This window comes from Trachymyrmex cornetzi, unplaced genomic scaffold (genome assembly GCF_001594075.2).
Source record: "Trachymyrmex cornetzi isolate Tcor2-1 unplaced genomic scaffold, Tcor1.1 scaffold65, whole genome shotgun sequence".
Classification (NCBI taxonomy): Eukaryota; Metazoa; Arthropoda; class Insecta; order Hymenoptera; family Formicidae; genus Trachymyrmex; species Trachymyrmex cornetzi.
Genome location: NW_017299970.1, coordinates 464,977 through 536,956, shown reverse-complemented (window position 1 = coordinate 536,956; position 71,980 = coordinate 464,977). Strand labels below are relative to the sequence as shown.

The 71,980-nt window shown below is 33.3% G+C and overlaps 6 protein-coding genes across 8 annotated transcripts; 2 read left to right on the top strand and 4 right to left on the bottom strand.

Annotated features, from left to right (window-relative positions):
* Nucleotides 1–7,381: 7,381 nt before the first annotated feature.
* Nucleotides 7,382–9,405, bottom strand: Gint3 (GDI interacting protein 3). Its single transcript, XM_018516810.1, has 5 exons — nucleotides 9,315–9,405; nucleotides 8,807–8,956; nucleotides 8,275–8,677; nucleotides 7,895–8,190; nucleotides 7,382–7,808 (listed from the first exon to the last, which is right to left on the bottom strand). The coding sequence occupies exons 1-5, from the start codon at nucleotides 9,389–9,391 to the stop codon at nucleotides 7,421–7,423; spliced, it is 1,314 nt and encodes a 437-aa protein (XP_018372312.1). The 5' UTR covers nucleotides 9,392–9,405; the 3' UTR covers nucleotides 7,382–7,420.
* On the bottom strand, nucleotides 9,389–10,155 carry LOC108767110 (uncharacterized). Its single transcript, XM_018516811.1, has 2 exons — nucleotides 9,669–10,155; nucleotides 9,389–9,477 (listed from the first exon to the last, which is right to left on the bottom strand). Exons 1-2 carry the CDS (start codon nucleotides 9,967–9,969, stop codon nucleotides 9,443–9,445), a joined length of 336 nt encoding a protein of 111 aa, XP_018372313.1. The 5' UTR covers nucleotides 9,970–10,155; the 3' UTR covers nucleotides 9,389–9,442.
* Nucleotides 10,156–11,904: 1,749 nt separating this feature from the next.
* retm (real-time) lies at nucleotides 11,905–18,141 on the top strand. Its single transcript, XM_018516851.1, has 15 exons — nucleotides 11,905–12,147; nucleotides 12,484–12,633; nucleotides 12,851–12,982; nucleotides 13,159–13,287; nucleotides 13,410–13,513; nucleotides 13,823–13,902; nucleotides 13,993–14,295; nucleotides 14,430–14,518; nucleotides 14,593–14,730; nucleotides 14,879–14,999; nucleotides 15,073–15,197; nucleotides 16,419–16,665; nucleotides 16,773–16,888; nucleotides 17,645–17,787; nucleotides 17,868–18,141. Exons 1-15 carry the CDS (start codon nucleotides 12,085–12,087, stop codon nucleotides 17,935–17,937), a joined length of 2,010 nt encoding a protein of 669 aa, XP_018372353.1. The 5' UTR covers nucleotides 11,905–12,084; the 3' UTR covers nucleotides 17,938–18,141.
* Nucleotides 18,142–22,064: 3,923 nt separating this feature from the next.
* On the bottom strand, nucleotides 22,065–24,880 carry LOC108767128 (uncharacterized protein C45G9.7). Its single transcript, XM_018516852.1, has 3 exons — nucleotides 24,540–24,880; nucleotides 22,658–22,786; nucleotides 22,065–22,550 (listed from the first exon to the last, which is right to left on the bottom strand). Exons 1-3 carry the CDS (start codon nucleotides 24,594–24,596, stop codon nucleotides 22,362–22,364), a joined length of 375 nt encoding a protein of 124 aa, XP_018372354.1. The 5' UTR covers nucleotides 24,597–24,880; the 3' UTR covers nucleotides 22,065–22,361.
* A 238-nt stretch (nucleotides 24,881–25,118) lies between these two features.
* Nucleotides 25,119–29,526, top strand: mRRF2 (mitochondrial ribosome recycling factor 2). Its single transcript, XM_018516837.1, has 5 exons — nucleotides 25,119–25,145; nucleotides 25,629–25,833; nucleotides 25,950–27,721; nucleotides 27,956–28,102; nucleotides 28,171–29,526. Exons 2-5 carry the CDS (start codon nucleotides 25,683–25,685, stop codon nucleotides 28,330–28,332), a joined length of 2,232 nt encoding a protein of 743 aa, XP_018372339.1. The 5' UTR covers nucleotides 25,119–25,145; nucleotides 25,629–25,682; the 3' UTR covers nucleotides 28,333–29,526.
* A 146-nt stretch (nucleotides 29,527–29,672) lies between these two features.
* kay (transcription factor kayak) lies at nucleotides 29,673–65,406 on the bottom strand. 3 transcript variants are annotated; one of them, XM_018516838.1, is made up of 3 exons: nucleotides 65,011–65,406; nucleotides 30,572–31,003; nucleotides 29,673–30,284 (listed from the first exon to the last, which is right to left on the bottom strand). In XM_018516838.1, the coding sequence occupies exons 1-3, from the start codon at nucleotides 65,140–65,142 to the stop codon at nucleotides 29,706–29,708; spliced, it is 1,143 nt and encodes a 380-aa protein (XP_018372340.1). In that variant the 5' UTR covers nucleotides 65,143–65,406; the 3' UTR covers nucleotides 29,673–29,705. The 3 variants fall into 3 exon arrangements, with proteins under 3 accessions (XP_018372340.1, XP_018372341.1, XP_018372342.1); XM_018516839.1 differs by lacking the exon at nucleotides 65,011–65,406 and adding an exon at nucleotides 55,993–56,368; XM_018516840.1 differs by lacking the exon at nucleotides 65,011–65,406 and adding an exon at nucleotides 37,906–38,321.
* Between the last annotated feature and the right edge of the window lie 6,574 nt (nucleotides 65,407–71,980).

The following is a 71,980-nucleotide window of genomic DNA, read 5'->3' as shown; positions in this document are numbered from 1 at the left end:
TATGTTACATGCGATCAAATTCTTTGTTTTCTTCGAATCAACGAATTATTTTTGTATTAAAACATTGAGAATGACCCGATCGAGGTTGAAACGTATATCATATATATATTTTTACATTGCCTTTATTATTCTGTTTTTACTTGTTGCGACTAATTATATACTTAACTTTCGTTAATATATTTATATTTTTACCATTACCAACGTTATATTTTAATTTTTGGCTCGTAGCCCTCTAATGTGACAGTAATTTATAATTTATTGAGCCTTATCACTCTTATTATTAAATACATTGTATTTCAGTAAAGACTCACACTAAATTTGTATAATGTCAAATCCATTGATTTATTTTTAATTATTTCTATAGGTCTCGTTACTATTCAATATGTCATTAGCGTAATTAAAACAACGGAATTGTACGATTTAACTGAAGGAATGCATTAAATTTGATTTAAATTTAGAGTTTATTATTTATTAACGAGCATATATTAATATGGACATTAATTTTTAAATTAATCGGAAATTGATTGTTTATATTTTGACACGCACGCACGTACACGCACTCTGTCTCTCAAATCCATCGTCTCTTGTTAAAGATATGGTGACCTCTTCCATTCCGTATAATACCTATCCATTGATAAATGGAACCTACAATTTTTGAGCTGGTGCCAAACGGCCTATTAGAAGAGATTTTTTACACATAATGAAGATTAAAACTAACAAAATGTTATTCAACTCAAGAGATCGAATTATCATTACTTCTTCGACATCTAAGGCGGTGTCTACAATATGCGAAGTAAGCTTGGTTTAAAAAGTAAGAGTAAGAAATTGACCAATCACAGTCGATTGTTCTTTTCACAATCGACTGTGATTGGTCAATTTCTTACTCTTACTTTTTAAATCAAGCTTACTTCGCATATTGTAGACAACGCCTAATAGTGCGAAGAGAGACTCGATGTAGTCACTTTTGTTTCAATTCCGTAGAATTTAGTCGCCTCCCTAATAACACACTTTATCCGGAATACATCCTGAGGATGTCCTTAGGATGTTCAAAGGACATTTGGACATTCTCGGGACGTTCCCTGGAGGTCTGTGTTGTTAGGGCCGTGCCTTCATCGATAACTGCACACCGACGACACTTTCCGCCGCCGAAAATCTGTTTTTTCATCCGGCGGATGAAAATCATCCCCGCGACGAATGCAGAAATTGGAAATCCCGTTTCAGCCACGAGCAATTAACGATCTCCCGGTGGATCGGAGGGACGTCCCCCTGGGCGTTCGACCCTGCGAGGAATGCGAGGTAACTGCAAATTTCCGGTAGACTAGATTCTAAGCGGGAATGGGCGTATACTCATACTCTTCGTTCGAACTCATTCCGCCCGTCCTTCTCGCTCCAGCAATAACCTCGGGCGCCGTTCGCTTCCGATGCTCTCCGCGCGGCTCTTCCCCTTTTTACCTCATCACCCGATCGCAATTGCGTCGCCGCCCTTGCGCGGTCTCGTCTTCTTTCGTCGGGTTTCCTTTGCGTGCGTAAACCAGTTATCATCTCCCGGATCTTGTCATTCCGCACTTCTTAACGTCGACGCGTGTAAGAGCGACATCAAAATGATTCCGTTACACGAGAGAGATCTGGAGGATCTTGATTTCAATTAATTTTTAATTTGATATCAAGCCACAAATTAAATTCAGATTTCGATAAATTTGAACAGATCGATCCCTCGTCCTATTGTATCGTTCTTTTTCTCTGGCAAAGATAAATTCGGTTAGCTTTAAAAATGTAAATGAGTGTATAGCCATTTTACTTTATACATTTTAAACGAGAACTTTGTAAACAGAGTGAATTGAATAGTTCCATCGGCAGCTTAGAACGCTCAGAATCTTTCTGACAGATATTCCGATATCACTTCTCCCTCGTATGGAGAAAAAAAACTGGCTCGGCGCGATCATTGCTACCTGTTTCTGCAACAGGTGTGTCGGGATCGTTAAGCAGATTGCAAAAGAGCGACGATTCGCGGTATGCGAGAATTACGAAGCGCGCGCTTATGCACACGCGAGCATTTACGAATGCATCCTGCGGCCATGTATACATTCTAACATTAGGTATAGGCAGCTATTAGGTACGCGCGGTCGAACGGACGTTGAAAATCGCAAATATATCATGATTCTGTCATTATGTGCTGCGCTAAACCGCTGATTTACCGCAAATAACCTCATGGTATAATCAAATGCGTACTCTTGATACGCGCGAGAAGTTGCGTCATAATCCTATATTACCTTTAAACTAAAGGATACGCAATCATTGAAATGATACAATTATACTTCTGCAATCTTTACGATCCCAGTCATTTTCGTCAAATTGCTAAGAAAGACTGCAGACTGACGGAAAATTGATTTATATATGGATGAAAATAGAAATATATCTCCAATTTCAACAATTTCAATAATTCTAACTGAGGCGTGCCAAAACAGAACGTTGTAAGTGCCATTTTTCAGCAGAAAGAAGAAATTTTTTTTGTTAAATTATTACTTCAAACATTCTATCAAAAAATTACTGTAATAACTATAAAGATAGTTTCTATAAAATCTCTTGTTTAATTCTAATTTTTTTTTAAATCGCATTAAAGTTTTCAAAATTTCAAAACCTTGTAAGTTTAAATAAAAATAAAAGTTAAAACGTTATAAATAAAAATGCAAGTCAAAACAAGTCCAAGTAAAAATGTTGTACAATGGATTTACAACATTTTGAGTAGCACTACCCACTTTTCTTCACTTAATACTTTCTACGTCAAATATTAATATGTGACAGAACATAATGTATTTACAATTCATTTATAAAATAAAAAACATTTTTACAATTTTGGCATTTACAATATTTTGCACACTTTAATTAATATTCGAAAAATGAATATATACACATGTGTATATATGGTGTATATATGGTATATATATATATATTTGTATCCTTGCATCTTTAGTCTTTTTGGTTTTGTAGATTACATGAAATACTACGACTTCCAAACGTTGCTCCACAATAATTATTAAAAATATAAAAGAACGCATACAACATAAAAATATTGTTAAGAGGATTTAAACCATCAAAACGATTCGTCTTTTAAACCCGATTTGACAGGAGTAAATGTTATTGACGTTTGCACGTTGCAATAAATTCGTCACATTCGAAGCAAGAATTGATAGTCTATACCTTTGGAATAAGAAGAAAGCAGATCAGAGTACCATCGATGTATCTGACCACAAAATGCAATGCTGATCGGGATGAGAAACTAACCACGAGGCTGCGGTAAATCGAAGGACAATGCAAAGCGTCGACAAGAAAGTCCATTGTCGCAGGCAGAAAACTGCGAAGAAAATTATTCCATGTTCGAAAAATATTCCAATAAAAATTAGCCAATAATAATATCAGATTGTCGTACAATAAAACAATTTTTTAATTGATTTTTTTAGTGAACCATCAAACTGTAGTAACTTTGTTTAAAATAAATTTTTTCATTAATCGAGTCAGCACATAAAATACTTTTCTTCCAACGTGATACCATTTGTATCTACGCTATTTAGAAATTTGAGCTCTCAAAGTGATGAATTCCTCAAAGGCAGTTTTGACCGCCGCATCATTTTTTAATATATATTTTTTAATATATTTGTTAAAAGTTAATACATATTTAAAACACAACTTATATATTTTATTATTGACATTATATAATTTACTTATACAATATTTTATAACTATATAGTCACACAGTATTGATTTTTAATAATTTTTTATCGGTATTTAAAGCAATGTATATGGCGTAACAATTGAGTTCCCAGAGATTCCAGTTCCACTGATATTATAAAAAAAACAAACAAAAAAGGTTGAAAATATTTATCAATTATTATTATTTAATACAGTCCCCGCCCGCTTCCAAATAATATTTATCGCTCAAACAATAAATCGAATGAGAAAAAAGAAAACGAAAAAATGTTTTTTCCCGAATCGCCTTCAATTTTTGATCTTGTCACAATCTGTAGGATCGATAACATATCTCACTTTCCTTAAACTCAGATCTAATGCGATGAATCTCTTGATCACTCGAGTTCATCGCATTAGGCTTAAGTTTAAGAAAAGTGGGTCCTAGTTTCTTCTGCATGACAACGCACCAGTAAATTCTTCAATCGTTATGTGTCCGAATTTTTGAAACGAGAGATCTCCGTGTGAGCTCATCCTTTTTATTCGCCTGATTTAACGTTGACTTTTTTGTATCTTCTAAGTTAAAAATGAAGGGGATGAGATTTGAGAATGCGTCATCGACTTAACAACTTATAACGAAAGAACTAAAAGCGATTTAAGGAGCGCTTTTTCTCAAATATTCAATTTGTTATTAGCGATGTAAACGTTGTTTGGAAGCAGGTGGGGGATTGTATTAAATAATAGTATGAAATAATTTCTTTTTTTTTGTTTTTTCTCTGGCTCCAGTGCGAGAATTTAATTATTACACTATATATATTATATATTCATAAGCTCTTTGCTAATTATATTATATTTCATATTTTTTCAATTTTTGAAATTCTTATAATATTTCCATAATACAAAATTTCAAATTTTTACAATTGTAATTTTGAGAAATATGTAAAACATTTGAAACATTTTTGAAATTTTATAGACAATGCAGTCTCTTATTTTATTCTTCTAATCTCTTTGTCGATTTATAGGAATTTAAACAATTTTACGTTAAAATTTTCAACCTTATAAATCTAGGAATTTAAATTCTTAAATGTGTTTGTTAATTTAGTATATGGAAATAAATTGAATTGTTATACATTTATTTATACCAGACAAAAGTGTTTCGTATTATTAGATTTTATATTTGTAAAAGTTGCAAAATATAATATATTATTAATGATCATATATTAATACTAGCAACAGCAATAACTAACAATACATTTTACGGACAAAATGCAAAAAAAAAATTACAACATTAATCATGATAAAATTCAATTTGTTAATACCATAAAAATTTTTTTATTAAATATTGAGAAAGTATTTTGATATTCATGATATGTACAAATACACGAACATGAATAGAAATAAAATAAAATCGAGCGAGAAATCTCTAAAACTCAATGATATAGAATTATAGAAAAATGTGTCACCTAGATTCTAGAGAGAAATTCATTAACAGTACAATCTTATTTTTTCTGCAATTGTTTTACCTTTTTCCAAAATGTATCTTCACATGTTAAATACGTACATCAGTGAAAAATAAAAATTCCTCGTGCCGAGTTGCACGCGCCTAAATGCAGCGTTAAACCCTATTCTGGCACGCAACAGGAAACGCGAGCGATCCGGTTCGAACAATGCGGCTAAAAAAGCGTATGACATACAACAATACGGAACAGCCGCGACAGCCGGTGCGTATTGCGTTTTACACACGCATTTGGGAGTGTCGGTCGATATTGCACGCGACGTGCGAGCAACTTTCGTGAAATCGTGCGTGAATCGTCCAACTGGATCGAAAACCTGCTTACATCGTTATTAAGTGCAGCTAATTACACAAATTATTTTCGTAATTCAACTTAATAAATATTTTCTGAAGATTATTCACTGTAGGCTTATGGTATACATAAGAATACTATAAAGAGAGTAAGCTTTATTTCTGCGAGAATCGAAACGTACATACGCACATTACCGTTTGTACACTTTGTTATAATACCGTTATGAAAGGAATCTTCATTTCACGTATACGCATATGCCTATAAATACTATTGGGGGCGGTGTAAGTGATGCCCACAAACTGGTTTTAAGTAATTACTAAGAGACGCAAAATTATCTGCGGTTCATCACGAATAACCGGTTTCCCTGAGAACAGGCAACGCTTCGTACTTCGTGCTATGTTTGTACAAATCTGAAGGCGCAACATACTACAATGTGGATGAGATACGGATGTGATAGGAAATATCAAATAAACATAATAATTGCAAAATTTAAACATAAAATCCGAGTCTTGATATTATATACAATGGCTGCGTTCAACAGAGAAAACTAATCGCTTAGTGTGATTCTTTAATATGATTGGTTCTTGTCTTTAGTTCTTCGCTGGATCTAAGTGTAGGAATCAATTACTAAGCGCTAACTGATTAGTTTTCTTTGTTGAACGCAGCAATTGCTATTATGTATATAATTGCTATTATTATGTTATAATCAACTTTGTTCTCTCCATGCATGAATCAATACATATCCATATTATTTATACAATCATATATTCTCCAGTTAGATATGCAACATGATTATTTTAAATAAATATGATCGCAAAAAAATATATGTCGTAAGATATGTAAGATTAGATAAATATTATTAATGCTTATTTACATACATATATTATATCAATAAAATTGAAAAATATAGTAAAATTGCATATATTTTCTTTACATTTATTTATATTATAGATAATGGAATAGATAAATGTACATACTTCGATAATAATAAATTTATTCATATTAAAAACCTAATCAAAATATACTCTGATCACTTTTCTTACACAACTGGGGTTTTGATATAAATAATAATGTACACTGTTAAATTCATAATGTCAAATTGTACTCAATTTGAGTTATTTTTTTCTCAGTTATTTTCTGTAAGTAAAGTTGAGCATGTATTTGAAATACTTTTATTTGAAACACACTATTTGCATATTTTGTATTTTTTTTATTTTAGCGAATTGCATAAAAGTATTACGTATTTTGTATTTAAAATCGAAAGATTAAAAGCTTTTTGTATCTTGTATTCAAATAATAAGGTTGATTATCAGTATTTGAACAAAATACAAAATACTTTCATAATCTTTTGTTATTAATACTAAAATATAAAATACAAAATATTTTTATATGTTCCCATGAAATACAAAATACAAAATATTTTCATGTACTCTGAACAAACACAAAATACAAGATATAATTGTCTTATCAATACTGTTTTTCAAATAAAAGTATTTCATATACATGCCCATCTCTGTCTGTAAGTCATCATTGTTCCTTATTAATATGTCATTAATTTAATTAAATAGTTAATATACCGTTAACTAATTTATCTCAAGAAAATATATTAAACTTGATTCAAATTTATTATTTACTGAGTGTACACATTAATGTATGTAGTTCATATGAAAACCAAAAATATTCTACAAAAATGTATTACATTTGGACACACATGGAAGTTAAAAATAACAAAATGTAAAACTCAAGAGATTGGGTTACCATTGTTCTTTTGATATCTAACAGTGTACGAAGAATAGACGTAATGTATAAGAAAAAAATTCTCCAAAAACTGGAATGAGACCGGAAAATTGTGACAATGATGCTAAAAGTGTCAAGAAAATATTTTTAAAAAAAGCGTTTTGAATTATATCTGTGTATATCAGAATATATTATTTTCAAACTGTTTGTATATAAGAAAGCACATCTTCTTTCAAATATCTCTTAGGCATACTTTCTTTCTCGGTTACGTTCCAGGAGAACTCCACTATAGCTGTAGGAATTAATCGTAATTCTAGGAGTGTCTTTCCATGACATTCTTCTATTAGCTTAATTCCGTCTGGTGTTATCAGCAAAAAGGGCACTTTATCGTCAACTAAGTTTTCAGCAACAAACTCGGTTACATTCTGGAACTTTTCGTGTACCGAGAAAGTACCTTGCAATATTATTCCGTCTGGAAATTTAATCCGAAGTACAGCAAATTTGTATCTTCTAAGTACACGCTGCTCATCCTTCTCTCTCATAGCCTTTGTTCTTAGCATTTGGTTTCTTTCTACAGCTTCCGTCCTAATAATAATCAATGTTTTCATTTATTTATGCTATCTAGATATTCCGAAAGATTCCGCCATCTAATATATTGTACATAAACTTACCGCAGCTGTTGTTCTTTTTTTATTTCTTCTGGACTTATCGTAAAGAAACTGGGTGGCAATTCATTTCTCACACGAGCTTGACTAGGCATTAATACTTGTAAATTCCTGTCTAACTCGATAGGAATGGGTTCAGCAGATCTTAATGCTTCATTTAACATCATGAAATTTTCAATGTTACAATTACCAGGACTCCACACTAAAAAGTCTTCTTCGTTCTCATTATGCAATAACTTTTGCTGTTCAAAACCAGCTGCTTTTAAGAAATCTAATGCTCCTTCAATAGGCAAAACTTTTTCCTATAAAAATATAGGTCATTATATATAAGCTATTTTAAAAATTAAAATTATTTTAAATAAATTATTAAAAAGAGACAGTATTACTTGGAATATTTTGTTACACATCCTGATTTTCCAATATTTCTCAACGTTCGGATTGTTAATAATATTGTCCAAATATTTGCCAAGTGTTTCTACACAACCTTCGATCTTCTCTTTTCCGGAATTGCAACTTTGAATAATTAGACATGCTGTTAATCCTGCTTCTTCTCCCATTAACTGTTCATATAGAAATTCTCTTATTTTCTTTTTCCACTCATCCCGCGACAATATTTCATCAGATAAATATGGGCAACGGAAGAACACATCAGTAACTGCAAAAATAGAAGGATCTACAATTTTCTTCTCTTTTATTGCTGTATCTTCCGACTGTAGTAAACTCTGCTGTGCTGCTTTTCTTTCTAATTCCAATTCACGTTTAACACGAGCTTGAATGGCAGCATATGACCTATAAATAATTATAATATTAATCAGATTGACACAATAAAAATTCTAATAATCTTGCTAAAATTAAATAATAATATGTAAAAACATATGTGTATACTAATAATTAAAAATAATCCTAAATATTACACACGTATTAAATCTTGGTTTGTCATTTTTTTTTGCTTCTAATCTTGCTAAGGCAGCTTGACCTGCTATTTTAGCTTCCTCCGTAGGCTCCGCTCTCCTCGTTGGTTCTTTAGGCTCTGTTGAAGAACATATAGTACTGGTAGACTCCGTTAATCTATATAAATTGAAAACAATGCGATTAGATGTCATTAATTAATCTGTTATTGCTAAATTTATATCAACAATTGAAAGCTTGTTGCAACAGTAAGCTAATACACAATTTGTAAAAACAAAGTAATAAACTCTAAAATTAAAAATAAATTAAAAAATAAAGGCTATAAAATACCATAGGATTTATATTAATAGAAAATACGAACGTATTTCGACCCTTGGTTTTGACCTTTTGATCAAGTAATACAATATTTTTCACATTACTTTAATTTTAGAGTCCATTTACTCTGTTTTTACAAAATGTAGGTTAGCACACTGTTGTAGCAAGCCCTTTAATTTATATTATTATTATTTGCAATTACTTGTGTCCTTTTCCCGCTTTCATAAATTTTGCATTTGTTTTCTTTTTTTGAAAAAAAGACTTGATTTTATCAGCCATGTTCGTTATAAAGTCAGTAGACTTTCCAATAGTAATTAAATATCTAATATATTATTCAGTTGATGAATTACAATCTTCAGCAGTGCCTAAAAGATAAAATACTTAAAATTGTTAATTTGTGTAAAAATTATCGCCATTAAATTACAACATTTGTATTATTTATATATTTCTCAAATACAATATTAGGATGACGAAAAGATACAAACGTTGATATCCTTTACATAATAATGATTTTTATAATTACGCGCAAAAGGGAAAAGCGTTCACGCGATATTACCTGTTTTCATGAACTGCTCCGTAATTCTGGAGCCATAAATGTGCCAAGCAACGAAGATCAACGCCACGCTGCTTAGAAATGTCAACAGGAAGACTTTGAGCAGTTGTAGCTGAAAATCGTCAAATGACAGCAATGCTATCAATTCGTGGAGGAATTCGCGGAGCTTCGACGACGTCTCGTCGCCAAAATTAAAGGTTAGACCGAATGTCGACAGGAATGAAAACAGGTTGAGCACGTATTTATTGATCGCCTCCGACAAATAGTTCGTCCAAGGACACGAATCCTCACATGCGCTGCTCATCACATGAGGGAGAAATTCTTTCCCCTAGTATCGAAATTATCACTTGCACTCAAATCAATCTCGAACTTATCGAAATTCTATCGCAGCTGATCGCAGATTGCAGCAAAAGCAGTTGTAGCACGATTCACAAAATATTAAATGATATGGAAAGCCACGCAAGTTTTCAATCGTCACACCGATCATGACACCGATAGGCTACAATCCGAAGATTGCGATATGTCTTTCTTGATGAGTTTTGGAATGCGTGAAAATTGTGAGATCGATCGAAGAGAAAAGATTTCGAAGCCATGTTAGAAATGGCTTCGCGCGACTATTCCATATTTATTCTATACATTTTCAAATATTTAGGTCTAAAATAATATTCATATTTTTGTGTGCGTATAATGACAATTAAGTTAGCGATTTATAAAAAAATATTTTGATTTATAAATATTTCAATAAATATTTCAAAAATGTTACTATTATATTATTTTTATTGCAATGTACTGGATTGGAGCAAAAGTTATTCGTAGCGCTACGGGTCTGTAAACTTTATATATATATATATATATATATAGGCCTATGTAGGCCAATGCATTTTATCCTTATTTTATTGTCTTTTTCTAATAAATGATGTTTGTCAGCGTATGAACGCGCGCGCGCGCACACACTAATTTAAGAAAGGTAACATAAATTTTAAAACATAATATTCTTTTAATGTAAAACATTTATTACAATTGTATGAAGCATACAGTGCATACATCTCAATAATTGTATTTGTTTGATATTTTATTTTTTTTTTCTTATATTTTGTTGATAAATTTAGAGCTTGTTTTATATCATATAGGCACTATCAAAATTTTTAATAATTTTTCCGTATAAAATGTTATTTATGAATGTGCACCATGCTCTAATGAACTGTTCAGTAATTGTTGTTAACAATATTTCTTTTAAAGATGTACTTTTACAGATGTACAATGAAAAGTACATGTTGAAAAACATGTTGATCGTTTAATATTTTCATTAATTTTATGGAAAGTTCTCATTCATGGAAGATATTCTGAAAATTGATTTTTGCAATTTGTAAAGCGTGTTTAATATATTGTAACATATATATAAGAACTATGTAAATACTGACAACATATTTCACACTGTATTTTGTTACTTCTAATTTGACTAAAGAAATTCTCAGCAAGATCTTGATTGAGATATTTTAAATTTACAGATTCAAAGTCAGCATTTTTCAACTTAAACTATATTATAGATTTTGCAGCTTTAATAGTAGTCCACTTCGAATTAACGAGACATTTAGGATTTCTTTTTGGAACTTGAGTTTCATTAGCAATTCATACTTCATCTTTTTTAGTTTTTCACAAGTATTTTGCCAAAAATCTAAATGTCCACTGGACGAAGATCTTATGCTGCTTAGACCTTGATATTGTTTACCGTTAAAGGAATCGAATAAATTATTAAAGAATAATATCGTTCCAGATGTTGTTGTTGCACTTTTTGGCAACTGTATTATTTCGTTTTGTCGTTGGACAATTCCTGAAACAATAAATGACAAATATGGAAATATTTGTTACAGTAAATATATAAAATGAAAACATTAATGCAATACAATTTAAATCTAATAACGTTTTCGACCCGGCCGGATTTGCACCAACCTGGGAATTTATAATACGAGACCATATGAACAATGGAAAGAAAGAGATAAGTAGATTAAATTAAGTCTATAAGTTAAATTAACCTCTGATTAAATTAATCAATGTTTAGTTATAGTTTAAGATTGTCGGCATTCCAAAACTCATCGAAATGAGTAACATCTGCAAATGTTCTTTATAATAACTGATGACTGTATTACTTAAGTTACAGTATTGGATTCAAGATGGCACTGGAAATCACGACCACAAAGTGCAGCGGGTTCGCGAGCTTCTGTTCCATCTAGTCCTCGCTGAATAGTGACAGTGCTTTTGTGAGAGCGCTGTGGGTTCCGTCTGCTTCCGTCTGCCAATTGATTATCTGTAATGACTACACTGTGTATATCTATACTGTGATTGAATTATCATAGGTTGATAGGTCTCGTGTGTAATCAGAGTAGATTTGATACGTGAACACGTGCGGGGAACCACAATCATGGTTCAGCAATACCAATCGCCTGTGCGAGTTTACAAGCATCCTTTCGCTCTTGTCATGATGGTGTGTTTAATGCTATGCGGCCTTCAAACTTGACTGTCATAAAATATTTATTGCATTTCGTGCTCCTATGTCCTTCACAGAACATATGCCATATCCCAGAAAATCCAATAAACGATTTCTCATTGCGAATACCTATATTGAACTATATGGAAGTATCAACTATCTTTTAAATATCCCTTTCTCTTTTTTCTCAATTTTTTTTAAATTTCAACTGCATACAAATTTTTTGTCTTTGATCTTTTTGCTTATCAAGTATTCCATGAGTTATTTCAATTATAATATGATGCACTGAGCAAGCAAAAAGACATTTAAAAAATCTTATTCTCTCTTTTACAGGCATACGAGCGTAGGTTTCCAACATGTCCACAGATACCAGTTTTTATTGGATGTGAAATTATGTTAGATGAAGAGAGTGAGGATGGTGCTGTTAGAACTACAGAAAGGCGATGTAAATTAAATGTTGAAGCACCTTATATTTTAAAAAAGGTTTGTTTGTATATATGTGTATAAGAAAGTTAGATTGTCATGTATACTTATTCTGATACTTAGTTTGGTAGATCTAAAACGTCCTGTATTTCCAATATTAGATTTTGTTATTTTTTTTAGAAAATAATATAGTAGCTGTAAAAATATTTCTTAGAGAAACTATAATAATTTCTTATTGGTATAAATCCTATATTCATTAATTAGTAATTTATTTCAGATAATTGGTGTGGATTTTGTATACTTTATTCAAAGGAATGTTTTAAATAGGCGCAATAGTGTTTTAGAAATAGAAGCATACAATGAAAGCTTTGCCACTAGAGTAACTGTTATTGAAAAATGTAAATATTTTGTAAGTATTATGTATAATAAATATTTATTATAAAAAAATATGTAATAATCATAATAAATTTAATTTATGTATCCTTATAAATTTGTACTTTATATTAGGAATACTATATCTAGAATATTTTCTAATTACATATAATAATTGTACAGTCTAATACCATTGTTTGCACATATTTTTAGATTCACCCTGAAAATCCAGAATGGACTTGTTTCGAGCAAACTGCAAGTTTAGATATTAAAAACTTTTTTGGTTTTGAAAACTCAATGGAAAAGTTAGCGATGAAGCAATATGCCCAAAATATTGCAAAGGTAATATATATAATAATTACTATATCATATCTATTTTTAAAATAACAGATATGATTAATTATAATAAAATAGAAATTACAATTTTTTTATTTCATAAAATGTAATTACATATTTAATTACAGGGTAAAGAAATTATCGAATATTTCATAAATCAATTGAAAGAAGAAGGTATTACCTATGTTGCTCCTTGGGACGATCCACAGAAAAGATCTTCTGAAGAAGAAAAGTAAGTATAGTGCATTAAATTAAATGTAATGCATTAGAGTCTCTTTGTACATTTTAATTGCATAAATTTCACGTTGCTTGTAAGGGAACATCATGATGGACGAGCACTTCAGACATCAAGAGCACATATACACACTCACACGTATACAAGTGATTGTTTCTGTAAAATAATATTTAAAACCTTACAATTTGTAACGTCTTACAATTTTAATTTCCAGCCTTAAACATTTAACACATTTTACCTAAATTCATACTAACAATTTATATTGAACAATATTTTCGGTCTGCAATGGTTACTTTTTTTATATAGGAAAAATGTGGACGAAAATAGTGAGTTATATAGCGAAAAAGAATTATGTAATACCGACAGCAAACTGCCCAGAAACAGAGGTATATTACCTTTTTGATACATGTTATTTTGCTATAATAGCGTTACATGTAACGAGTAGTTCATTTTATGTTTGTTTTCTTTAATTATAGAAATGCAACTGTCGTCGGATTATATAGAGAGATACTTAGGAAAACTAGATATGCTTCAGGAAAGCAAATTAGTGCAGCTTAGACATAGCATTGAAGAACTAAGGGGTAGTTCCGTACCAGGTTATGCAACGCTTCTACGGTTCTTAAGGGCCACGGAATTCTCTGTTGAAAAGGCTAGAGAAATGTTAACACAATCCTTACATTGGAGAAAGAAGCATCAGATCGATAAACTTCTAGACGAATATGAAATGCCACAAGTGATTAAAGATTACTTTCCTGGTGGCTGGCATCACTTTGATAAAGGTAATCGGTCTATAATAAACTTGCTGCAAATGTCACGCTATCCTAAGTTATGGTATGAAGAATAATGAGTCAGTATGTGATATAAAAGAATATCTGACATATCACATCTTCTATTAATATATTCTTTAATGTAGACGGACGACCTTTATATATCTTAAGGCTGGGTCAGATGGATGTTAAAGGTCTACTTAAATCTATTGGGGAAGATGAATTATTATTATTAGTAAGTTAAAATTGAAAAAGTTTTAAAATTGAAAATTTTTCGAAGTGATTTAATAATATCTTATTTTTCTATAGGCTTTACATATCTGTGAAGAAGGTCTGCACTTGATGGAAGAAGCTACTACTGTTTGGGATCATCCGGTCTCCCAATGGACACTATTAATAGATTTAGAAGGTTTAAATATGCGACATCTATGGAGACCTGGAATAAAAGTATGATGATTATTTTAAATAATATAAATGAAATAAAAATTTTAAATAAAATAAATACTTCTAACTACCTATAATTCCTTGATATACTGTTATAAATTGTTATATTGTTAACTCTAATAATTTTATATTTGCTTAATTTTTGCTTCAGGCATTATTGAGAATAATAGAAATAGTTGAAGCAAATTATCCGGAAACAATGGGAAGAGTTCTAATCATGCGTGCTCCCAGATGTTTCCCTATTTTGTGGACACTTATCAGCACTTTTATAAGTAAGAATTTTTGAAATTAACTTAATTATATAATATAACGTTTTTCTAATCATGTCATATATCAAAATTACAGATGAAAATACTAGGAAAAAGTTTATTTTTTATTGTGGTACAGACTACCAAGAACAGGGACCCGGTGGTCTTAGTGAATACATTAATCAAGAATTTATTCCTGATTTTCTCGGTGGTTCCTCAGAGGTAAGACAATAATATTAATAATATTAAATATTGCAAATATCGCACTTATTAACATGAATATTTAATACATAATTGCGAATAGTTATGAACGTCTTTATATTAGTATAAAAACCATTTAACAGGTTTTATGTAATATATTTATTTCTATATATTATTTTAATAACTTATTTTGATCATATTTTCTTAAAAATTATACAATATGTATTATTTTATAATGATTTATGATATATCATTAAAGGATTATAATAATTTTTTTAAGGAGTTTTTATTTTTTGAATGTAATATTTTATGAAATTTCTAATTATCTTTCTCCTTTGGAAAAAAACAATAGTGCCGTTTTTTATATTTATTTACGTTGGAGTAATATATTTTTTGTATACGTGTTGAATACTAGGAAATGAATATATGCGAAGTCTATAATATGGTACCTCGAAGATTTTACATTTTCGACGCAACTGCGAACAGCGTAAGAAAACGATACAAAATTTATGTTAAATATGTTGTAGAAATTTTTTCTGCAGCTAACTGGCTTTAGTGAAAAAATTTGTGACGTTTTTATAGTTATTAAAAAATGCACATTGTGTATATCATTATATATTAGAAATATCAAAGAAATTAATCAGAAAATTGTTATGTGTAATATCAGCAGTTGCTAGATACATAGGCATTGTCCGTGTGTCATATTCGTATGTTCTTATCTGTGATCATCCACATTTGAGAGAAAACAATTTTATGTAAATCATCTATGTCGTCATAATTTTGTTATTCATATATATATATCCTGTATGAAATACAGGAATTTTGTCAATAGTCTACGTTGAAACATTTCTGTGTATTATCAAATATATAGTATTGAGATATGATCAAAATCATGTACTTATACATATAATGCACGCAAGTTTAAGCACTAATTCGGAAATATAGATTAACACTGCGTGCACAAAAAGTGAAGTAATTTTGCGTATTCTTGCTAATTAAATTTCAGAGAGATTTTACACAAACTAAACTCGAAGCATCTATCAATGAAACATATTAAATTACATACTTGCAATTCATTAGTCAATGAATAATTCACGAAAGCTATTAAATATCTGAAATTTGATTTGCTATTAATCTTCATAAAATCTTAAATTTTAAATATCTTTAAGATTATATAAGCAATCTAAACAAATACAATTAAATATATGTCTAAAATTATTCTCTTTTTATCATAAATATCAGACATACGTAATGGAAGGTGGAGTAGTACCGAAAAACTTATATAGAGTGGATTTGGAGGGTATCACCGGTGAACACGAGCACAGTCTGTATCACTCTATTAGCTTGAGCCGTGGTCAAACTCATCATGTGTTCATAGAATCGGATGATCCGGGTGCTGTCCTGACGTGGGATTTCGATGTAATGCGTCATAATGTAATATTTACAGTGTTTCACAAATCTCGAAACAGTGAAAACGGTGCTATTTCAGGTACATTTTAATATTAGGAACAATGTTATGATGAAACAAACATAACATTTTTTAATTAAAATTAACAATATAATATGTACAGTTTACAAGCAATAATTATTTTATAGAACTTCCAGAGCTTGCAATAGGGGGTGATCATGAAATTGTTGCTGCAAAAGAATTGAAAGATAATTACATTAAAGTCGAACATAGCATAATTTGTCACGATGGTGAAAGCATCCAAGTACGTATTCATGTAATTTGTGTACTGTATTGTATTTTTGATATTGTATTTAGTTTTATATATTTAATGAAGTCAATATTTTTAAACAAGAAACCGGCCGAGTAAATGTAACAACATAATATAGTGAAGAACGCCTTTAAGTTCAATATTTTTAATATTTTTATATCCACAAATCGCTTATTTGTTGCAACAACTATATAAAATTACAATAACTATTTAATTCAAAACTGTTATTTTTTTGCAGAAAAGAATGGAAACTTAAAAAAAGAATATACTTCAAAAGAATTTTTATTCCTCTACAATCAGTTGTTACATTTAAATTGCACTTAAAATCAACGTTACAAAATTTGTATAATTTGGAAATAAATATTAAAATTAATTTTCTGAAAAACTTTGTTTTTGAATCAGTGTTGAGTATAGTAGCAAATAAGCGACATCAGTTATAAATTGAACAAGGCACAAAAATATATTCTTAATATAATATTTAATTAATTCTTGTGTATATTGAACTTTAATTTATTATTACGTTAAACTATATATGATTTAAATTGTAATTTATTGTTTCTTCTGTGTCAAAGAATTTGCATATAAACATATTTATAATAATATAAAATTTAATATACTATATTATTTTCTCGTAACTATTTTATTTATCTATTTTTATAAATAATTGTATGCGATTATTTTGTATATATTAATAATTATAATTACATAATTATTGCTTCTTTGGAATTATTAATTCTTTTTATATTATAGGGTACTCATATCATGCAGGATACAGGTACTTACGTATTACAGTGGCAAAATCAAGAGGATCAAGTCGAATTTCTTCCATCCATTAGTTCTCATAAGGCTCAACTTATGTACTTTTATGAAACATTACCAGCTGCACATTACAGGTACTTATACATATAAGATGTATATTTTTATTTTTATGTAGAATAATCTTATAATGGTACTTTTTTTTGGCTTCCTTTAGAGGTTCAATGATGAGTTTACAGTCAGCCATAAGCGGAAGGTCAGAAGCTAGTTCATCCTTATCCAGATGAAAAGCAATGAGTACGAATGTTGAATTGCAGGAGACATGAAAACAAATTTTATTCGTAATATTTTAGCAATATGTGTTGTAAAAACACGAATTTATTGTTTAACGAAGCTAAAATACAATTCATATTTTAGTCTGATATTTTTATTTTGTTGACGCGGTGAAGCTTCTCTCTTTATTCATAAACAATTCAGTATTGTTTCAAATCTTAAGCCTAAAATACTCATTTCCATAGCTACATAACCGATGTTATCATATTATATATATAGCTGTTAAGCAATAATACAGTATATAATAATGTTGTCTAATATATTTAAACTTTATTTTTTCATATAAAAATAAATTAGATGAAATTTAATACTCAGAATAGAGTCATATGTACATTTTAGAGATTATATTGTAATATAAACAGTAGAAAACTCACTGCAAGAGCATATTATAGTTTTAAGCTCCAAAGTGGACGATAATCCAAATTGTGCAAGTGAATTGTGATTTAATATTAATTTATATACATATATATTTACATAAAGAACACGGGTAACAGAAAACGTTCTTCCCTCATAAACTTACATTTTACTAAAATTTTGTCTTAAAGAAAAATGCATAAGCATACTAATTTTTATAGCATAATAGTAATTTTATATATTATAGTGAAACCCCATTACATTCCATTGTTGAGTGATAGAACACATTATGCTATATTTATATCATTTTTTACATACTTCCACAAAACATATTATGCAAGAAGATTAATAATCATGTAATAACAAGTTCTCTAATTAGATAATTGATAAGAATTATAGTTTAGAATATATTAATTTATTATTGATATCTTGTTCGAATTAAACATTAGCAGTAACTATAGTTTCAAATAAAGCTACTAAAAAATTAATAAGAACATAATATATTTAATAATTTATTATGTGCCAAAACAAATGTAAAAACTAATAAAAAATATTTTCAGTACAATAGAACAAATTTTATCATAAATGAAAGTGGAAGAAAACTAGTTTTGAGATAACAATATAATTGTATACAGAATATAATTTATCAATTATTTATTAAATATATGAATGTTTTGGCAGTAATATAATATTTTAATAAATCTGTTATTGTTCATTTTCTGGTAGTCTTTAAACGAGAGTCCTTAATTTTAGATGTATAAATTATCTAATAAGTTAACGTAATGATATGTAAATTAATAACGATTAATTAATTCTAAAACGCAGGATACTCGAAACATATAAATTATAAATAATTATAGTCAATTACAGTGTATAATATAAAAATAATGTTAAGAATGCTCATACTTTCGATGGCAAATATTATATGGAAATATAAGCTGAAAAAGCTTTCGTGTAAGAAACTATCTTTAATCATCAAAAGACATAATTTGTGAGAACACAAATTCTATTATCAATTCATTATATCAATAAATAGAAACATCTTTCTATGTGTCTTCTTACCAAATTATGTCTTGATTGCTGATTACAACTAATAGTTCAAGTGAGAAAACATATTTTTCAAATGCAGATTTTTAGAATGAATACAGATGTGTTTTTACTAGGATATATAGCGAAATGAAATTATATGGCCGGCCAATAATTGTTAAATAGTTAGATAAAGATATCACGTTTATCGTTTATCACGGTAAGATATAATTAGCTATTTTAAAATGTAGTATAACTAGTATACGTAAAAAGTGTAACAGATTATTATATTATGTGAAGAAATAAGATGTAAGTTGTATGAGAGTATACAACTTATTGTTTTAATAAGACAGGAAAAATTTGTAGAATTTATTACTTTTCCATAGTATGCAGTTTGTGTCTTCTTTACTACTAGAAACTATGTAGCAACTCAGAAATTATAACATTGTCTCAAAGTAGGGGAAAAATTATGTATGTCACTAATTTGAAATGTCACATAAATGTAGCGACGTAGTTAGTAGTACTGTTATTTCCATTGTCATCACACACAACGTTGAAGGCAATAAAGTTCAAACAGATTTATTCAAGGATTATTATTGAATAAAAAACCCGCTTTCAAATTTTAATATTTTATAACCAGTAAATAAATGTGATACATACTAGGGGATTTTCCTGAATCAGGATAAAGAAAGTAACAATAAGTATAGTTTAACAATTTCTTTGTAGTTTTTTTATAACACTTCTATAATTCATATGGAGTCTATGGAGAGTATATATACTTCGCAACCGTACATTTACGCATTCATTGTGTACAGAGTAATATATGTGTGAAATTGTTCGACATTACTAGACTAGGGTATACATATACACATGTAGTATATATTCCCAGAGCTATATATATCCTTACATATATCATGCAGGAACTCTATTTTTCAATCCATCTTAAGAAGAGATAAAATATAAAATTATTTTGTATTAAAAGTTATTACGTAAAAAATTCGCTCTTCGTATAAAAACAAAGAGACGAAGTACAAAAATTGTACAAATCGTATTTCTATTTACCTGCACGCATATAGCGTTACGTCATTTTACAACGTGACTATTTGTTTAAAAAGATTAAAAATGTAATACAGTAAGTATATTATATATTTTTTTTTGTAAATTAGAAAATCTTAATATTTAAACTTTTTTCTCAACATATCCATATCTAATATAACTTATTGAATGAATAAATGAACTATTTGAAATATAAACAATGTGTATACATAATAATATATTATTATAATAAATTATACTTTTCTTTCATTCTTATAAAAAAATAAAAAAATTACAAATATATTATCTTCATCACTTTTTATGAGATATACTCATCATGTTTCTTAATAAACACTATATTGAATAAAAGATATGCAGAACAATCTTACAAACAAATTTATAATAGTTTGTAATGATAAATTAATAATTCAAACAATGTGTGTATGTAATATATATGTAAATATCTGGGAGATAGTTTGGAATGTTTTTTCCATTTATTAATCTTCGATTTTAGGCATTATAAAAAAGATTATTGTGATTACTATATCACAATGATTTTAAAAATGATATAAGTATATCAAAATAATTAATGATTATGCTTGAATTATACAAAGACTTATAACAAATTATTATATTTTAAAGAGAATAATTCATGTAAAATAATATGAATATTTGTAAATGGAAGCTTTTTGAAATTTTTAAATATATTTTCTCGCAAATATCAATTCTGTTTTTACTGGACTTAGAATATATCAAATGGAGTATATAAAAAATTGATATTGTGGCTATTATGTATGACTTTGACTATAAAATTAAAAAATTATTATATATATTTAAATTTCATGACTAAAATATTAAGAAAGATGTATGTAATACAAATTCTTGGCAGGACTCTTTTGGTGAAAGAATATCCATATAATTATAGTCAAAGATATATATAACTTAATGCAACGTTATTATACTTTGGCATTTCTCTTTTTAAACTTCTTCATAAAAATGCTAATAGTATCAAGCAGAATTGGGAAATAACACGTTACTTGTAACGCTATTACCGTCATTTTTTTAGTAACAAATTTGTAACGACGTTATATTTTTTATTAATAACAATAATAAATAACGTAATTACTAATTACGTTTTTTGTATAATGGTAACGAATTTTATCGTTATTTTGTACAATACGTGTGTATTGATATAAGCAAGTTTTTAAAAAAGGGAATATTATAATGTTTGACTGTATTGCGATTAATCATATAATAGTAACCCTATATTTTTTGTTAAACCGGTCATCAGTAATTGGACGTTACTCTAAGAAAAAGATCGTTAAAATTTGGAAATTGTAATGACTCACTACTTTTGAGATAACGATAACAGTAACAAATTACTTTTTCCAATAGGTAACGAGCAACGGTAACGAATTACTTTTCTGAACGAATAACAGTAACAATTAAATTGTTGCTAGAAATTATCTTTTAAAAAAAGACATTAAATACACGCGTATTCCTCAAAAAATAAATGTTATATAAGTACTTTTCAAAAATAAAACCAAGTGGTATGTATAATTCAATAGTAACTTTAATTTTTCGCTAAAAAAATCACGATATCACAAAATTGCGTCAATTAAAATTTTTGCACATTATATTATTTAATGCAATCAAAGTGATTCAATGAATAATATTTAACAATAACGAGTTAAATTTTCAAGTAACTTTCCCAATCCTGATGTCAAGTTAGCATAACATCTGTTTGTCTCGACCTTGAAAAAAATCTTAACTTTTTCAGTTCCATGATTTAACATTGTCTTATATATTCTGAACTATAATTTCTACATATTAATTAATAGGTAGAGGTCACTAATACATACTGTAATATTTGGCAGAAAAATACATCGGATAGGCAAATCTCCTCAGAGTATAATATGAAATAAATATCTGACAATATATAAAAATCTCTTTTGGCATATTTTTAAGTACTGGTAACACCTTTACGAGCTACTAAAAGATTTAATACTGGATGCTTTCTTATATAAGAAACCGCTTTCTTGTGAGTTACCATTGTAAAATCATATCCATTACATTGCAATATCTTGTCATGCATTCTGAGACCACTTTTTGCCGCCGGTGATCCGTCGTGTACTTCTGTTACATATATTCCCTAGAAAAGATTCATTTCTATAAGTTCTTTTATGTTATCTTCATATAGTATATAGTTTATATAATAACGCTATATTTTCTACATACACACAAAATATGATATCTTACATTATCTGTATAACCCTGTGGACTTTTTGTAAAATCCTGATCAATACCCCCACCAATTTTAAATCCACATTTCATTACTTCTTCACCGTTTTCATTAATTTCTGTTTCTTTGTGTAATGTAATTGGTATCTATAACAAATCAATAAATATACACGTAACATATATAATGCAAAAAAAAAAATATATATATATATATATATACAGGGTGTTAGTTAAGTATGTTCCCAAACTCAACAGAGCAATTCTTTGGTTTAGTTCAAGTAAAAAAATCCATATAAACATGTGTCCTAAACGACTTAGTTTCCGAAATACAGGTGAATGTTCGCAAATGTTTGACGAAACGATAAATTGCGTTGGAGATATCTTCCTGCATAAATATGCCTTGCTTCATGTGAGTTACTATTCGCACAACCGTAAAGTGACAAAGTCAAAGTCACAAAATAAAAAATAGACTTTAGTCCTGATGTTGCTGCAAGTCAGTTAGCTTGAACATACGTTTTCGGGCCAAATTGTTTCAAATCCATTAAAATCGGTTTCATCATGCCTAAGTTTAAATTTTGAAATGACAGATATTTCCATCCCAATTGAGAATGAGAATGATTTGAGGAATCGAATAGTTGCTTTATGCGGGACAATATGTAACACACCTGGTATCTTTGAGCGTGTACGTCAATCTTTGAGAAGAAGGCTCGATGGATGTATCATGGAGCAAGGTGGACATTTTCAACAATTCATCTAATTGTTTTATTTCATCAGAAGAACTGAAGCCTGTTTTTGTTTTTCTGTTTTTGACTAGTTTTTGACTAGTTCAAGTTGTATTTCTTTCAAATAAACAGATTATTACTACACGTTTAAATTTTTTTATTTCAGAAACTAAGCCGTTTAGGACACATGTTTATATGGACTTTTTTTACTTGAAATAAACCAAAGAATCGCTCTGTTGAGTTTGGGAACATACTTAACTAACATCCTGTATATACATAATACACAAATATAAATATAAAAAAGGTAATAAATGAAAGCTGATGAGTCGAGTTGATTCTTCATGCTAATGTATATTACAAGATAGTAAGTACATACAAATTAATAACAAAGTCACTTTCGACATTCAACATATGTGGTCACCTTCAGTATGCTAATTAAGTAAATTAATCAAAACAAAATTATATAGATATTTAAACAATTAATTGTAAAACTATAAATATTGTAAATGTGCGTCAAACCACAATTTTTAACACTCTGCAAACAGTTTCAAGAAAATTAATTTTTAATTTTTGCATCAATATTCCATATTTGAGCATCTATATTTTATTTTGTTTTGATTATTTGACTTGAAATTGACACTAAAGATGACCATATTAAAGGTTGAAATATATCTGACTTTATTAATTCATATTTAATAACTTGTAATACATACTTATTAGCATTAATACGAAAAACAAACTCACAATCAGCTCATCGGCCCTTATTTATTATCCTTCATTTATCCATTTATTAAACTTACAAGCCTAGAAATCAATTTTTAATTTTTTAAAAAGGATCTGTTATTGCAATACTTATATATCCGTTCTTTTTAAGCACAGTTTTCCAAAGGAATAGACATCCTTATAATCAAAACTATAATACTTAATCTACTCCTTAAATACAGTAAAACTCAAGCTTCATTAAAAAATTTCTGTCATTGTTGTAATACAAGCCCTTTACTATCTCGCACATCTATTAATATTACATTATATTAAAATATTGTATGTATTATATAAAAAAAATTCTGAACTTTTATTGCGAGATAGAAATAAGACAACCCGCTATAGTTTGCTAACAGTAAAGGGCGTGTGTCGTGAACAACTATGTGACAAAATCTAGACAAAATCAGGATCCCTACGCTTAGGCACTCCATCGCGGTACCCGGCTGATGTTGAAAAGCCATTTTCGCGCACATAATCAAGTTACTCGGGCTCTGCCACGCGCTCTTTCCTTTTTATAATAAATTCCCTCCCTGACTCAAGTTCAACCGACCGATGACGCACCACTAATCACGACTAATAACCAATCCACGGCCCGTTTCTCGACAATATGTACTGCGCAATATGCGATTCAAATGAACGAGAAATTTGCCCGCTAATGAACGTCGGAGCAGCAAGACTTCTTGTCAATCTCGGAGCGCGAACAGATGATCGCTTAAAGCGGATCTACATCGAACAGAACTCAACGTCTTGACAGCCATGCGTAAAGTGCAAGAATTGGCTTAGTTTCCACCGAGAGTTTAAACCGGATCAGAATGTAAGAACCAACCAATTACAGTCGAGCATTCCCCTGTCGTTCGACTGTAACAGGGGAATACTCGACTGTAGTTGGTTGGTTCTTACATTCTGATCCGGTTTAAATCCTCGGTGGAAACTAAGCCAATGACCATGCGCGTGCAATCACAGCAATCGATGCGTTCCAAAACCTATCTAGAAGGGAAGTGTCTGATTACTTTGTCGCGAGTGTACGTAATTTTTATGTAATTATATATTCGTTGAATAAAAAGTATTTTACGAAAATAAAAGAAAAAATACGATGTCTCTTCAATCATCTAACAAATCCATTCCATATTCAACCTAGCATATATATGTTTTTTCGACACGATATGAAATAAACACTTCTAGGTTATAATGTTATATATTTTATATACTTTTTTCTTTAAATAATAATTCTAATAAGCGTTTAACAAATTTTTAAATATAAAACAGCAATTGTTTACGTATAAAGTATTAATAAAGTATTTTTAACGAAAAAAAAGAATAAATACCTTTTATTAAAAAGAAATATTTAATTTTTTCACTACCCAGTAGAAAGAGAGAGAGCATTAAAATATTTTATAATTAAATTTAATTTATTAAGAATCTTTTTTGACTAAAGGAAAAAGTTAAGCATAAACTAGTCTGAAAGAAAAGAGAAAAAAATAAAAGAATGATGTTATGTTCAATAGGAACAGACAGTGATTTGGAAAGCACTGCCAGATTTCACAATTACCTATAAAGAGATGCTGAAGCATAATTTCTTAAAAACATCATGGTGTAAGTTGCGCACGCGATATATACACAAGAATGTTTCTCTCTCAGAGGCATCTAAAAGTAAAGAGTGTGCAACTGCAAAGATACGTAATATCGGCATACTGGCACATATTGATGCTGGTTAGTATTATTTTGATTGATTACTCTAGTAATATTACTTTATTAATTATAGTGAATAAAACGTACTTGATTTGTTTTGATGGATATATTTAGATACAAATAACTATATTCTTCAGGAAAAACGACCACAACTGAAAGGATGTTATACTATTCGGGTCTCATCAGAAATATGGGAGAAGTTCATCATGGCAACACAGTGACCGATTATATGGAGCAGGAACGTCAGCGTGGAATAACAATCACCTCAGCTGCAGTCACGTTCAATTGGAAAAACTATCGTTTCAATTTAATAGACACCCCTGGTCATATTGACTTTACTATGGAAGTCGAGCAGACTTTGCAGATATTAGATGGTGCAATTGTAGTTCTAGATGGATCTGCTGGTGTGGAAGCCCAGACATTAACAGTTTCCAGACAAGCAGACAGGTATAATATACCTCGGATAATCTATGTTAACAAAATGGACAGGGCAGATGCTGATTTTAATATGAGTTTACAGTCTATTGAATCCAAATTAAATGTAGAAACACTACCTGTTCAGATCCCTGTAGAGAAGGCAGGAGTCTTAGAAGGTATTATAGATATAATAACTATGGAAAAATTAATATTCGATAAGAAAAATCAAGGTATGCATTTAATAAAAACAAAAATAGCTGAAAGCGAAGACGCAAGATTATGGAATGTTGCCAGTGAACAGCGACGACTATTGACCGATAAACTGTCAGGCTTAGATGACAAACTGGCAGACATTATTATAGAGCAAGAGTCTCTGGATAACGTACAGCCACAAATGTTGGTCGATTCCTTACGTAGAGTCACTATAGGTAGGAAAGGTGTGCCTGTAATGTTAGGAAGTTCCTATAAAAACATTGGAGTACAGCCTTTAATGGACAGCATCATTCTCTACCTACCGTCGCCTACGAATGTAGATCAATTGAATCCATATCGGTGCTTTGAGAATAATTTAGCAGCCAGAGTTTTCAAGATTGTTCATGACAAGCAAAGGGGACCAATCACTTTTTTCAGGATCTATTCTGGCAATATGAAAAAGAGTCAAAAACTGTATAATGTAACGCGTGGGCAAACCGAACAGTGTACTCGTCTATACATTGCTTGCGCCGACGATTATGAGGAGGTAACCGAAGTGAGTTACGGTAATATCGCGGCTGTAAGTGGACTAAAGAGTACTATCACGGGCGATCTAATAACGACAAGTCAATCCATAGCCAATCATGCTAAACAGATTATGCTCAAGAAGGACCCGAAGCAACTAGACTACGTGAAGAACTTCTTTGCATCTGGAGTAAACTTGCTCGATCCAGTTTTCTTCTGTTCTATAGAACCACCCTCCCTTTCGGCACAATCTGCCCTGGAGACTGCTCTTCAGGAACTGCAGAGAGAGGATCCTAGTTTGCACGTGAAGAACGATCCAGAGACAGAACAGATTGTTCTCGGAGGGATGGGAGAGTTGCACATAGATATCATTAAGCAAAGAATCAGGACAGAGTATAAGATTGATGTGGATCTGGGTTCCTTGCAAATCGCTTATAAGGAAACGATTCAAGATGCCGTTAAAGATACGCTATCTATGGAGCACAAGATGGGCCATACGACGCATAAAGTTACTATCATTATGTCTTTAATACCTAATTATGAGGGAAAAGAAAAATTGCTTCTTGACAAGTCTCCAGATAATGCTTCAAATATCGATAGTATTCATCCACGGGCAATGAGCGCGATTAAAAACGGTGTGAACGCTGCATTGCTACATGGTGTGAAATTAAGTTGTCCGGTGATTAATGTTGGCGTCAAGCTCCACTGGCTAGAAGTAGCACGCGGTACCTCAGATACCATTATTTCTGCCGCTACCTCACAATGCATTCGAAAGGTCGGTGTATATGATTTCCAAATAAATTCTATTAGTTACAATAATATTATTTGATGTTCATGATTTTATATATATAATCATTGCGTATTATATTATTATAAAAAAAAGGACACATTATTATGTTGCATTTAAGTAAATACGAAAATTTTATATTTTTTAATTTGAAGACAAACTACTGATTTTTTTTATATTCAATAGGATATTTAAATAACAATGTTTTTTATATGTGCACAGTTATTACAAGATGGAAATAGCATGTTATTAGAACCCATAATGCAACTGGAGATCGTTGCACCAGAGGAATATTCATCGAGTATTAATTCTGATCTTACTCGTAGACGAGCAGTAATACAACAAATTGATATGCGTGGCAATAATAAAGTGAATAAATTATATAATTATTATTATTGTTTGACAAAATGTGACTAAATTTGTATCTCATTTCATAGGTGATCAGAACTCTTGCGCCATTATCGGAATTATTGGGATATTCAACAACATTGAGAATCATCACATCGGGCAATGCAACATTTTCATTAGAATTTAATCACTATCAACTAATGGCCTCTATCGACGAAGAACAAGCTATCGAAAAAATTAAAGGATTTTAAAATGAATACTACTTCTATTAATAGTAGAAGCAATAAACAAAGAGATAATATTACTGAAAGTACAATTTCACTTCATTTTATTGACTCAATCTAATCAAAATATATTGCAACATTATCATTGGTGCGTTACAATCTCCATATACAATTCTCAATAGCGACTACTAAATATGATACAGAAAGCTTTTTATAATAAGCCGGAGCAGAAAAATCGCTAGCTATCAGAAAATCATCATTACAGCTTTCATTCATGCATCATAACTAGTAGTCGCGCATAAATATATTAATATTGCTTAAGATCATGCAAAAATGTCATACGTCGTAAAATATATGTATATATTATATTGTATGGAGGGATTAAATGTTATAATGTCGCGTGAGACTGGAAAAACGACAGCCGCGTATAAAAATTTATGCCAACGCAGATAACACGAAAGCGAGATTTTCTTTTTAACGTAAAAAATATTTTTAGCGAAAAAATATTGGAGAAAAAATTTAGGAATTCCCGCATTCGTGTAATTTTTATTCATCCGCCCTATAATATTAAATATACATTTAAATTATGCAAACTGTTGATCTATCTTAAGCGCAATTCAAAGAGCTCTTAAGACTCTTAATGTACTTAAAAGTTTGAGCTAAAATCTTGTTTTGTCTTATATTTTAAATTATTTTCACAATAGAATTATAGTATAAAATTTCACTTGTCTCATTGAATCGCTTACAAAACGACAAATCTTACATTCATTATTTCTAATTCGTTATTTTAAATATACTTATATCACTTGTATGCAGACATTATTGCTCATATCTGCGACAATTTTCTTTAAGGCGCAAATAACTATCGTTTTTTCTCTTCAAATATATTTTTCTTGCACCTACAATTTATATTTACAACAAAAAAAGATTATTTCATTATACAAAGTGACAATTTAAAATTTCAATTGACAAGATTCACCTATCAAGAGGGAAATATTTCATGTATACAAAGTTACAATTAAAAATGTCATATATACAAAGTTACAATTAAAAATTTCAGATTGACAAAATTCATCTACGAATAGGAAAGTACTGAGAATCAAATATCTATTCGCAGACTATTAAAATCTGAATACACAAATTTTTTCTATGTATGTGCTCGCAGTGCACGTAGAAATTTTGAAAGAAAGATACAGTTGAAAAGAAAAAGCGTTAGCTATTCATAAGCAAAATCGCGTGAAAGAACTTTTATTAAGAGTGACAAAAAAAATTTCGTTGTAAAGAGCACGCGCATAATACTTCTGCTCCCTCTAGTAGAAATCCTTCACGTCATGGTACTCCCATATTTATTCGGGATCGTTCTCTTCGTTGGACCCGTGCTCCACCATGTCGTCGTGGCGTCACAAGCTTACAAGCTTTGGGGGATTCGCATCTGGGGAGCTGAGATCCACGGCGGACAAATTGCTTCTCTGTTGCGTCGAGCACGACGGTATCAGAGGCGTCGAGACTGGTGTAAGACCAGTACCACCTTCCATTAGGGACTCAAAATTAAACGGAATGCCGCTAGTTGGAGTGGTAATCGGCATACCGGCTACATCCATCGATGACTTCATGAAGGATGGTGTTTCCACCGTCTTGAAAGCAAGCGTGTCTGGTCTTTCTTTGGGCTCCACGAACATTGTCAGGGAATTCAGTCTGTTATTGTTGTCCAATCCGACTGGTAATGAATTAGGTCTATTCGGTCTCGTTGCCGCGGCTACCGTTGTCTCGCCTTTCACAGATTCGGCGGCAAATTGATCCTCGACCGAAAGATCGGTCTTTATCACGGGTTTTATATCTAATGGAGACGAGGGGCGTAGCGAACGGCGACAGACTGCTCTGTGGGCGTCCAAAATGAATTCCAGTTCATCTTTGACCTGCTTCAGCTGTTCGATCTCATCCTGCAAGTTTTGCTTCTTTTTTTCCAAACCCTCGGTTTCCTACAAAAAAGATTCAAGATCTTTAGATAATGTCAAGCTCTAAGGCGGCAACTCTAGACGCTCAATATTGTATAATTATGTTGTACAATATTATTGATGCTTTTTTAAATTCAAAACAAAGGAGGCTCAATATGGCCTGTAGACAATTAGTAATATATTGTGCAACATCAAATACTGTTCAATATTGATCTTCTAAGAACCGCTTAAAAATGTGAAAGCTATGAAGAAGACTGGAAAATTCAATATTCTAAGTCACGCAACATTATGTCCATAATCCGCGTACTTACTTCGAGTAGGGCATTGGTATGATCCATTCTTCGCTTGCGGCATCTCGCCGCTGCCATCTTGTTCCTTTCGCGCCGAATCTGTCGCCTCTGCTCTTCCTCGGGGGACATCCCGATCGTTCTGGTGGGCCGCCTGCCACCCATATTGCGTCTAACTGGTTGCTGTTGCTGCTGTTGCGGTTGTGTTTGCTGCTGGGTCTCGATAAGGGTGGTCGTCGGCGCCGGAAGATGTACCGCCGTTGTGTTTTGCGTCTGTGCTGGAGTCGGCTGTGACGGTTCGACCAGCGGCGGCACAAAGCCGGCTTCGCGACTGTGCGACGCTGACTCGCTTGTCAGCTCCAGGAACGTCTGCTCGATGCTGCGGAGGGTGGTCGGCGTCAGCGTCGGCGTCGTCCTGGTCGGCACTCCGCTATGTAATCCGTCCAGAGATACCAGCTACAACATAAAGGATAACGGATCGTGTTGATTAAAAGTATATCCAAAATCTCTTTTATAAAAACATTTACAATTTTTTATTATATTATTCATAACTACACTGAGAAAAATTTGTAACTGAAAATGAACGAACCAGAAAATTATGATTATATCAATCAGAATTCTGATTATCTCAACTAGAATTATAATAGATTTAATCAGAAAATTCTGATTTGTTCATTTTCAACCAGAATTCCAATTAATGCAATCAGACGTTTTTCAGTGTAAAGAATAGTATCTGATTTTATAAAGTATCAGTGAGATAAGATTAATACAAATTTCACGAGTTATCAGGTGATGAACTAAACTGCAATGTTTTTACGAATTTTGGCACTCTAATAATGGATCTAAATATGTGGAGATAAACGTATAGCTTCTGTACAGAAAGTAAGTATACCCGTGGAAGCATTAATAAAAATTGTATAAGCGGTTTAGTACAACCGTTAACAAGAATTAACTATTTACTTCTTGCTGTCTACTGTTCCAGTTTCGTCCAAAATCACAGAACGTGACCAACTACTTGATTTTGCGGTATAAAATTTTCTGCGCAGTGTTCTTTTACCGGAAAGAAACTGCTACTAACGTAGGTGCGGTATCGCGTTATCTTCGACTTTCCAGGTCCGATATCAACCTGGTTAATCTCACCAAGATGGCTTGATTAAAAATATCCATGATCCAATATAGTCGATAACATATCATCGCGCTAGCGAGATAGATCGCTCGTTCAGAATTATATGATTCCACGCACGATTATTGGAATTACAAGACGCTCACGTCTCGTGATTTAATTCGCGAAAATATCCGCGCGTCTTTTCCTCGCGTTCCGCGTCTCTGGCGGCAATTTACAAACGCCGCGCCAGCGGTACACGTGCGTTATAACGTTACGCAATACTATAATTCGCGTCGAATTAAAAACGTCGTTTCCATGCGGCGGCGAGACGATAAAAAAGATTCGCGGTCACTCGAACGCGATTTCACCGCAAGAGAGGTGGGGCATGGCAGAGGAAGAAGGGAGACCAGGGAGACGGACTTTACACGAGCCCGTCGTTCTTCCTAACTACGACTGTATTAACGAGCAACTCGAATCGCAGCTCACGTAGCGACAACCTCGCGCGCCATTATCGCGCCGCCAATCGCCAGTCGGGGACGTAATCTATACGCGTTGCGCGTTTCCCAGAAAACACAAAAGGACGCAGGAAGGAAAAGAGAAGCCCCGCGGCGTCCTTCGTTCTCCTGCGCGCCGCGCCGGAGAGAAGACGTGCCGCGCGGCTCGCTATCATTTCTAAAATTACGAATCGCCATCCTCCGGCCGTTTAATGAAGGCCACCGCCGTCGACTTCGCCTCGCGATGAGAAACGTCGAACCACTGCGTACATTTAAAAAGTACGCAGGGCTCAAATTTACAATATATGTGTAAACAAAAAAAGGCACCCAAGATCCTATGTATTCATTTACCTCTTCTATATTCAACGAGATGTTATTTTCATTGAGAAGTTGTCTTAATTGTTTCCTATTTCTAAATGCCTAATTCTAATCAATGAAATAGCGTAGGACAGTAATAATGTTTCACGTATTTTTTATACTGCGATTTATAACCTTTACATTACAATGGGAAACACAAAGCAACATAAAAAAATTTTGCTTTGCATCGACATATAAAATATGCAAAGCAATATTTTTTTAACATGGTTATTTTATATGTACAACAACAAAACAAAATAACCGTGTTAAACAATCTAAATAAGAGAACATTTTTTTCGGTCTTGAAACAATCGTGAGCAGACCCAGAGTAGTAACATCACTTATTAAATTGACAAGCAATTAATATCTTTTGATGCTAATAAGCATCTTTATAAGAATTTTGAATCTGCAAATAATGTTTAAAAAATATTGTTTTGCATACTTGACGTACTGGTGCAAAATAAGATTTTTTTTTTTAATATGCAGTATCGATTAGTGCATCTTTTTCGACGAGATGCTTTCGGACGAGAGAAAATACCGTAGGCAGGCGCTTTAAGTGTCATCGCTAAAATTACTTAGCGCAGCTCGGAACGGCTTCGCCGATTTCGGCCGTCGTCGTTTGGCCACCCACCGACCGGCCACGCTTCTTTCTCGCACCCATCGCGAACCATCATGCGGAGAACTTAAGGAATGTCCGGAGCGTTAAACTTAGGCGTTACCGAATCGTGTCCGTGCGCGTAGCGGCGTCGCGGTTACTGGAATTTCGATCCTGTGTGACGAGATGTCGAAGGTAATCCTGGAAATTAAAAAACTTGCCGGGAGCGACCCATTGATTTGATCGATAGAAATCGTAATGTTCGCATCATGCTCTTTCTCGAAATCGGTGATTATCCATTATTTAATAAATCATTAGCAAGCTTGGAAACGATATCGTGTCGCGAAAAAGAGTTACAACTTTTGAAAGAACTTTTAACTCTCCGTCTACAATCCGGATCTTTTTTGGTACGAGCGAAATTTTACTGTCAAATTTCTCCAAAATAAAGAAAGATAAAATCTAGTTCTCTTATTGCTACACATTTTTAAACAAATTTTCCATTTTTCCTTATTTGTGCTCAAATTTCAATTTTTGTTAATTAAAGGTTTTAAATTTAAAAACCCAGATTACAGACGGAGGGAGTAAAAATATGATTGCAAATAGAAGGTTAAAGAATGCAAAAAATTACAAATCTTATATGATGACGGTACATATATTAGCTATTAATTATGATTTTATATGTCTAATAGAACTGCGCAACTTCGTTTTATTATGCCACTTTTGTCGATCCTCCGATTGATAAAATGTAGCATAATATAAATAATCATGTTATTTCACAATATTCGTTTACGATTTATATTAAAGTTGTTTACATGATATGCATGTTTGAAGATGTTAATCCTTAGAGCAGAATACCTTATCTATAAAATCATCACATATTTTTTTCACTACCAAGTTTTTTCGGATTTTGATCAATTTTCTCGATCTCCACGGCAATATGGAGGTTTTAACTAAAAAAAAAAAAACTTTTTTGTAAATCTTACACGGTCTGCAACACGGGTTGTTGAGAATACATATACAGCTTCTATTCGTCCTTACAGCAAACCAAACAACTGGATACTGGCGTCTTTGTATATACAATCTCAACATTATTAAGTATTTTAGGAGACAATATCGAATCTATTCTTTTTCTTAAAATCTACAATAAAAAAGTCTACGTATCTTTAAAAACTCCATATTACTGATGGAGGGTTAATTTAATGAATTTGGAGAATCTTCGAGAGCAAATCGACTTATCGGACATTATTTGATTTCTGTCGAAACAGAAACGCTGAAGAATCACACAATGAAATCGATAAGTGCGACAATGACAGGAGCCATAGCTTTTAACGCGTTCAGATTCAGAGCAATAGTAGAACATAAACTGAAAAATCCGCGGAACCATCTGTTTTCTTATTCAAAATTTAAATGCAGAGAAAAAGAAATTTGTAGAAAAAGCAAGAATTGATAAAAAGATAATTACTGGCAAAATCAAGAAGATGGTCTTTTATTTATGACTACCGCCGAACTGACGGCTTCCGGCCATTCTCGATAGCGACGGCCTTCGGGCCGTTCACCTTGCTCTGCATTGTTCGTCGCGAGATCACTCGAACATCGTTCATTCGAACGATGTCATTATATGCGCGCGTGCATCACAGCATCGACAAGTCTTCCCTCGCCCGAACGTGAATCACATTCAACAACTCTCCTCTTGGTAGATTTGTTCGAGCGTATTTCAATACTCCGTACACATCACGCGATATGCGTAATACTGTGTAGCTACTCGTATAGAAAAAAAAAATGTTCGTGTCTTTTTTCATAACATCTAAATATAAAATCTAAAAAAAAACGTGTTAACGAAGCAAAGATGTTTTAATTATAAACAATTAAATTCTAGAATGGAATTAGACGCCATTTTTTTACATTATCTACATTTTTACATTTGTTTTTTTGGTGATTTTTAAATTAAAAGTTTATTAAAATGTATAAATGTCCACTTAACAATTATTTATGATTTACATATTAAATTCGTATGAAAAACAAATAATTTCAACAAATTAAATATATAACTTAAAAAATAATTCTTCCTTAGTAAATAATATTGTAATAAAATTTTAATTTAAAAGAGTCATTACGCAAACATACGAATGTTAAAACGTGGAAAAAGTTGCGTTTGATCCAATTCCACAGAAATCTGCTCGGAATTAGTGCAACGAAGTACTGCAATACGGCATTTATTTAACATTCATCTATAGTACACGTAGATCGACATACACGATAACCGATATTCGTTGCGATCGCAACTGCTGATATAACGAAAAAAAAGCTCATTTATTCGCAGCGAACTACGTAGAATTTCGCGAATCGCTGGTTATCCGGGGAATTTTCTCCTCCGAGATGGAGCAAGAACGAGCGTGCGCGACGTCGCGCTTTTTTTCATAAAGCCGACGGCTGCTGGCATGCACGCGTCTTCCGTTTTGCGTTGCGGTTGCTCGCTCGCTCGTTCTCCTCCACACATGTGAGCACACGTGCGACAATGACACGAACGCACGCATACGTATATACGTATGCCGGACACGTACGGTGGGCGCGCGCACGCGGTCCGCAATTCTATAAATAAATATATATATACGTTTGCTGGTCTCTCTCTAATCTGCCCCGAGTGCGTGTTGCGAGTCTACGGACAAAGGACGATATCAGCCACCAGAAAATCGTTGCGAAACGCGTATCCAGATAATAGCCCGCGGTCGTTCTCGCTCCGAAACGCGGCAAGAAGCACGCAAAAGCGAGTTAGCGAGCGCGCCCACATCGCAACGCATCACATCGCATCACATCTCATCACATCGTATCGTATCGCCACTCGTGTAATTCTATACCGCGGAAAATAGATCCTCGCCTAGAACGTCGCTTCCAGAACGAGGACGATAGACTAATTGTGCGATCGAATCCAGAGAGCACGCTCGTAACCACTCGCTATGCTATCGCGACCGAGATATCGCGCGCTTATATGGCGATTCAGATACAAATCAATGGAAACGCGAGATATATGGGACTTGCAATTGCTCCTATCGGAATACAAATTTTAGTTATGGACTTCCTACAATAAGCCCTTATCTAAGCTTTAAGTCTCAGGCCGTAAGAAATTGACGATCATAATCGATTTTATTTTTCTTGTATTCGACTGTGACTGATCAATTTCTTATGACTTAAGACTTGAGCTTAAGTAACGGCTTATTGTAGAATGTGTGTTATGGATGCATTAGGTGTTAAAAATTTAGTATGTAAGACCTGACCTGTCCTATCATATCGCTATTACGTACATAGTTTTTGAAAAGCGAGAACCAGATTTGTTAGAGGAACTATTCTAATTTGTTATCATGCCAACGTCAGATTAATTGGCGGTATTTGTTGGAAATGTCGCGACGTGCAGATTAATGGCCTTCGTGTGCGCGCACGCAGGTCTAATAATGATTAAAACGTTTTGCAATTTTGTTGAGTTCTTAGCATATCTTTAGCCAAGTAGTTCTGAGAAAATCCCCCCGCATGTTAAAAATTTACAATGTTTTACAATTTAAATAAATTGACAAGTCGAATTAAAAATTAAGGTACATAACAATGTTTTTAATTTCAAAATGTAAGTGTGAACATTCAACAATTTTTCACTCTTAAAATAGACAGATTAGTAAAAATTGTAGATTTTCAGATTATAGATTTTTCTTATAATCCGAATAAAATTGAAGGCGTCCAGAATTGATTTTGAATATAAATAATTTGAACGTATTAAATAATCGAACGTATCTCAAGACCGACAGCGAATCACAAATTGGATTCGATTCATGTTTTATGATCCCCCTACCAGACTTATTAATCAAATAATGGCCGACATAAACGATTCTCGGTACACTTGCGATAGTTTCACCGAGGCGGGTAGAACTTCCAACGTTATTGCACAATGTTGCACAATTCCTCGCTCGTTCGCACCGCAATCATCATCCCGCATAAACCGAACGTTCATTCGCTCGCTCACTCCAAGACGAGCTTTCTCTCCTTCAAGTTCGCAGCAATTACGCGATTAGCTCGTTGCTTCGTTATTTTGCGATCAAACGAAGCATGACGAGGACGGATTGGCTGATCTTTTGGCGAAAGCTTATAACTATGCGATCGACGATTCGCAATTAATCGAGAATGAAGACGTGAATGAAGCGCTCTCATCGAGCTTCGAAAGCGCGCCAGTCGCCGCGTTTATTTTCAGATCAGAAACGATCGTCTTGGAGAACCTCCTCGCCTCTACGAGGCCCTTTCCGACTTGGACAAAGAGCCACTTTATTCGCGCCATGCGATCACAATGAGATCGAATATCGCCCCCGTCAAAATGTATCCATCTCGGAGTTTACATGACGTCGTCAACGTATGCGGTAAATATTTCTCAAATTCTCTAGCATTGCCCGCACGTATCAAAAATGATATTAGATCATGAGAAAGATATTTGTTAGATAATAGATAATAAACGGAGATTTTTTCTTAAAAGTAAAATAATTAGCTTCTAATTTATTAGTTTGCCGCAACAAGTTGCCCCAAGAATAAATAAAAATTGCATCGTTTATTTTATACCGTCTAAAATCGATTAAAAGTATCTTTTACTTATTCCACGAAAAGTTAGAAATTCGCAAGTTTATAGGCGAAACATGTTACAAAATTAGATTCAACGTGTTAATGAAGAACACGTTGATTATTATCTAATGTATCTTCTGAAATGCAACTTTCTTGTACAGATTACAATAATACTTTGCTTCGCACTGGAAAATATTGGCGCTCGGGAGATGGTTACCTGCTGATAAAGCAATTCCTGCGCAAGTATATTCGCAATGTCGACTGGGTCCATGGCGGTGGCTGCCATAGCTCGAGGGATCGGTTATTCGTTCAATGTTCGTTTGTTCGTCGTCGAAAATATGACGGTGAGAGATAATGCGTATGGGAAGTGGAGGAAGGGAACGGGGAGAGGGATAAGAGCGGGACTGGGAAAGCGGAAATAAGTAATGAAGAATAAATGATATCTCAGTCGATCGTTCGTTCGTAGAAGATCGTTCGGGCGTCGGTGTGCGCTTCGTTCCTCCTGCTTCGGTCTCGCTTCGCACCCCCTCCTTTATAAACCGCACCACCCTCGTGCGCTTGTTTCTTCTCACTTGTCGAAGAGTTCGTCGTCACCACTGCGTCCTCCACCGACGCCTCTTTAACACTGAGCGAGCGACGCCGACGCCGCTCGTCGTGGCCTTACGCGACGACGACACCATCCTAAAAATAACCTTCGAATTTCGAGTATGTGCGCTCCGTGATGTACGCGATGAAGGAAAGAGAGAAGAAGCAAGGATGGGGGAAAAATAACATTTTGCAGCTTCGTTGGTCTCACGTGCATGGACCATTGACCGCTAAAAAAAAATCCTTAGGCGCTTGTCGACTTGTGTGTATCGTTTTTAAAAGACAACCGATCGTTATTTCAATTAGATTACAAATATAGAGAATAAAGTATTAACATAAGAATGATTAAAAAAGCAAATATGTCCAATTGTAATAATTATTAATTAATTTGACACGATTATTATTGCCATACTTATGTTTAAAATTGTATATACATTTTAGTGATATGTATTTTGTGATACATAATTATTTTGTCATTCATAATAGAGAATAAAAAGTTTCGATTATTTAAATGTAGTGTAAAATTATGGAAATTTAGAAAAAAAAAATGAGGCGGCGAGACGCGATGACTTTGTTCCCGATCAGTGGTTTTCCCGGCGTGAAATTCCCTGTTACGCGGCCGCTCGCTGTCTGGAGGGCCTTAATTAGTTCGAGTTCTAAGTTTAACACCTGTGTAGGATCGTTTGTCGTCGACGCCGGTACTTGTGGATTCGTCGACTTGGACTTTGGCCAAAAGATCTTCCGCCACTGATCTCAAACGTGTAACGCTTTAATTTCGAGATATCAGAAAGATGTGTGAATTTACGACCGATATATCATTCGCATAATTTCGCATCAGCACATACAAAAAAAAGTTGCTCGTCTACTTAAATCAGATTGACTATCTCGTTCCAATAATTATCGAGTTAATTTTAAAAGATGTAACAATTGTAACAACATCTACATTTTAACATCTTTAATATGTGTTTTTAGAAAATAAACGTTTTAATTTAAAAATTAAATTATTTTAAGATATTATTTAAAATATTTGTATCATAAAACTCTATTTGTATCTGAACAAATATATAAATTTATCTTTTTAAATAATATTATGTATTGTACTTTTTGTGTTCATTCTTTTCCGTTGTAATTTTTACGTTGTTTTTAAGTATGCTGGTGAAACTAGCAGAGAATCGAAGGCTTAAAACGGTCACGTCATACTGGATGAAGTTGTTTGTCTATCTCGCTGGACACTTCCAGGATGCGGCTTCCTCGTATCGTTAAGAAGCTGTGTGGCGCCGGGACGATATCGAGGTTTACTTTAAAAATATTTCGGGCTGCTGTTTTTCGACAGAAGTCTTAAATATAAAGTCAGAAAAACAGCTCGGTAAAATCAAGAAATCTAATTTGGATATACATAATTAAACCGTTAATATAAAATTACAAAATTAAACCTGTTTGGACAATAAATTAAAAATTTATTATTATATGGTTCTACAAAAGTTAATATATTAATTCTAAATAAATTATATAGAATCTTTTTTTATATACATGGTTAGATTCTTCTTATCAAAAAATCAATATGGCTCGTTAAAATCTATTAGCTTTTGTGTCATTCGAAAGAGAAGCTATGAATACGGTATGGACATTCAAAACCAAGCTTATCTCGCCTTGATATGAAAACACGTGGTAACCAGGTTATGATAAACAATCTGCGTGTTTGACCAGCCGAGCCTGTCACAGGTTTCGCCAACAGTAAACACACGCCGCTTGTGTGCGATGATGATTGTGCGTAAAAAGATTATCATACATGACGTTATTAGAAAAATTTAACCAAGTACGTAAATTTCCAACGGTATTCAGAATATTTTCAGGCCAGCAAGAAGAGGAATTAAACAAGCTTTCATTTTTATGACCTTTCAAAATAGTTCAATACGTTCTAAATTCTTGTTTTTCTTGTATCTTTCTTCCTCTTTCATACTGCTTTCCTCCACATGAAGTTACTACATGTAAAATAACATTTTTAGAAAACAATATTCTGTAAACAAAATAAATAAATAGTAATGAAGGTTGGAATTATTCTAGGCGTAAACCGGTCTCCATGATTGGATCATTTCTTTTTATCGGATCAACATTCGTGGCGGAGATTATATTTATTTTTATGTAATGCAACGCGCGATTACGCAACAAACAGTAAACGAGCAAATCGACATCGACCAAGCGCTGCGCAATATTTATTTATGCGTCTAGCGCATTCCTTCTCTTTCTCTCTCTTCCTATCTTTTTGCTGCCCTTCGCACACACGGTTAATTATACCATGGATATTACGCGGTAAATAATAACGCAACCACGTCAGAATAGCGTGTTCTATGCGAACGCCGGAAAAAGCGCGGTTGAAAGCCGCCACCGCTGCGGCCGCAAGAGCGCAACCTTGGATAACAAAGGAACCTCTATCTTTACTTCCATTTTTGCTGTTTTTAACGCTTCCGTCCGCGAGACCCAATGCCTTCTTAATACCCGATTTCACAACTCGCTCCCGAGCTCCCAATAGAGACAATAACAAATGGAGCATAAATACATCATTTTTCATTTTACCTCATTGCATTATGCACGCACTTTTTCAATTCACCTCGCGTAAACGTGTTCTTAGTACTGAGATATCGTAACTCTTCCCGTGAATTCATTAAACTTTCCGTTGATCGATAGAAGAAAAATTCGAAGTTAACGATGAATAAATCATTTCTATCGTATTATTAATATTTACGCGCATATGTTACAAGTTTATAGCGAGTTTCCGTGAGTTGAAAGGACGGTTTTCTTTCCACGATACGAATGTGTCGATGCCAGTGGTAGACGGAGAACAAAGAATGTAAACATGATAACGGACGCGTGAGCGAGTAGTGTGTTTCGAATGCATCGCAACGACGCGACCGTCTGTATTGCGTGTACGCGTAAAGTGCAACGTATGCAGATAGAGTATATTGCACTTAGGGGAAAATCCATGTGTGTAATTTCATATGTGACAAAAACTGTTACAGTTGAAAAAAAAAAACAACGTAAATGAAGGAGAACAGGAATGCAGCTTTATCATTGTCTTAACAAGCGACAAAATAAAACAAATGCGATAAAACAAGGAAAAAAAAGAAGTTATAACCGTACTGGATTATAACGAATGTAACACGGAAAGAACGGTTTTGTTGAAGTAGTTAGGAACTTCAGCAAGATATTCTTTAAAATCTTTGAAGTGAAATTTAAACTCTAAAGAGTGAAATCTCACTCTTAAAAATTGACAATTGAACCACTCTTTTTCAACTAGCTTAACTGTCACTTTTCCTCATTCTCTTATTTATTAGATTCCACTCCAAAGATCAGAGTACAAATTTGAAAATAATTTTGTCGTGCTATCAAAATTATTATGTAAGACGCTCAAGCAATAAATGCTTTCTACATAGAAATAATGGCTTTGTTGAGGTATTCAAAAATTTAGTTAGACACAGATGTGAAAATAATTTTGTTAAACTATTAAAATAATTTTATAGGACGCTCAAGCTGGTTGCTAGAATGTCAAAACTTTTTGTAGCATTGCTCGTCATGTTTGAGTTTCCTGTATAATTATTTTGATGATCTAATAAAATTATTTTTAAACCTGTACCTGATTTTTTAAATACTTCAGCAAAGTCATTCTTTCCATGTAAGTTTTTATCATTTTATCAAATACGATGCAGGAAGGAACGCTGTTCGAGCGCAATGTTGGCGCGATATTCAGAAAAACACGGACAATACGTGATTGGGATTTCCCGGAAGAACCCTGGTTAGATCAGTACGCGATTTCGAGAGCTGCTGCAATACACGTCAAATAATATCACGATTCAAAGTGACTGAAAATTTACTCCGAGCGAGTTTTCTCAAGTTAATTAAGTCGTTGCGACAATTTCGCATCGTGCCACTTACTACTAAAATGCAACGTTTGATTCGTCGAGCAGATGCACGTAAGATATGCCATTATGCGCTGCGATTATCTAGCATGATGTGACGTCAATCGGCGCGGCGATGTCGTCACTCGGTTATTTTTTTCAAATCGACAGCAACCGATATCGCGGAATCGCACGTTCCATTACAAATATTGACACACACACATAGCATGCAATTTAATACAATTTAATACAATTTATCTGCTCTCGAAAACTAATACAACGATTAAAAAATTGATTTTACGTGCAAAATAATCACTGCTTATAACGCTGGTAAACGTTACGTATACATCGGTATTAATGGAATGTATTTTATTGCATAAGGTGTTCCTTTTTTTATAATGCGACATTGCTGTTATCTATGATCCTGGCAAAAATAAAAATTGGAGCAACACCTTCTAGAAGGTGAAAATTGAGACAACGAAATGTAAAAGACATGTTGACGCTCCTTTTATCTTAATTTTCGCTTTTTAAATACAGAAAAATGTACACTATATTTTTACCAAATTAAAAACCAAATACATACACAAATAATAATTACTTGTTTCAAATATTTTAAAAGTTTATGTATCCGTCAAAAGTTTATCACAAATATCAAATTTATTTAAAATATATATAAACCCTAGTGAGTTCAATACTTTAATCAACATTATTAAATTAAAACAAATTCAATTTGTTTATTATATCAAATCGTTTCTTCGATAAATTTTATAATATTCTTCAAAAGAAAATAAATTCTTGTTTCGAGTACAAGTTAATAAAAGTTTTTTAAAGTTTGTAATGAGGGTATTTAAAGAATATTATCAAGAAAATATTCCTTGTTAAAAATAATTGTTGTTGAAAAGAAAAAAAGTAAATTGAGCAATTATTTTTGTTGGCAACAGAATTGCATTTTTCTGTGTGTAGAAAGTACTGCTCCGATTTTTATTTTCGCCCAGAAACAAAGACTTTAGTAAATACAAACTTTAGGTATAGTTATGTATGAAAAACGATCAAAGCAGAAGTATAATTTAATTACTTTAAATAGCACGACACGTTACGTGCACGAAATTGAACAATACAAGTCTAAAGTGCAAAGAAAAACAAACGCAAGAAACAGCCAGACGATAATAAGCGTGCTGAAAAAGCACGCAATAATTGTATTCTTCGCCGATGCACGAGGATCGACAGACGTGTTCTGAGTTTCCCAACAGCAGAACAACATCCGCAATAATTTTCCACAGTCGGAGCGTAAACGATGGTGGCACAATTAAAGAGGGAATCGTCACCTGCGTACGATTACAGTCGGATTACAAACGGTCTCGAATTGAACTCGCCGCGATCGAAAGCCGCTGTTAAAATCAGCGGGCAGCATCGAATAAATTCATTATCAGCGCGCTGTTAAGAGCGTAGTTAAGAACGGAGTAAGTCGCGCGCAAGGACGTACGTTAAGGCACCGCTCTTTTCGCAATAGCCTAAAATGGGAATGATTTTCGACTCACCTCAAAACGGAGAGCTCGACGGACGACCTCGTGCCTGTTCGTGAAACCGCGGTCTTTTCCAACGGGGCCTAACCTGAACTGATCGCGTTTCCTTTCACAGAAACGAAGCGTGGCACGTTTCGTACGCGTGCGTTTCTGACAATCGTCTTGACGTCACGCGCGAGCGTGTGCGGGGAAACGTCGCCACCGTCGCCGACCTTGCGGTGAATTCGATAGGCCGTCACGGTAGAGTCGGGCGTGATAAAGAGAAGGAGAAATAGGAGGAAAAAAAAAGAGAGATCGAGAATCCCAACGGCGAACGCCGACCTGGAAGCCTGCCGCACAACCACGTCGGACGACAGTCGCAGTGACACTGACAGCGCTTCTGTCATCGTGCCGTCGCCACATGGTCGCGCGCGCGCGGCCGCGCCGCTTCGGCCGTCCTCGGCCACCTTCGGCTCTTTCTCGAGAGGACTTGGCGCGCCGGAGACCGGAGCACCGGAGCACCACGGAGTCGCCAGAGCGGCCGGAAAGTCCTCGGCCCATGCAGAAGCGTGTTCAGATTCCCATCTAGGTGCTCCCCAGGTGTCATGTCATCCTTGTCTAATGTACGATAAACAACAAGGATGGAGTGATCCCTGGATGACACTCGAGTGGGAATCCGAACTCGGCACAGCGTGGTGGCAACGGGGCACGAGGGGATCCTCAGCCGCGCGCCGTCGACCGACACCAGTAGAAGAATAGAGGATACGAGAGATGACTTCATTCGACTCTCTCGATGTCGCACTCAAGCACCTACCGAACGTGACAGCTATTTGCTGATCCACTTTACATACGCGGGGAAAAACGCGCTCGCGGACCACTGCACCGCGATCGGGACGACGGACTCTGGTTATATCCGGCAACTGATTGGCGCCAGTGGCGCGATATGATTCACAGTTCGTCGTGACACGACGAATCATCTTATACTGAGAAATGCAAAATTGAATGCGTTACGTCACATACCGCGACTACTTCCCGTGTACTATCGGCCGGGGCTAACATTCAGCGAATACATTTCAAAGATAGTCACCGGATATACTTTTTGTAGTACGATTAATATTCATGTACTTTCTATATCCTGTCGTATTTTAAAAACCTACAAAGGCAGCGATATATTAATGATTACGATAAGCTTAATTTTGCTCGTTTTTTGTAAGAAGAGAATATATAACGAAATAAATTTTAATACTTACGATGTATAATTTTTGATGGGAAATTAATATAAAAAATTAAAAATTAAAAAATTAAAAGTCGCACAATGCATTAAAATGAATATTAGAACTTTATCCTGCCAACCCTTTTCTAAATCTCATTTAAATCATTTCAATGCAACTCGAGTTCTTGAGACCGCGTCTAGGGTGCTTAATTGAAGTCTGGCCTTTCCTGAGCCTCGATTAACGATTATCATTGAGAACAGTAACTCATTGTCGGTCACACGACGCCCTTCCGTCGTCGCAATGCGACTCAAAAGCCTTTTTGGACATACATATTCTACGATCGTTCAAAAAACGCGAATAATTAAGCTATTTTCAGCGAAATTATAGGAAAAAAACAAATTTCAGAAAAATTAGACAAAAATAAATAATAGCCCTTCTTGCTTTAAGAAATAATTGCAAATTATATAAAATATAATTATAAATTATATATAGAATCTCAAAACTGGAACAACAAAATATCTCCCTGCGATAAGCTTCTAGAGCCGGTTCTACGCAGCATTCACGGTAACGCCAAACAAAGTACTTCGAACTGGCCCGCGGGTACTCAATAAACATCGAGATAAGACCGGAGTGGTTTAGCTCAACTGTTTTTAGCACTAAAGTCCGAGAACAAAGGCCAGCCGAGTGCGCGATGCTGCGGAGTCACGATCGGAGGTGAACGACACTGTAGAGTGAGTCGCATGTTCAGCGTAATTTTGGAAATTCTGCGTGGCACACCGCGGCCTTGTCTGTATATCCCGACGAAATCTCGTGCCAAGGTTTCGTCATGTCGTCTAAGCTACCGCAAATCCGCTGAACGGACATTCATTAAGAAATTTTGGGAACTGCGGTTTATATCTTTCTAGAAAAAAATATTTCCTAATTTTACGTTTGTAATTTACGATTAAAAAATCCATAGACGTATTGGATAACAGTCCCTATTAATGTGCCTCTTAGGTCCGTTTCCACCAACGCAGATCAACTTTAATCTCGGTTCAACTCTTCTAGTTCTATAGATTAGAAAAAGACAAAGAGTAAGTTGAACCGAGATTAAAGTTAATCTATATTGGTGGAAATGGGCATTAGCCAACTTGCTTATTACTGAATTAATTATTAAATATTGTAGCTTTAATATCGATTTTTCAATTATTTCTTTTTCTTATAATATTTCTTTAATCTAAAAAATGTTAATACTTTATGTTTTTGACAAAAATAAAAAACATGTTTTCGTCCCTATTACTGAGTCTTCCAAGCGGCGATGGCCCTATTAATGTGCCCCCAATTTGTATGCCTACCCACATTTGACTCATTTTAACATATAGTTACTAAAACAAGTAATAAATTTAAGCTAATTGTTTAAGTTAATATTACATAAATCATTATTTCAGTTATATTTATTTCAATGTACACTCATGACACAACGTTCTCAGTTCTAATACAAGACACATTAATAGGGACAAGCTTAAAATTTTGCGGTACGTATTACTAGATTCACATAAATTCCTCATATCTTTTGAAAAATATTTAAAATACTTTAACACTCAAAAAATAAAATATCTCTGGTATCGTATGCATTAATAATTTAACTTAACAAGAAAAAATATTTTTTCTTATTTATTCGTGCTAGTCTTCTTTATGACTTATCAAAATACAAAAGCACACTAATTGGGACAGTTACCTTATGTATCTCTTATTTCATTCATTACTAAAATAATTAAATTATCAAATCAAATTAACTGTTAATGATACTTGTATAAATATATAGTTTTAATTCTCACTTAAAAAAAAAAAGGTGCAAATATTTTGTTTTTTTTACTAGACAGTGTGGTCTGTATCATAAAATATAATTATTTCCCCCACATAGCAATCAAACTTAATTGCCGTACTTCTAAGAATGATGCATCTATACATGAGTGCTAAGTAGCTACACCTATGTCAGCTAGCCATATAAAGAAAATATTTTCACAATGTAGAATGCAATTCTCGAAATCGAAAAAATCTTATAGTATAATAAATCTAGCAGATATTATTCTTCTATTGACAAAGTCGTCCTCCTCGTCCTATTATCGCGAATAATATCCGTGTAATCGATCCCTCACATTATAAAGATACAGAAGTCTATTGAAACCAACGCTTTAGTTCAAGGCTACGTGATCGCTCACTTTTCACCAAGGATGATCGATTGGATTCGCTGACGCCAACGGCGCGAATATAGAGTAATTGGCCGGTCAGTAAATCACACTATAATTATCGTAATATCTGTCAAGATTACTTGACAGTTAGTCTATCATTTTCTACGATATTCCTAATTATCCCCATTTCATTTTCCGTGCCATATCAGATCATAATGCTGAGATTAAAAGCTATCGATAATATTATCGGTGTCGCAGGTAAATAAAATGAGCGCGATTAAAATTGATATAATTTTAATAAAATCAATTTTAAATATTTTTAGTCAAATATCACAGCAAAAATAAGAAATTCACTTTTGGGGTGTCTATAACGCAAAAATTGCACTTATCAGAGTTATCAGAAAATGCGACGATCAATTTTAATTTCTGTACGAGAGACATCTGTAGAAAACAATTTAGCGCAAAATTTGAAAAAGAGTAATTATCGCGAGGATTATTCATACAAAGACGATTATTTGTCATTATTTCCCAGAAATCTTGTCGATCTTCCATACTATGAGAGATTCTTAGAAATATTCTAAGGATGAAGGAGGTGAAATTCAAAAAAAGGACCTCCAAGGTAGAAAGAGAAAACACTTTGAGGGTCCATGAATTCCTGACCAATGACGTAAGCACGAAGGCATTTCCGACTGGTTGCACTCTTCGACAGCCTCTCTTCGGAAAGGAATACCTACATAATTGCGTATATAATGCGAGCTGGACCTCGAGATATAACTAACCATCGCCTTTCTTTCTACGTAATGACGTAAAAAAATGTTTTCAATTAAGTGGCCGTCTCTGATTTCATCTATCTCATATGAAATTCGCGTATGTTAATCTCGAAGAATTATACGACTTGAGAATTGGTCGCATTTAATACTAAATGTGGACATGAATACGCATTTTTATTGAGTGCTTTTTATTTAATGTTACAAATCGATACAAGTGTCTATCTTTGTTATTCATTAAATACTGAAAAAGGTAAAACGTTTGTGTCGATTTGTGTCACTACTAAATAGAAAGCATCCATTCTCAGAATCTACGAGATTAACCTTCCTAATTTCGAACGATCAATGGTAGACTACTACGTGTCCATTGTTTCCTCTTATCTCTCTCTATCTCGGACTTCTTAAGAACCTACTTTGCTCTTGTATCTCCAGTCACGCGTGTCAGATTTATCTCCTTTGTCTCTCAGAAACGCTCGACATTATACACTGATTACTTAGAAAATGCGACTTGGAAAATGCAACTGCATTGATCGTAACATTTTTCGTTTTCTAATATAAATCAAAAACTTTATCTTTTATTTTATCCTTATTACCTTATCATTTTCCTTTTAATAATAAAGACATTAATGACTAATATTAAAAGCACTTAAAAAATTGGAAGAAAAAAACAAATTTTTTTAAACTTGATGTTTCACGAAATCATTTGATCGAGTTATCGTAATTCTGACATAACCTAGATTAAAATTTGTAACTTCTAGACGCATCCGCGACAGTAGAATAATTAAATTTCCACCGTATTTTAATCCTCGTAATCACATTGCATGTGTTCGCGGCTTTTAACACTAATCCATTTGGCGATATCCGGACAGGTCGGGTCTTTGTATCGCCTCCGTAGGTTTTGTAGCCTTCGTGTCCGTCGCGAGCGCGGACAATAGTTCCACGAAATTGGATACGTTTATCCCACGCGTCATAACGCACTCTTTAAAAAGAGGGCCCGCAGGGTTCTACGACCTCTCGAACTCGCGAGCGCATCGCCCCGAATAGCCGGGCCAGTTTATCATGCCATCATGCTCAAGAGAGCCCGCTTTGAATTATGGGCCCGCGGGCCACACCGCGGTCCCCGACTCTTCGATTCATCTATTTCTCTTCCAGACGAGCGTTACTCCCCCGATCCGACAACGTCAGATGATCCTCTCAAAGGATCCAGATCTTATCTCCTTCTATATCGCGTTTTTCATGGCGTACAAAGGGAAATCCATTAGAGAGCGAATAATAGCCAGTCGTTCCAACGCGACGGATTATTATGTGAAAACGACCGCATTAGATATTCATTAATAAATCGCCGTCCGAGCAGGAAACGTGACGTTGGAAAATACACAACGCTACATTGTGACTGCATCAGACGTCAGTTATTAATTAATTTTAATCGTCGTTCATCGTTAATAAAAAAATTATCAATTTATTTAAACAATCAACATTAATTAAAAGTCAATTCATTTAAATAACCAACAATAATTTCACTATATATTCCTAGAACTTTCCAAACTACCTAAACAATTTCTGATTAAACGACGTTATTCAAATCAGAAATTTGATACGACTATTAGATAAATTTGCATTCAAATTTCTTGAGCGTTGAGGTGATAAACATAAATTAGCCACGCATACCTGAAAAACTTTCACATTTTCCTGAAAATACTTAAATTCACATATCTTAATGACCGGTGAGTTTTATTTCTATCTTATATTCCTAATATCTCGCTAGTATCGCGAGTTGCGTGGTTTCGCGGTATTAAAGCGGTACTCGCTCGTACTAGGAACGACGAGAGAGACGGCAGGCTCTTTCGGTTGACGTTATTATAAGCAGATATAATCCCCCGAGTGTATGACGCATGAGCGCGGCTTACCATAATCCGGCATATGTATGTGTGTGTATGCGCACCGTACGGTAATAATATTATTACGTTAATCGGCCGCACCGCCGTCTTCGTCGGCGGCCCAGGTAAACCAAGGCGCAGTTAACAGACGTTATTATCGCGACGCGCTTAACACAGACGACGTATTATCGACGTTATGACCTTGCATCGCAGAAATTGCCTCACCGAGCAAGACTGTGAGCAACAACTCGATTGGCATGCCGTATGAAACACGCCGACTTCTGCTTCCCGAATTCTACTTGTACGACTAATCAAGAAATTTAAAAGATTTTAAAATATCATGAATACAAAACGTAAAAGAGACTTCTGTATACTGAAGAGTAAGATCAGTGGATTCAATATTTAATTCGAGATATCATGTCTTAGCATGTTGAATGATGTTGGAACGAAGACTGAATTCTAGAATAATACGTGTATAAATATATATATATTTGAGAAAAAAAATTATTCTGTGTTTTTTATTTATTACTATATCAATACGTATATTTTCTTAAGATGTTTAAACGATAATTCGTCTAAAAATATAAATAAGTAGTTATCTTATGTTATGCAAAATAGTCACTTATATGCACGTTAAAAGCAAAACATTATTTACAGCAAATATTACTTCAATGTCCAGACAGTGTAAGTTTTTAATAAGGTATAATGTTAAATTCATAAATCCAATATACCTGTTTGAGTTGTTTTTAATCACTTATCTGTAGATCACCAATGACCTATTCAATATGTCGTTAATTTAACTAAAATAGTAGTTAACAATTTAACTCAAGAAAATGTATAAATTTAGTTTATTGTTTACTGAATGCATACATTAATTTGGACATTAAATTATTGTTTACTTTGATGAAACTAGAGAAATGACTTGATATAAATGTTGACACAGAGGTTTAAAAGTAACAAAATTTTATTTAACTCGAGTGATTGGATTACCACTACTTCTTTGATATCCAACGATAGATATAAGATATTCTCACTTTTTCGAGAAAGTTTACGCGAGATTACGCGAAGAAGTCCAACTAAGTCGAAGCATTCTCTCGGGGGAAAGTGTTAAGCCAATTGACGTCATTCATACGCAAGATATCTTTCCGTAGAATCAACCTCCTTTCGAGGTCGACTACACCAGACTACACCGGATCGCCAGTTCGCTACACGCAAAAAGTCCTTATAACTTTGCTTTAGAAGAGCACAACGCACGCGCCGTTTCCTCTTTCGTAATCGGCGCCATAAAACAAATCGAGCGCGCAAAGTGTTGCAACGAGGATTTCGATGAATCGAATGTGAAACGTTAGAATATTAACAGGATTGCCGCAGAAAATGAAATTTAAAATTCTCTGACTTTTCCAGGTTTTCCAGATGAAATAGAAAATTTTCCATGAGTAATATAAAATATGTAAATTTTAACATTTAGACTCACGGATTGTAGGAAAGCTAGTCTACATTATTAAAAACAACGCAAAAAAAGCTTAGTAGCATAGTACAATTTTGGGTGCAAATTCAAGCCACAGCAAAAAATAAATTTTGGAAAAAAAGAATGCAGTTATGACGAAAAAGAGGGATCAAATAAAAATACTGAATAAAATATAAATTTTAATTATTTTATTAAAATCGTTTAAAGTGCACAAGTTTTGAACGTATTTGACTAAAACGTTAGATATAATATTTAAAAAATTATAACAATTATGTGAAATAGGAGCAGTTTCAGGGATTGTAAGCAAATTTTGAAACTTTTTTACATTTTCCCCTGACTTTTCCCAGTTTTCCCGGTTTTCCAGGTCCGTGGCAACCCTGAATATATTTCTTTTCGGATACACAAAAGGTCGTAGGTTTAATCTTTTTTGTACACTCTCCGTATTTAGAATAAATCTCTGACCTTTGTTCCACGCGGACGTTTTAAAGAAAAAGGAAAGAAATTAAAGTTGTAATTAAAAAGTTTCTAATTCCGTAATGTAATTAATTTTGGAATTTAGCGCCACAGTAACTCATATTAAATTAAGATTACTTTCAGTAATCTTGTTCTTTCACTTGAAAAAAAAAAATAACTACTTTGAACCTTGAACAAGTTTTCCTCCTTGGCGCGGCGAAGCGATCGACTTCCCAGAATGCAAAGGCGAACCTTCGCCGCGGCTCATTACAAGCGTACAACTCTGCAATGCACTCCTTTTTCCTGGTATCGATCTATCTCGCGTGAACGTAAAGTATAATCGATGCGTTTATGAGCCATCGCGAATAATTGTGGCGACGCGTCATTACGAGACGACGTGCACGCGACACGTGCGTGGATTTTCATTCATAAATCGCCGGCGAACTACGCGCGATGACTCACCCGCGCCCCGCCTCTCGCGAGACGCGAAACTGAGATAAGCGGCAAAAATAAAGAAAAACGATTACCAATACCGGAAATTTCCGTGTGCGCGACATTGTTTCAACAACGTAAAATTGCATTATTATCTATACTCAAATCTATATCCAAGAGAAAAGAAATCGTAGATAACGGTGAACAGCAAACATTCGCGAATAAACGAAATGTTAGAAAAAGAGAAAAATATTCGCGTATTACGAATAGACTATAAAATAGAAAAAAAAACTAAGAAAGAAAGGTAATAATTAAAATTGAAATATGTACTATTTTTTGCTAATCTTTGGCTCATTTAACATATTACATTGTTTTATTCTAATAACAGGACATTTATTTTAGTTGTTGAAATTACTATTTCATATAACTGATATCAAGTAAAAGCGAATAAATTACTAATTACTTGATATATAGATTATATACAGAAAAAATGTTTATAATTCTTAAAACAAGAGTTCTCAAATTGTACGACCTTTCAAAATGAATACCATAAGTTTGCTGGCATATTTTCGAAATAGTTCTTGTCGAAACGTAGAAATCCTAATGATATATTAATGGCAAATTTACGACGGAAAATATATAATGCGAGCATGCTTGGAAAGCACAAGAAATTTATTCACTTGGATTTAGATAGTCGCACGGAATTATGTTGGCGCGACTTTCTTGCGGAAGAGATAAATAACTGCAAATAGGAAAACAACAAGAAGTACCTCCTTCCTTAATGCCGGGAACAGGATGACACCTCTTGTCTTATGACCCGTACGTATTGCTCTCGCTAAACTTAACCCTGCCTTCAACTAAACCTTCTAATTGGCGGGTTAACGAGCGTTAACTCCTCGTTTCCTGTCAGATTTAACTGTTTTTCTTCGGTTTCATGCAGATAATACATTCAGCAAATTATATTTTCTTTGTATTTATATATTTTTTATTAACAATTTATTAAATGCAATCAAAATATCTTCGTTAACTTTGTCAATTTTTATGATTATCGCTTATCTTATATGATAAAGATATTATCGTTATCTTACACGATAAAAATAAATCTTATAAAATATAAAATTTTGATATTTAACATTCGAATTCTATTACTAAGTTTAGTTTTATTCAAAAAACAAAATAATTCTCGAATTTTTATTTAAAATCAAAAATCCAACGATAAATTCATAATAAGCTTTTTGAAAATTGTGCTAGTCAACAAATTGATGTTTAATTGTTCAAATGGTTATAATTAATTTTAAACTGTTTAAAAAATAAATGTATTTTCTTGCGCTCGCAAGGATTAAAAGTTGAAATGTGTTTTCTTAAAAAAGCGGAAATTACTTTCAAAAGAATAGCAGATTTCTTATATAATAGACCTCGATAAATATCAGCTTCGAGGAAGACCTTCGTGTACTTTTAAGCCGTAGAAAATGCTACGATAAAAACATATTAAGCGATAACGAATAATCTAGGAAGTATTACAACTTTTACTTTTGGTAAGCGTGGCAATTAAGTAAATTATGAAATGGAAAAATCTAAGGAATAAAATGTAATTTTTCAAATGTAAATTTTTCTTAAATAACCTTCAATATTGATAACGTTTGTTATTCCTATTATACTAATATTTAGTCTATGAATCAAATTTTTCATAATTACAGCCATCGTAAAATAATAACTTTTATAAACACTCGATATCTTTCATCTCAATACAGACACACACAAGTTTCATGAGAGAAGAGAAAAGCGCTTGTTTTATTAATAACATTAATAAAATATTCATTTTAGAATTAGTCTTCTCTACATTAGTTTAATAATGTCAAACTAATTTAGACGACTAAATGCATTCTATATCCTTGTATGCTGTTTTCACCGAGATACTCTTTTTTTCGTTATTACGCGAAACATTAATTTATAAACACAGATTTTCATTATATAATTTAAAAATTTGTACAAGTTTGCACAGTGATATTTATTTGTCAAGCCTGTTCCAGCAAGAAAGTATCGTTTAGCGATAAAGCGAGTAAACGATGCGTACGTCGAATGGAGATTCGTAGAAATCGGAGCCAAACGAAATCGGTGGGATCGGCAGGTGAGAGCCGTTCGCGTCGCCTCGAGCATCCAGCGCGATAAGTTAGTCGCTTCTTGGAAAATTTGAAACTAACACGTCATCACGAGGATGACCTCAATTATTAGCTTAATTGTAAACCGTTATGCAAGACTCTCTCTCTCTCTCTCTCTCCCCCCCCCCCCCCTCTCTCTCTCTGTCTCTCCCTTTACTAGTTTTCATGACACGCTCGCTGACATGAAACGCATGTAATTATTAACTGATTCCTTTGTGATTGTGCATTGTTCACTCGTGCATACTAAACGACAGATTATTCGTAGAAAGTCAGATTTAGATAACAAGTTTAAATAACACCGACTGATTATAAGCTGCTTATACTAATCAGATTCACGATATACGTATCTGTTGCGTGGGATAATGATAAATAAATTTTATTTATAAATGTTAGACATAATAATACAATAATTAAAACCTATGAAATAAAATAAAATATTATAGTTTTAGAAACGTTTACGACTTATTTAAAAAGTATTCTCAAAAAGACAAAGTATATATTTTCGATCCAAATACAAATATTAAATTTTCTATAGTATTGCTTATATTAATTTGCACATCTTAAATAGCTCAAGAAATTAAATTAATAAATAAGTTTTTAAAAATATATTGTTAAAAATTCTTTCGTTCTAATTTAATTTAGGCTACCATTTGCAACACCCCATTACATTCTGTAATCTCTACTCTTAATCTTTACTCAAACGATCTGGTCTTTGTGCGTTTATCTATTACAAAATACATTTACAAAGTATATAGATTTCCACATCTCAAACGTAGACATGCGTTTTCACTTACGGTCATCCATCAGTATCATCATTAACAATACGCCACATTTATCTAATCAGTAAAAATGTTATTTTTGTCAGTGCCGAGCACCGTAGATTATCTCGCAGTGACTTCTAATAAATCTACCGGAAAAAAAAATCGCGCAGGTTAACGTTTTTACGCCCGACAAACGCTTATCGCCCAGCGGTCATTTCGGATGACTATGTTTGGGAAAAAAATGTCTTTTGTTCAACCTTTTTTCGGTTTGGTACCTGAATCGACAGACAAATATTTCAAAATCAAAAACTACTTGGGAACTTTGGAGCTAAAAGTCGAACAAACTCGGGCTACGTCGAAATTTTTCGAATTTTTCTTTTCCTTTTTATTAAAAAAAAAACCGGAGCAAACTCTTGATTGACGCAAACTGTTTAGCGATTGAAGTTTTTAGGAGCACAACCGTAACTTCAGCATTATCGATCCAGCCTTGAACCGTGACACCTGCTCGAGAAACGCGTAATCGATGATTTGTGTGCATTAAAAGTCGATCGTGTCTTCCGTTTGCGTGCTGTATTTACGCGCGACATGTTAATTTTACATTTTGTCGCAAGTAGCTTTTCGTGGGAAAATTTCACGTTATCAATCAGATAATATTTTAAAGATGTTTTAAAAATATATAACACATCTTCACTAATATGTGAAAAATTAATCATAAGTTGCAAGAAGACTGTCAAAAATTTAAAGCACTCTATACAAAATTTAAAAATACATTTTAACGTGCAAATATTTTACAATGGGAAATATATTTATTTTTTTTGAACAAAAATATATACTACAAAATAATATCTCGAGGTAAAATTCTTTGTTTTGTATGCTGTTATTTAAAAGAATTCTGTTACGAAGGGAAATAAAGAATATCGATGTATTTATCTCGATAAACAATGACGTGCGTCATCCACGAGCTAATTCCCCAATTTTCTGCCCGAGATTCGATTCTAGTGAAATTGACAGCACTCTCTTACCATGCAGTTCTCCTCCTTCATGAGCTGCCAGTCCACGATGTTCGTGGTCGGCGGGTACATGGAGAACATCGTGTAGCTGTGGTCGTCAATGATATTGTCGTAATAGCCGGTACTAGGCACTCGTTGCGTCATCTTGTGCTTCGGTTAACTTCACTTCAACGCTTTGGGCTTTCGAGTTCTACGAGTTCGAGATTGGAGTATTCAAATGAATCCAAGAAAAAAAAAAAGAGCTATCACTCGAGGAGCGCGAGACTATCTCGCCGGGAAAAGAATAAATTTTGATGTAATGAAGGATAATTCAACACTTTATCACAAAAGTATCGATATTAACGCGTTTCTTATCACTCACCCCGTAGTACACGTGACTATGTGCATTTGTCGACTGAGCGCCCGCCAACGTGACCGAGTAACTATATAGAAAAGCCAGCCAACCGTTGCCGCCGTCGCCGCTTCCCCCACCACGTCGTATACGGGCGCGCTCCCCGTGACGTCACCGCCATGTTGATCGCTGATTCGTGCGATAGCGCCCGGCCAATCGGTGCGGTCCGCAGCCTCGCGCGTCGCTGCTCGTTCCGGCGACGACTCTTCGCGGAATTAGGGAACGCACGGAGAACCAGATCCCCTTTTCCAGGTATGTAACGCGCTAACTTGCATAATCCGATAAATCGATCCGCCCGGTGAGGGGGATCTATGGGCGATCAAGGGGGATTTTCGTCAGCATGCCGGAAGCGTGCAAATTGCGATCCGCGATACATTCAGGATGTGCGCTGAAGTCAGCGAAATTGGTTGAATCGATGTTCGAGGGCAATGAAAAGTTTTTAAGTCTCGACGTGATGCGAAATAAATGGTCTGTTCTATGTTCCTGTACCAGACTGCATTAGAACTCTCTTTCTCGCTTTCGACAAATATTAAACGTGTGTATACCTATCTCACTTTAAGTTTCAAAAGTGTATACTAATTCAGCCACAGAAAACAGATCTAAGAATTAGAGTTTAGAATCTCTATTCATGAAAAAAAAAACCGTACACGAAGACCTAGGAAAATACTATTAGTATACATGTACTATAGTTTTTCTCTAGTTTGTCGTATACGTTGATTTTCAGGTAACATTTCAAAATTTCTCTCTTCTAATGTCGAAAATTTTAACTTTTTTTCCATATCGGAAACTCTGTCACTCGAGTGTTAACTATCCTCGCACGCGTTCGATAAACGTGCGCGATAATATACTACCAACGTCACACGAAATAACGTTATTTGAGTAGCAATGACTCACTACTGATGCTGATTGCAATTTTTTAAATAGACGTGCGAATGAATTATATAGCGAAACTATCTTCAACAATAATGTCCTCTAACGTATATATAAATATATATACAATGAGAGCAAAAAGTATTCGTATAAGAAAATTTGTTATAAAAAGAGTCTTATTTGTAGAAAATAAACATTAATTAGCAATTTTATACAATGAGTACATTATGTTCGAACATAAACAAACGAGCTTCGCATGTATTCCTGATTTCAGAAGCTAAATTTCTCGTCTGTACGAATATTGTTTCGAGCATTCAAACAATACAATTTTTAATTTTTGCTTATTTTTTAGATGATATATTTTGTATAATTAATAAACATCATTTTGGTATATATAATTTTAAGAAACATACAGTCTGTTTTATTCTTTATGAATAAATTGTTAATTATCCAAATGATCGTTAATTAAACGTCGAATCGACGTCAAATTGGTGTTGAAATCATCGAATTTATATCGATTCGACATCAATTCGATGACTCATTTTTTTGCTAGATAATATTTACTTTAAAAAAATATTTTCTCTGTACGAATACTTTTTGCACTCACTGTATATATATTTTTTTTTTTATATATATATATATATATATATATATATATATGTGTACGGTTCCTCTTTCTCTCTTTTTCTCTCAATCTCTTTCTTTATCTCCCTCTCTCTGTCTTTATCTTTTTCTTTGTTTTGTGCCGCGTTTCGCGACTACATACAGTACTTTCCGCGTACAACGAACTTTCGCGAGCGAAAAGGCGCGCGTTTTCCATTATAATTACAGTTTAAGTGCAATTTAATTTACAAGTTATTTATACGCTATCGCTGAAATATTTGCCAAAAGAATTGTATACATCCGTTCTTAAAATTACAAACCGCGGCAACGAAGAACGGCGAGGGCTAGAAATTATTTATCCGCCGCAATATACCGCCAGATTTGTTTGTGGCAACAACCAAATACTCTTACACTGCGGGATAAGCAAGAAACAGTATAATGTTTGCGGCACAGCGGGATACATGGGAAACGACCGTAACATTTCCACGTGTTCTTCTAATTGTTATATAATTTAATTATTTCCTCGATATACGTACACACACACAAATGTGAGATTACTGTACAGAATAACAAAATTATGCGTGTACGCACACATATTTTATTTACTTTAAAATTTTGTTGTCGTAATAATCATTGTTTTTTTAATTTTATCGTCCACAAACTATATTTCTACTTAATTAAATATTTAATAAAACGTGATAAAATGTGATAGCAATGATAGCTATATTTCCTAAAAAAGATTAGAAAATCTATTCTTCATCAATTTGATTCAGCTTGTCTATTTGAGAATATTTTATTTATAATAAAAAAGTGTTAGCAAAGTCAATCTCAAACAGAACTAAGATTAATTAAATTGATTTAGATGTGACAGAATATTCAATTTTTGAAAGAGTCCCGTTAAGTAAGAGTCTGAGCAATCTGCTGACTTTTGATTCTAAATAATGTGACGTCTTAAGTTTACACAAAATGCTTGATCAGTTATCTACCTTATAAAATTTTGTTTATTTACTTTGTTCAAAACCATGTAATCAACTGAAATATTGTGCGTCGGAATATTCTTAAAAGCATGGTTCTAACATCGAAATTACCAATTTAATGAGAAAGCAAACATAACAATTAAATCGTTGAGATTAACTTCATATTCTCACATGATCACAAGACAATTTACCTATAATAGCATACATATCATTATTATTAATATTATTATTATATATATATATATTATTATTATTATACATATATTATTAAATATTTATTATTAAAATATACGTAGCACGGATTTTCGTTCGTTTTGTGGAAGAGAAACTTTGTTTTCAAGCGATTGACAGCCAAATATGTGTCTTAACGAGCATAACGGGGTAACGAGAAAATCGGCGGGTACCAGAGGATCAGCTTTGTTCGCGCGACAAAGAGATATTTTAATGAGGGAGGTTGCAGCTATCCGGCCGAGCTGTAATGCGCGCTGCAGGACGTTATGTGCGCGGCATAACAAACGCCGAATTTCGTACGAAGGAAAAAAGCGGAAGTTTTAATCGGTCTGTCACTCGGGAAAGTTTCTGTACACATTTTCAATATCCGAGAGGACAATAGAGAATAAATTAAAGATCGTGAATCGCCCAGTTTCTTTGTACGACGTGCGTGCTTATACTTTAAGCGCGAGCCGTAAAGAAAAACACACGGCTAAAGTTTATGACCGTGCGTGTTAATTAAACGTCATTCGCTTCATTCATTTTTTTATTACTTTCTCTCAAGAGTGAAGAGGCAAGATCTTTTACGCAGATTTGCCAAATTTTATGAAATAATTACGCAATCATAAACGCGAGGGTTAAAAAGAGAAATTTAATGCCAGTCTAACAGCCAGATGTATTTTCGCTCCTGATCATTATAAGTAATATTTGCATTTTATCGGTCGTTTTCTCCATAGGAACCCTTTCATTATTATAGGGAAAGATAATTAGGTGACAACAGCTGGCTCTTCCTATCTAGTAGCATAAGCGTTACTGCGCAGCAGTAGAATGTAATTCGTGTCGCGCGCGCCAAACGCGTGTGCGTGCAAGCGTGCGTGCGTGCGTGCTCGTTGCACGCGTGTTTTTAAATGATCGAGTCGTCACGAGACGGCGGCGCTTTATAAAACAGCTGTTGGAGGCGGCCGAAGTCACGCCGGGCGAAATGCTAGCTAGATCAATACAACCGCCATGCTGCTTACATGCGGAGAATACATCGGGTGTCCTCGAATTACAATGAAACGATGCACGTTATTCGTTGCGAATTTCAAGTTTTATCAGAGACATCGAGGGTGATTTATCGTAACTTTCACATCTTGCTCGTAACTTTCAAAATATAAAAACATTATTATAAAACCTAATCTCTCTTACTTAATCTCCCTGCCGTCCTAATTGCTTCAAAAGAAGTTTTGCTAACATGTAGTTCAAATTGGACGGCAGATAATTACAGTATCATCTGTGCTTCTAATACTTGACTCACGAAAGCTCATTTTCGATGATTTATGGCAGAACATTACACTGAAAAAAAAGTACTAAATTTTAATATTTGTTTGAATAATACTAATTAAATATTTACTAAATGTAAACGTATATCTACGTATATGGTTCAAGAACCATTAATTTCATTTATCGTTTTTTTATTGAGTAAATATTTATTTATCGTAAGTAAATGTTTTTAGTACTATACATTAAAAAAGTATGAATTAAAATTTATCAGTAAACTTTTTTCAATATACTTGAACTTAATGCAAGCGAACGGATAAAAGACCAAAAAGAGAAACTTAACGTCTAGTTAAACAGTTCTTTATGGTCATAGATTGATGATATATTGTAAAAAATGATTAGTGCTTGGATATTTTCGGTCGTTAAATTTTTAAAACTAACTGTGTCAGTGTTCTCTTTTTTATCCTCAGTTTTGGGACATCCTATAGAAGGGACAGACAGACGCACTAGCAGTAAACCCTTGTCGATGCCATAGAGATATTGTCCGTCGCGACGAAGAAAATTTTCTACTTCCTGTCTGTATCTATAAATATACATGCCATATCGACGTAACAAATTATAGTACGAATAGACTGGACAATTGTTATTATTAAATAACACCGAGTGATAATGACGTGATTGACAACTTATTTAATAAATACTTTTATACAGAATGTAGGGTTTAGACATTTTCAACATTGTAAATATTGAGAAATAAATTTAAAAAAGAACAGTTATTTCTACATATATAAGCTATAATAAATAATTTTGCATTTTAATCTTTTACACAAAGACAATTTTTTTTAATTTACTTTGAAAATATGGTAGTTGTGGTACAATACAATATTTTAAAGATTTTTTACTATGCACTTCAGTAAAATTAATGAAACTTATTTTATATTTTGTTATAGTTTTATCAAGAGTTTTATTAATGAATGACAAATTAACATAAAATCTTCGAAATGCAATATTGTAATAAGGACTATCACATTTTCAAAGTAAATTCTAAGAAAAAATTCTCTCCGTGTACCGAGTTAATTGTGCACTACGCTTTGTATTATAAAAAATTAAAAATTACATTTACAGAATTTTTGACATAATAAATAACAACATGTATTTTTACTTATCTAATATACAAAATATAATTACTTACAAAAATTACCATTAGTAAAAGATGTTATGTTTTGTTAACTATATTCTATTATATCATATGTCACGTCTATTATTCTGTTAATATGTAGTCTTTTCACATAGCTTTGCAATAAACTAAATTAAATTAAAATTAAATTAAATTAAAAGATAAACAATTTTTAGCAAATTAATTTTAAGAGCCAACATGAGAATAAAACGCGAATATAGATGCAACAAAGTATTTTGAACTTTAAACGGCTTTCTAAAAGTTTGATTCATTGTATATATACAGGATAGTAGATTATTCTTTTCAAAACTGGTTTTAACTTCTACTATATGCAAGGTACTCATCAATCTTATACCTACAGCCTAAAGTAAATTGACAAGTCTTTTCTTGAATTGAATTTGATTCTTAAATTTAACGTCGAAAAGAAATATATTTGTCATAATTAATAACCTATCTATATTTGAACAAAAAATTATCTTACATCTCACAAATGTTTTATACGTCCAAAGTTAGGTTAGGTTAGATTTAACCCCAGTGACCTGAAGTTTTACAAAAGCGAGGAAATCATGTTCAGTCTCACAAGTTCTTTATTAATAAAAAATCTATACCTATTTTTTTTAATATTACCTATATAAATCTATCTTACATAATCCTCCAATATTAATAAATTGTAGAATAATCAATAATATACAATATATGATGAATATAGTGATTTAATTAGCGTAAAAATCATCCTAGGTGATCGTTTATAAAAAGAAATTGGATGACTATTCCCGGGTTAAACAACTCGGTAAAGTTTTAAGGATTCGATTGTTCGCGCGTGCTTGGAGACCACGAAAAACAAACATTCTGCGGTTTAAGATCGAAATCGCTCACTCATTCGTATAACAAGATCAATTGTCGAACCGCACCATGTCGTTGACGCGTCATTTATAAACCGCAGCTTGGTGTGATCTGCGAGATAGTACGGAGAAGAAAGAATTAACAATCACACGTTTTGAAGTTCGCGCAAAGCGAAGACTCATTCGTAAACGCAAACACTCGGCAATCTCGAGAGATCATTGATCTCTCCCGATCGGTGAATGGACGCAGTAGTAGGATGAAAGATAACGTTCGATTGGATAATTCCGTAGTAACTCAAAGGTTTACTGGCGGTGCACGTGGTATGCACCTTAAAAGGACACCTATGCAGGACCAGAATGAAAGTTGTCTTTTATCTATGCGTGCAGGGGCGTCTAATTTATTTGCCGGCTCCACGCGTGAAGTAGAATAGGCTCTATCAGAATAAGTTCAAACAGTATTTGTCCATTAACAACCAAACGTACTAAACGTCAATTGCGTTTTCAGAATTTCTGTTTCAGAATTTTTTTCTTAAGAAAATGATTATACTTTTGAAAACCGAAGTCTGATAATTGTCACTTTATGAAAGCTGCACAGCTAGGCTTTGTGAGTGTAAATAATATAAGACTTGCGTAGCATGTTATCGCGCACTCATGACGCATAATTAGATGCACATATATGATAACGCCGTTGATATTTTCGCGCGACTCATTCCCAGCGACCGAAAATGTGTTTTTCATTCGAACTCGAGCAGTTCGGTTTATAGCGATGACGGCACGCGCTTTGTAAATTTAGCAACGCTCTGTCTCTAATTCCCGGATAAAGGAGCTCTTCGACGAAGTAGCAGCTTGACAAGTGCATCGTGTCGAAAGATACTTTAACTGTTTGAACTCGATAAAATACAATATTAACAAACTCGGTATTATCACACGAAATTTTGCGCAAACTACGTGGAAAGTTATCTAAAGTATCAAATTATATAAAGTATTAAAAAGCAATAAACGAATAAAAGTAATAAAAAATTTTAAGTAATAAAAGAGAACTATAAATTCTTACTAGATTAAACATTAGCGTCAATAACATTCTCGGAACGATCAATTTTGTGAGTGCTTAATAGTTTTCAAAACAATCGTACATAGTTGATTTTACAGCATCTTTTGTAATCGTTACATGTATATCGAATCACAGAAGGGAATGGAATCTAGGTCACCAGCACAAAATCTTAATAATTAATCAATTACGTAAAAAAAAAACGTTCGTCATAATGTTTTCGTCATACATATAATAAATATTAATCACATCCCATTCTTTATATACTCGTTTAATGCAAGTAACGCTTAAAATTGATCATCAACAGATGGGAGATGGGTATACACACACTGTGCATATTTTACAGTGTAAAACCACTAATGAGTCATCACGAGCAGCACTAAGAGACAAATACAGATAAGCAGCAGCACTTGTGCATTACCCTGCCTAAGAATTCATGTTCCTGCGAAATAACATGCAATTTCCAGATGCACGATTGACCAGATATGCGTCATACAATAATAGTAAGACAGTAAGCCACGTAACTCTAATCGATTCTGCTAAACGTTTAAATAAAGAATAACAAAAACGTTACATCGCGGATATATAATCGTTTATGTAATCGCCACATCAGCTCTTGCAAGTTTAAAAAAATAAACATTTTTTTATGAATTAAGATAGGAACTGTTCAAATCGAAGAATTATGATTGCAAGGAGAGATTCTTTTATTGTTTCTTACACTTTAATCAGCTGAACTTTAAGATGAATGAAATTTATTCAAAGAAATTTAAAATTATATTTTTAACGATGAACTAATTTAAATCTGGCATACATTGTGAAATTAAGAATGATATCTTGAATGTTTTTTTACTGCGATAACTCGGATGTCACTCATACAAACACTCGTACAAGAATAATTATTAGCAAGCTTATACAGCTATCTAGACATGTTGATGGAACATTTTCAGATATCGAACTGTTTTTTACGTTTGTAGATAAGAAACCCTTACAACCTCTTGAGTGCATTCCTCTATGTATAATTTTAAACATTCTTCCAAGTTTGTATGTGAAAAATTGGAAGAATTATTATTATTATTATTATTCTATTATTTCATACTTCTATTTTTCTTTTTAACAAATATATATTTTTATCAAATAGAAAAATAAAAAAATACAAAAGATATTATATTATTAATCCGTAAAATTAATTAAAATTATATAGGTTTTATTTATGCGTTTCAAAAATGCAAATACAATCATTTATATTATTTCACACAAAAGTTCTTGTCTTATCAACGTAACTCTTTTTAGTTTTATAATATGATAAAAGGACAATTCTCCCAATCATACGTATCATTGTACAAGTTACTGGAGTGAAGGAAAATAATGAACATCTCTCCCTCTCGAATCTAAAGGCCGCCACACGAAGCAAGTCATGAGGCGCGTTCGCGCCATGTACGACGCCTAAAGGCGGACAACCGCTTGAACGTTTAACGCATTATTGTCGCGCGTGCGTTACGTAACGCGTGCACTTGCAACGAGAAGAGACGAGACGAGACGAGACTTCGATCGTCGGCGCGACGTAATCCTGCAAGGAGTGCTGTCCGAGAATCTTCGGACAGCCGAGAAATCGACGCGGGACATATTGCGGGAAAATTCCTGCCAGTACTTACGTTATTCGGCAGCACGGCCGTGTTCGCGATGCTGGAGAGAAAATCATGGCTGACGCGGGAGCTCTGCGAGGCTCCGCTGTCGCTGGACACGCTGGAGCTGTCGTAGAGCACGTCGGAGACGTCCAGCTTCATGTTGCCGTTCACCCTCGCGAATCCGCGTCGGAGCAGAGACCGGAGTCACCGGGGAGCGGAGTACGTCGCGTTCTAACCTCTTTCTCTTTCTCTCTCTCTCTCTCTCTCTCTCCCTCTTGCTGTATCTATCTCTCTCTCCCGAACGCTCCTCCGAAAGGAATGCAAGCGAGAGCGAGTGAGACGGTGATCGAAGATCACCGCGGATCTTAATAGACGTACGTAGAACTCGAAGGCGGCACGCACGAATCGCAGGTCCCTTTGCTCGAAACTGTGTGAAACTGCAACCGATGACTCATACCGTGGGGGAATACCTCGCACGCGCGTTCGGCAAACCGTTCGAACCCGCGGAGAGAGTCGAGGCCTCGCGAGCGTGGATGACGTCATGGGTTATTCCCGGCCGACCAATCGCCGTCGAGCTGCCGGTCGCCGCGGCAGTGCCGTGCCGTCGCGTTCGATATGTGGTGTTATCGACGAAACACCAGAGTTTATCTACTACGCGGCACCTAAATGCTCGTAATCGGCTTGTAATTCGATACGTTTTTAATTACATCTCATCTTTGTTCTCTGATCTTTGACGTTTGTCGTAAAAATTGCGATTCTGCAGAAACACGAAGATGCTGATGTAACGATCAATTTGATTGATAAATTCATCTTATAAATGTCACAATTTAAATAAAATAAAAGATGAAATGTTAATTATTAATTATAATAAAAAAAATACCGTTGCTTCTTTAAAAAGTATTTACTTATGTAGAATTCAAATTAACTATAATAATTCTCTTTTTTTTTTATTAAAAAAAAAGTTATTATCCAATAAATGTTGAATATGGATTTCTGTTAAACTATATTTATGACTTGGCACGCGATAACTAGTTGTTGTAAACATCTATAGGCGAAAGTTGTGCGTCACTTGATATCAGTATAATGATGACCAAGCATTTTACATTACTTCGAGGGAGGTTGGAATCCGAAGAATTTTTATGTTTCGCATCATTACATTATCTTTGTGATCTTTCGTGGAGCCTATTAGAGACAATCTATAATTTGCGTCTGAATTTAGGACGAATTCCACTTAAATGCCGCGCAAAAAATATTTAAAGAATAAAAGAATTCTAAGTAAAATTCTGCCGAGAAATCTGACGTAAATTATAGATTGCTTAAAGTATTTATATAAAATATATATGAAGTGGATAAAGTATAGATTTTATTCTCCATGATCCCCTACATTTATAATGCCCATTTTTATCAATATAGATTAACTTTAATCTCGGTTTAATTTACTCGTTATCCTTTTCTAATTTTTAAAAAACATAAAAAATAAGTTAAATTAAGATCACAAAAATTAATTACAATAAAGGACTCCCGAAATTCAAAAACTAATAGTAAAGAGCAAGTGGATGCCAAAAATCAACGCAGAAAACTTCTCTTTTCTTTTGATGAAATCTGATAATCTGATGAGCGATGTGACTCTATTTATTGACGTAATGTATATGACTTCGGTTTTATTTTATGTAAGTTTTTATATTATTATTGTATAAGTTAATATTTTTGATAATTATTTGGCTATTCATTACATAGCAAATTTGGTATTTGGATAAAAATGAACGAGCCAAATTGTCGGGAATCACCATTTTGGAATTTGCATTACTTATGTAATTTCGATTTATATATTATATTGATAAGGATCCGAATTGAAGGGTCGAAACGTTTATTTTCTTCGTTTTGTTACATTCACACGTAGAAAATAAAAAGTTTTCTGTGCATCCGAACAGCCGATGTGGGCTCTGATGGGCTTTTTATATTTTTCACTGATCTTTTCTTTTGGTTATGGAAATCCGAATTTTGTTCACCATGATCCGCAATATGATACACAAAGAAACTAACTTTGTTATGTAAGAGTACGTTATATAGGTCTTCTCTACCTGAATATATAAATTTATTATTGATAGTGCTATGTAATACGCGGACATTATTTAACTTTTTTTTTCTACTTATAATATACAATTTTATGATTAAGTGTTTGCTGAGAAAGACTCAAACTAGAGTCGAAACGTACATTTATGATTTATACTACTGTATATAATTGCCAAAAATTAAATTTTATTAGTGATAATACGCATTGTTTTCTGCGTTGACTTCTAGCGGTCAATTGCTCTTTATTACCAAGATTAAAGTTAATCTACATTGATAGAAACGGACATAATTTGTTTTTCCGAAATTACAAACAAGTACAAAAAAAGTAAATAAGTTATGACAAAAGGCTTCAGATATAGGAAAGACAAAGTTTTTTTTTGAGCGATATCTTTTATTTTATCTTAACTACACATAAGAATGCTTAGCTTTATAGTTATAACTTTATCAGATTTGTATTATATATCATATAGTATGTATGTATGAGGTAATCTCGGTAGTCTCGTGAAGGACACATTAAGAGTGCCTACACGTGAGTTTACACTACAGTTGTTGTTCTCACGAGTCAACAATTGCGTCGTTTTTTTTTTTTCGTAAATCAACATCCCGTATGAAGGTCTCCAAAATAATATCACCATATTTGTACGATGTTTATTTAATCGGAGGTACGACGCGCGCGGACACGTTTCGAGATAGATTGGCTTATGCGACACGTAATATCTCTTATTGTTATATGATTAGATTCATTATATTCAATAAATTAATAATTAGGAATGACGACTCGCTTATTTCGGTGACACAATAGAGTTATAATATTATTATGTAATCATTCGTGTCATTCTGAATTATAGGATAAGATAGTACAATTTCGAACATGGTATAATTCTGAGTGAAAGATTTGAATCTAATTTTCGAAGTTCAAGGTTTATTTTTTTTGTTTGGTATCCTTCAGTATCTCTCACACAATGAGATAGTTATCAAACTTAATTGTGTGGACCTTGAAAATTGGATTCAAATTTGATTTTGTTCAGAATTGTATCATCTTATCCCCCAAAAAAACAAGAATGCCAATTTGACGTTATATTGATTGAATTTATATCATAATTGATCGAATTTATGTCATTTTTTTCAGTTCAATATGACATTATTTTGACTTTCTTGTCTTTGAGGTAAGATGATGTAATTTCGAACGTGGTACGATTCTAAACAAAATAACATTGGAATTTTCACGTTCTCCTTGAGATGTATAGATTATATATAGTTCTGTTGCGATTGAAAAAAGAAATAGTTTAATACGCTTGACTGAAAGTGACGGACGCTGCCTCGACCTCGAATCTGGAGTGGACTGAGGTGACACGAGAATTTCCCACTAACGGTACCGCTACAGCGAATGACGAAAATCTCGAGCGAGAGATTCCGAGAGTGGCGAGAAGCTTCCGAGAATCACAGATGAGTCATGCACTGGTCGCGTGGGCGCGGGCGGCACGAATGGGGTAGCCGGAACATATCGAACAAGATGCGTGACTCATCGATCTGATATGTCAAATATTCACGCTCGTAACCTGCCTCCTAGACCAAGGGTGGCCAACCTGTTCTTGCGAACGATCTCTGGAAGGCAAGAAATGCCTTCAATCTGTTCCGAAATAATCGGCAGATAAATAATAATAAGAAGACGTTGATCGGAAGATGTGAATACAAAATGTTTTAAGAGATACAATAAGTATCAAGGATAGATACAGTTTGTATAAAGGAGAATTTTTTTTTAAAAAACCTTATTTTTGGAAGATTTGCTCTTCAAAAGTTATACAGTTGAAAAGCGTAACGTGCTATCCTAATATTGGTAAATAAAAAAATCTTACTTTAATGTGTGAATATTTAATTTTAATTTAATATTTAATTTATTTGTGCAGCAAATTACAAATTAACATTTATTATAGAGTTTATTAACCCATTGTTTATACATTGTTTATTCGTTTCGGGAAATATTATTTATGTTTTAATTGATAAATAAGAGATAAAATTGATAAAAAAGAGTTTCGCAAAAATAACCGTGTTTATGATCTTAGAAGCCAAATTTCTCGACTGTACAAAATACTTTATGGGCGTCCAAAAAAAAAAATAATACAATTTTTCATTTCTGCTTATTATTGGAATATATTTTAATTATTACATCTTTTGTACACACAATAACAAAATCATTTTTAAAAAATATATAAAATCTACTTATACTCTATTAATAAATTGTTAATAATTATTTATTTTTTACAAATAAAACTTTTTAAATAAAAATATTTCCTGAATACTTTTTACTATAAATATATGGAATATGAGTTATGTACAAAGAAAAATGAAAGAAAAATTGTGTATATAACAGATATTTGAGCTCAGGTATATCTATAATCTTTACAAAAGTTGAAATTGGAAATTTATCTGTATACTTTCCGTATAAAAATTAATGTTATATACATATGAAATAATTCACACACAATGAAATCAATATTTACATTTTTTTAATTTTTATTTTAATTCGTTTTTAAAAATATGTCTACTTCGTATTGAAATAATTTTTTATACAAATCACCGCCAAACTTCATATTCCTCTCTTTGACAAATATAAATAAATTTGTATTTTCTTCAATTTTTTTTATTATATTAACAAATGTGTATAATATATCCTTAAAATTTTAGATTCGATCGATCGATCTTTATACAATCATTTTTTTCATCAAAGTCCACAAAACAAGAAAAGACGTTTGAAATCGAAAAGTGTATACTAGATTTAATATTTTAATTTAATCTCTAACCGCTTCAATCGTACAATCTTACGTGTGACGAGTGCATTAAATTTTTTTTTTTTGAGATTGCAATTTTATAATCAGCGGAAAAATCCATCCACCTGCCGTTGTTTGCCGCTTATACTTAGCGACTATGTATGTATATATGTCGCTATGATAATTCAAGCATGCAGTAAATAGCCGTGTAATAGCCGTGCGAGCGTAATCATGAGCCTCCTACTAAAGTGTTCACTTCTCGAAGCTTTTAACCACGGATGTCATCTGGAAGCATTAAGATGGAGGAAATGATAAGGTCGAGGAAAACATCTGTCGTAGGTTGCCAATCTATTCATGATCTCGCGTAATTCTATAGAGAGCACCTAACGTGACCACTTTTAAAATACCTCTACCTTTACTATAAAAGAGTAGAACTTGTTTTATTAATACCCTCTTTTTTTATAACAAACTTCTGCATCTGTGATAAAAAAAATCTGATATATAACGCACTTATCAGTTGTTACGTCATAATATTGGTATTTCTCATAAAGCGAGAAAGAGAGCGAAAAATAAAACTCGGCCGTTTCAAACTATTGCCTCATAAGAGACACAATTCTATAATACTTCTTTCTGTTTCATCTTAATACGCCAAACACGTGTTCGATGGACAAACTCGCGTGACCAGCTCTATCTAAAAATAAAGACTACCTAAGCAAGTGGCGGCAGCATAATGCGACAAAGATACGTCTCATTACGGGCATGCGATGAAGCTTCATGGGGCTCTGACATTCACCCGCTTAGCTTCGCACCATGATGAAATTCGAATAGACAGGCAGCCGTCATCCTTGAGCTAGCTTCTGCTTGCAGCCAAGGACCCGTCGACTTAGCTGCCTGCTGTACATCTGAAACGATTAGAAAAATGGCGACGCTACGGAATGTCATTGTCGTCCGGCATGTACGTACATACGTCGGAGTAATGCGTTGCAATCGTTCGAATACACGCGAAACTTCACCGCCGTTGGTAGTCAGCCGCAAAAATAGAGAGCGCGAATGCACCACTTGCGAAATGTGTGAATTTCAGTGGGAAATTCTCGGTGTAATCGAGAACCCGTTGCGCACACCTGAGCACTCGCACGTGTTATCGCGATCGTATTTAAGCTAGTTAGAGCACCCGTTCTATCTCTAAACCTTGTTTTCCTTAATTGAAATTTTATATGTGATATACGTACATATATTATTCGTTCTTTAAATATGTTATGTTTTATATATATATATATAACTTTTAATTATTTATAGAATATTATATATTAAATATACTTCTGGTTTGAGGTTTTATGTTTTAAATAATTTTTTCTTTATATTTAACTCTTAAGTGCCCTGTACACTCTTGATATTGTTTTTTAAATATGATTTCTAAATTATTACTAGTAGCTGTAAAAAGTTTTAGAAATTGATATTTTTGTATATAAATTTACTTAATTAACACTTGATAGATTTTAAATTAGGCAGAATTATTATCTACTCGCAACTTTGTGAAAAATTTAAAAAATTAGTATGTTTACATATAAATTTATTTGATCGACACTTGATCGATTTTAAATCAGGCAGAATTATTATTCGCAGATTTGTAAACAGTCTTAGATATTATAATAAGCATGGCATGAGCTTAATGAGAAATTAATTTTATAAAATCAAATGTACTAAATCAAGTTATCTCTCAATTATTGTTCTATAAATGACTGGAAAATTATCCATTATGTTGATGAATGTATAATTCTATTCTGCTACAAGAGACTCTCCCTATATCTTTGTCGTGAATATTAATGACGTGTGATTGTTTATCATACTCTTCAGAGACAAAGGTTTCGATCCAGTAATTAAGACTGTTCCTATCTATGTTCTCGAATCGTCGATTGGTTGCGATCCAGATACAAAGAACTCTGCATGGAAATATTTTTTTGCGACCTCAATGTCTGCGGCGTAACGCACACAAACTCCTGACATTATCTTATCAGCATGATTTGGATAAAGAAATTTCTGCCATTCCAACTGCATCTATTAATAATAACGAAACAGCGCAGTACACACGACAGAAACGAAATATAAATTATAACTCTATATCTTTTCTCTCAATTATTACATTCCACGATATAAGT

Coding starts and splice junctions, on each gene's coding strand:
- kay (XM_018516838.1), bottom strand. CDS start 65,142: ATGAAGCTGGACGTCTCCGACGTGCTCTACGACAGCTCCAGCGTGTCC. Junction 31,004..65,010: donor CGGCCGTGCTGCCGAATAAC/GTAAGTACTGGC, acceptor TTTATGTTGTAG/CTGGTATCTCTGGACGGATT. Junction 30,285..30,571: donor ATACCAATGCCCTACTCGAA/GTAAGTACGCGG, acceptor TCTTTTTTGTAG/GAAACCGAGGGTTTGGAAAA.
- mRRF2 (XM_018516837.1), top strand. CDS start 25,683: ATGCTGAAGCATAATTTCTTAAAAACATCATGGTGTAAGTTGCGCACG. Junction 27,722..27,955: donor CCTCACAATGCATTCGAAAG/GTCGGTGTATAT, acceptor ATATGTGCACAG/TTATTACAAGATGGAAATAG. Junction 28,103..28,170: donor ATATGCGTGGCAATAATAAA/GTGAATAAATTA, acceptor CTCATTTCATAG/GTGATCAGAACTCTTGCGCC.
- LOC108767110 (XM_018516811.1), bottom strand. CDS start 9,969: ATGAGCAGCGCATGTGAGGATTCGTGTCCTTGGACGAACTATTTGTCG. Junction 9,478..9,668: donor GGAGCAGTTCATGAAAACAG/GTAATATCGCGT, acceptor TTTATCTTTTAG/GCACTGCTGAAGATTGTAAT.
- LOC108767128 (XM_018516852.1), bottom strand. CDS start 24,596: ATGTGCGCGAAAATGGCTTTTCAACATCAGCCGGGTACCGCGATGGAG. Junction 22,787..24,539: donor CCGCGATGGAGTGCCTAAGC/GTAGGGATCCTG, acceptor GATTTGTTATAG/ATACCAATTACATTACACAA. Junction 22,551..22,657: donor CACAGGGTTATACAGATAAT/GTAAGATATCAT, acceptor AATCTTTTCTAG/GGAATATATGTAACAGAAGT.
- Gint3 (XM_018516810.1), bottom strand. CDS start 9,391: ATGGCTGATAAAATCAAGTCTTTTTTTCAAAAAAAGAAAACAAATGCA. Junction 8,957..9,314: donor AAAGCGGGAAAAGGACACAA/GTAATTGCAAAT, acceptor CAATTTATATAG/ATTAACGGAGTCTACCAGTA. Junction 7,809..7,894: donor AAAAAAGAACAACAGCTGCG/GTAAGTTTATGT, acceptor GATTATTATTAG/GACGGAAGCTGTAGAAAGAA.
- retm (XM_018516851.1), top strand. CDS start 12,085: ATGGTTCAGCAATACCAATCGCCTGTGCGAGTTTACAAGCATCCTTTC. Junction 12,148..12,483: donor CTTTCGCTCTTGTCATGATG/GTGTGTTTAATG, acceptor TCTCTTTTACAG/GCATACGAGCGTAGGTTTCC. Junction 12,634..12,850: donor CACCTTATATTTTAAAAAAG/GTTTGTTTGTAT, acceptor AATTTATTTCAG/ATAATTGGTGTGGATTTTGT.